The following is a 71,035-nucleotide window of genomic DNA, read 5'->3' as shown; positions in this document are numbered from 1 at the left end:
GGGTTAATTTGGGTGAGCGGGGGGGGAGGGGGGGGGGGGGGTCTGTTTCTGATCACATTGGTGGTAAATCTGTTCTTGCTTTAACTTTTACTCCTTTGACTCAGCTTATAGCGAAAATCCGACTTCAGTTCTGATAAATTCACTCCTGGGTCTGTTTTTTCTTTCTGTTTTTGCCTTTTGTTCACCATTTTTCAGTTTCTGTTTGGCACACAGCCTTTCATCAAGCGCATTTATCTGGGTGCAGAGAAAGACCCGGGCACGCTCGGATGTACGAAGGCGGACCCAAAAGAGCGTCGATCACAATTTGCCAACGTTCGCTTCCACTCAGCCGGCGTTTTAATGCGCACCGTGCTGGTGTCGGGCTTGGGAAGTGTCGGGCAGATGATGATCCAGGGCCGCGGGAGCCTCGGCAGCTACCGAGCCTCCTGTTTGACATGCTTTCCAACGCAGCGCCGCAGCCACACCGAGACGCCGCAACTCCTGGAGAGTCTATTAGCTGTGCTTAATTAAACAAATGTGATTAGACTGATCCAAAGTCACACAACTGAATCCTGGGTAAGGAGTCGACCATGAGAGGCAGCTGCACAGAGAAAGTCCAGTCACGCCTGGCTCGGCTTTATTAATAGCGCCCATTACGCAGTAACACGGCGTGGAGTTAATGTGTGAGTGACGGCGGCGGCATTTCAGGTCCACTTCTGAAGTTTGTCAATCATACTTTAGTTCTGACTGTCAAGAGAAAAGGGAGTCTGAGAGTCTGGATGGCGTGATAACTAATAACAGATTGATTGCTGGTAATTTAGTGCAAGAATGTGGGCGGGATTTAGCCACGGCTGCCTGCCGTCACCAGGTGGAAGGCCACAGGGAAAATTCTGCTCACAGGAAGAAGATGAATCACCGACACAAGCCGAGATGAGAGGGAAACCGAAGTGACTGCATGTGCTAATATTTCAGGGGGATTTTAAACTCTGAGTCATTTCAGTTTATCATCAAGCGTAATCTGTTTCTGACAACAACAAGAAAAAAAATCTCTACCTAGCAGCTGAGAAAGAAAAAGGAGGATGCAGACTTCCAGAACTCTGTTAAAGTCTGAACTTTCTCTGGCCTCTGCGTCTGCTCAATTGGATTGTGCGCTCATTACTCAATCCCAGACGTCCAGCATGTCTGACTGCGCTGATGGGCTCTGATGAGGGACTGCATGTAGAACGGTTTCCAAAAGTTACTGGGTCAGAGACTCTCCCGACTAATAAGGTCTTTGTTGGAGCTGAGGAGTTTCACGTAAAAGCGGCCAAAGCTCTTTAAAACCGCGACAGTAATGACTAAAGCTCAGTTTTATTTCTCTGACTTTTTCAAAAACAGATATAGAGGACCAGCTCTCAGACCTTAAACCGTTCATCCTCAGTGATGCCCCATGACATCCCAAAAACACATCAGATTTCAGAGGATTCCAAAACCTTGATGTTCTCCTAAAGCACAGCAACACACACGTGAATGTGCCCACCATGACACGATAGTTGAAAAAACAAAGATCAACCGTCTCTTTAGAAACCGCAAAATGAAAACCTGACCCACCACTGGTCCTCAGAGAACGACGACAAAACAAACTAAAGTTCCAGCCTCAGCCTGGCCACAACTGTTCTTCCAGGGGGTCCAGCCTGTACAGGCCATGGAGGTGACCCCCACCAAATATCAAGGTGTAGAGAGAAGTGGACATGTTTTCTACAGGCGGGCCACGGGTCGTAGGGTATGGCATTCCATGGCTGCCATTCCTTGAACGAGCGCAAAGATAACTGAGCGCAATGCTAACCGAGCGACGCTGCATGACCCCTCGCTGGGTTTGCGAGCAGTGTTCAGGGGGCGTGTTTGTCACTTGGGGGCGGTAACCTTTCTGGTTGATCTGATTGGCCGAAATTTGCAGGTCAAATCCGGCGAGGCAGCGTGGCGGGACTTTCATTTTTTAGAGGCTTTGAATAGAAAAATAAACGGCGGATGTAACGTGGATTAAAACGTTAACTAACGGCCAAGAACAAGGTAAGAAAGTGCGGCGGGTTTTTTTGTGCTGTAAGTTTTTCTCATGTGAAAATAACTTTACTAGGTGAATATTACATGTACACTTTAGTTGGCCCGAGACAGAGCTGCTACACAACTCAAAGTACAGGAAGTGTGTATTAGCATGTGGCTAACAAATGCTAACAACGGAGCAGCGTCTCACCCATGTAGCATCAAATGAATCTTCGTTTTACTCCTGTACTTTGAGTTGCGTAGTAATTTCCAGCTCAGTCTAGTCTGGCACCTCTGAGCTTTTACATGTTTAACGTCGACGTCGAGTCCTAAGATCTGAAGATCAAATGCTTTTAATGGCTCACAGGACTGTGAGGTCTGCCAGAACCCACAGTGATCTGGTGGGCCAGATTGTTCATTTTATTCTTTTATTGTTATTATTTATTTATTATGTCATATTGTTTCTGATTTGATTTTGTGTTAAGTGTATAAGTGCTATACAAATAATACATTGATTGATTTGCAGAAAACTTTCCTTTAATTCCATTCTGGAGGGTCCCCCGATAAAACCACCCAAAACCTAAACATGTTAGTTTGCTTTTTGAGTTTCACGAAAAAATGTAAAAATGGAATCTATCATAAGATATTAAAAAAATATGTTGTAAACCTACAAGCACATTATTTAAAGTCATTGGAGAATTGTTGGATTAATCCTTATAAGGGCCGTGTCACACAGCCACTATGAAATTTCCGTCTTTGGTGGTACATGAATGATAGATATATGTATTTCATAAATGTTTCTTGCTTTTGTCATTCATCAATGTGCACAGATATCAGTCAATTTTTTTTTACGTGAATTCGGTTTTCAGCTGGGTTTTTTCGGTTGTTTGAGAACTGCACAGTTTACGTGTATTTTATGTAGCATAATGCGCAATTATAACATAATTACGCAACAGTGCATGATTTTTGTGACATGCATGGACATATTTGTAGCTTTCCACTACCGTATCACGTATGACTAACTTTAATACCGCATATGCGGAAAACACATTATGTTAAATTTACGTACTTGACCCACAAATCACTAATAAATTGCATACAAACATCACAATAATCATAACAACGTTCATGTTCTACATTGGTTTACGTGTTCTTTGCGTGCTTTATTCATATTTCCTCCGTGTTTTTAAGGTGGTTCATTTGTCATTTATCTGTAAAAATTTCCCATTTTTTCTCACAAAATGTATGTAGTGGCTGTGGGACCCGGCTGACGTAATGAGATTGCACTCACCACAAAAGCTGGATCCCTGAAGACCTTGACGGTGCTTGAAAACAGAAGAAGTCACGTTGTCTTTCAATTAGGAATAACTAGCTTCTGTTTGGTCTCAGGTTGCAGCTCTGAAGTTTAGCGCTGAGACTAAAGACGGGTGTAGACCGGTGGTCCACCACCTCTGGGCCGCAGACTGGCACCGGTCCGCTGACCTTTTGGTACCGAGCTGTAGGGAAATAAAATACCTAACTTAAATATTTCTGTATCAACGTTATTATCTGATTCTGAGTTTTATTTTGTTTTTACCAGATTTTCTCCTCCACATCCATCTGCAACTCACTCTTGAGGGACGTCAAGATTCTTTATCTGTTCCTAAAACCCCCAAGCTAGCAGAGTTTAAAGATCTTTGGAAAGTTTCTTTGTGCAGAAAAGAGCGAGAGAGGAAACAGAAGAAACTTTTGATTTGATTTAATTCAAGCATTTTAGTCAAAGCAACAAAGAATTTACACAGATCTATCAAACTCATTACAGAAATGATGAAGTGCATAGATTAAAAAAACAGAAAACAAAACCAAAAAGGCACTTAAATCACATATGCTTCATTAAATATAGAGATAATTAACTAAAGTCATGTAGAACTTGGTTTATTGCTTGAAAAGGAGTGGGAAGAAACGATTTTATATAATCCCACACCCACTGTGTTAATTCATTTCATAGTTTTCATAATCCGGTTCTGACTTGATACAATTTGAACTCCATAAGTCTAAATTTAAGGGGAAAATCTGTCACATTTTAATGGGTTACACATGAAATCTAGTGAACGAAGAAAGTTTAAACTGGCTGATATTTAACAGAAAATACAGGTGTAATAAAATAAAGTTGGTAAAAAGAGACATTTAGGAATGTTCCTACAACAACGAGAAATCAGACGGGCACTCTTAATACTTTAGCACAAAAAATACTCCTCTGTGTTAAACAAAAATACACAATGATTCAAGATTTAAAAAAAAGAAATTACGATTATTTTTTTAATGTCCTTTTCTTATAAAACAAGGTGGCATTCTATGGAAAACCCTATCATTTTGTCTTTAGTCAATTTTCATCAAAACAAACGTTTTTCCTTAATTTTTCTTTTAAAAAAAGGGAAGCCATTTTCAGCTTTGTAAAGGCTTGTCTCTTTAGAAAAAGAGGACAAAATGTCCTAAAAATCTGAACTAGAGTTTGAATTATTTTTTTTTCCATCAAGATATGTGGAAAACCTGATAGTATGACCAGGTTAGGGCCGTGTCACACAGCCACCACCTACATTTTTGCAAAATTGGTCACAGCTGAATGTACGAAGAAAAAGTGGGAAAAGTTTTGGTCTTTACGTGAAATTTTCACAATTATTATTATGTTTTTACAAATGAAGCATGTTAAAACCACAGAAGTATAAATAAACCACGCAAAGAACACGTAAATCAACGTAGAACAGAACCATGTGTCATTATTGTGCTGTTTCCAACAATTCATTAGTGATTTGTGCATCAATTACAAAATTTTACATGACGTGTGTCTTAAAAAAGTTATACATCAGTGGTACATGTGTGACAAGTTTTTGAGACATACGTGGAACGGTCGTGGAAAGACACAAATCTGTGTATGCGTCTGACAAAAATCACACACAAGTGCAAAAGATTGACGCAATAATTGTGTACGAACTACTTAAAATGTGCGTAAACTGCGTCATTCTCAACGCACCAAAAATACTGACCAGCTAAAAACCGAATCCCGTCGGCTAAAACCCTCGACGGACATTTGATGCAAGACACACTTAAGAATCACGTATGTCAGGTATGAACCACAAAAGTCTGACATTTGTCATATGTGTCATATGTGTGTGACACGGCCTTAAGAAAAATGTTTTTAGGAACAGAAACTAATTTTTTTGTCTGTTAATTCTTTGCAATTTGTTGCTTAGAAACTTTTTGCTCTTGATTCATTTAATATAAATACTTTTTAGAAAAGACTCCTTGAAAAGCGACTTACTTTTTCTGCGATGGAATCAGTTGATTGTGTGAACTCTCCACCGCTGTGCTGGATCTGCTAAAATGACATTAAGTGCGTAAACGGTTGCAGAGTTGCATTAGAGCTGAAGCTCTGGTGTTAAAGAGTCAAAGCATAAAAACTCATGTTAACGAATTCCTAAATAGTCAAAGCACACAATATAGTCATTGCCAACTCCAAACGCCTTTTTTTTAAAATATATTTATACTTGAACTTGGAAAAAAAAAAAGAAGAAAAGTTTTAGAAACATTCACTTAAATTCTGTACTTGGTTTAGCTTTGTTAAAACAATTTCTCTGGTTGTTTTAAGATGACACACAGAAGCCGGTTGTGCATTTTTTATTGGGGCTATATTTGTACACAGCCATTTATCCGGGCCTGCAATGCCACTTTGCGCTGCATCCGTCACAACACCATTAAGAATTGAAATGCCTGTAAGCTTCTTATGTACCTTTCCCTTCCGCCGCAACCAAAGCTTTTTTTTTTTTTTTTACAACCACTGCAACCAGATGAATCTCTAATTCTGCATAATTTCTAGCTATGCCTCGCTAACCGAATTGTCCACCTAGTGTCTGTCACTGTTAAAAAAAAAAAACAAACACATTAGGTTGCGTGAGATTAGGAATTTAGTGCAAGTTATTGTCTGGTAACAATGGCACCTGAGCTGGAATTGAAATCCAATTCACCACGCGCCGCTGAACGCTTAATTTTTGTTGCAGCAGTCGTAAACAAAGCGACCAGCAACACTGATTTGCAGTCAACGTGACTGGAAAAGGTTGGGTGGGTGCTAAAAATATCAACGTTGGACCAGATTAAAAGCACAAGAGTAAGATGGGGTGGGGTGCAGTGAATGTAAAGATACGTCTGCCAATCATTCTATCTGACGACTATCTTAGTCAGCGAGAAACAAAGGAGCAATTTGTAGATAAACGAGTGAGCGCCGAGTGGCGTTTACTCTTATTACCTGTTATGTTGGCTTTTCCAAAACCACACAGCTAAACTGCAACAATTCCTTGTTTTGCAAAGTGAACAGAAACATTTCAAAGCCAAAAGACAGACCACGTGTTGATGGGCTAGATGTTTTCTTCACACTGTGCCAGTGGTAGTTGCAACAACTCGACCTCTTCTGTGGTAAACTCAAGTTTCACAATGATGCTAAGTCTCTGAGAAAGATAGACAAAGTTTAGACAGGATGCCACAAAAAATTACTTTTCTAGGTCACTTTTGTAGGTAAAAAACACGGGACAGTATCTGCTGATTGTTTCCACCGTTCCTCTACTTAGTTATTCCCTTTCAATGATCGAGGATGTGTTTTTCTGGAAAACAGATTAAGCCAGAATTCCACTTTACTGTTTTTTTGCAACCATCTGCGACTGTATGCAGTCACGACGACGTCTGACATGATCCTCATTCATATGAAAGACAAAAACACACGCCTACCACGACAGCTAACGACACAGTTACCAATGAGCTGGATGGAGTTTCTAATGTCAACATCCTTCTCGTTTGTCCTTTTCTTCCACCGATCTCAGCTAAGACTGCGGTCACATTTCCCCAAATGCCTCGGCGCGGTGACCGAAATGCAACTTTTTCAGCAAATGTGGCAGGTGGCGGCATTTTCTTTTTTTTTACGTGCCGAGCAGCTGCTACAGATGATTAAAAAAAGGTTTAAAAGGAACGGCTTTTGGGCGATTGTTCAATATGACGATTGTTGACCGATTGCCATCGGTCGGTGGCCGCCCGGCGATGACCGGACGACAATCTGCACATAAACAGGGGGAACGCCAATGATCCTCTTCATCCGATGAAGACTCCTGCTGTGGTTGGACCTTTGTTTTCTTAGGTGCTGGGGCCCTTGCTGGGTTTCTTGGCAGGCATGTTGTGCCGCTTTTTACGTACCTTCGGGCTACCGGGGTGGCTCTCCGTGTCAAGTAACACCAGAGGTCCAAGCCGGGATAAAAACCAGGGCCTTCTCTCTGTGAGGTGATGGCGCTAACCACTGTGCCACCATGCAGCCTTCAATATATGTCAAATATACGTGTACATAAATGTTAACATTTATTCTGCCTGGATGAAATCAGGCAGAGACTACCTTTATAGCTCGTCTTGCAGCAAATTTGACAGTCATTCTATTTGAAAAGTAGAAAATTTGTAGCTTGAAAACAGAAGAAAAAAATTTTTTTCTCAAAATATCTTCTCTTCTCTTGCTGCACATGACAGTACTGATCGACTGCAAAGTGATGGTTTCACAGGATCATCCATCAATCCAGACACGTCTCCACACGCTGCAGAGCATCTCTTCCCTTCCAACCATCGCTCACACAGTAACATCCTGATCCAGCTCTCCAGTCGCCTTTGACAGCGTCTTAACCGGCCCGCCATCCAGCGCAACCCAGCGGGTGAGGAGAAGCCCTCGGGGGTGAGATATCCTGCACCGCTCTCCCACCCCCTGCGCCTCCTCCACGGTTGCCCCCGGTGACAGTGACAGAAGTCTGTAATTGCCACCTCGTCAAACAGCTTCATTAGGGCGAGCGCTGTGTGCGCAGCTGAAGAGCGGCGGATGGGGAAGAGAGGAGAGAGCAGAGCCCACAATGCAATTACTGCACGGCTGTGACAGGTGGGGCCTCCCATCCTGTGTGCCGTTCGGGGCCCTGATGCATGCTGGGGAGCTGCATCGCGCTCGCATCATTTTTCACCCCCCCTCCCTCTGTCATTAGTTGGTAATGATTGGATTATTTTGCAGATGAATCGCCGTATATGTCTCGCTCACAAACATTTCCTGGACAAATTAATCAAAATCATCAAGGCAGTGTAGTCGGAGCGAATTAAAAAAACAACATGTCTAGATTAAAAATCACCACAATCCTTCAGCAGCCAGCGTTTTCCAGTTGTGTTGTGGGCTCTGCCATCTTTAATAGATGACATTCAGACTCTACGGTTTGTAAAAACCAGAAAGCTCAGAGGGTTCTCGCTGGAATATGGAGGCTTTCAGGTCAAAACGGCAGTGATTTTCACGGCCGTCATGAATCTGACAGGGACGATTCCCGCCAAAGCGGAGCCCGTACAGACACCTTAAAGCAAAGTTTTCCTAAAGTTTGATGCCGTGGGTTTTTTTTGTCATTATTTGTGAATTTTTTTCTGTAAAATTTGGAGCTCTTTGTCTATTTTGCGAGACTTCCGTCGTTGTTGCTTTCCTATTTTTTTTTAGCTTTCATACCATATTTTGCTGAGAAATCAAAGAAGTAGCTGTTCACACAGATGTGACCGTACAGGATCACAAAATAAAATATGGCTAAAAGGATTATTAGCAGGTGATAAACTCTACACTTTCCTCCAGTTTTATTAGAAAGTTTCCTACGATGAAGGAACGAAAGGCGTCTAGTAAAATCACCATAAAAGTCAGAGGAGTAACTAATGCCAGTACATGAGGAGGCAGCGTGGTTTTATGGGACGTCCCAAAGGTAAAAGGCCCGTTTTTCTACGTTTCGCTCGGCTGTCCTGTTTCCACCGCTGCTTCAAAGTAAAAGCTTTGGTTGTTGTTCCGTAAAAAACTTAAAGACGTTTTCTTCAGCAGTAAACGTCTGACTGCTGGTTGTAGCTTCCAGCTGGCGGCCATAGTGGTGCACAGACTTCCTGGAGGACCAGTGGTTGGAAAAAAACAGGAAAGAAAAAGTTTATTTACGGCAGAGGTATGAGTGAAACAAAAACGGCATCACCTGCATCCAGTGGAAATGAACTCTAACCCGTTAACACTGCAGCTTTAGCTCCAATGTTTACGTTCTTTCAACCACCGTAACTTTTCAACCATTTCAGAACTGACGTCATTCCAGCCAATTCTGAGTGCAGCTTTGCACCGTTGCATTTCCTTTCACGTCTTCAGTGAAATTTTCATTATCTTCAGTGTTAAAAGACATTTTTCTGGACAGTTTCCTCCATTATTGTGTAGCTGAAATAAATTCAGCTTAAATGACCCAATTGGCAAGAATGGAAACACTGGAGCTGAAGCTCCGGTGTGAAAGCGTTACACATCCTAACATAAGATGTCTCCACAACTTACAATATTTTGAGATGCTATGAGCATAAAGAGAAGGACTTCTCTACCGTTTATCATGTCAGTGACTTGTGTTCAAAATGATTCCAGGGAGGAAGCATTTTCATTCCGGTCCAACCCCTGTGAAGCGCATTCCTTTCATCCGTCGACATTCCGCATGGGGAAAAATTGCCCCTGGTGGGGACGTATCGTGGTTATCCACAACTCTTGGATGGCTCCCATTGGACGGTTCCGCCCATGCCAAGCGCCTGGGTTGGCCGAGAGCCTCCTGGGAGGCCGGGGCTTATGGCTCCATGGGCCAGTAAGCCTAGAGGCCCTGTAGCCCAGGGAAACGGGGCAAATCATGGGTGCAGGTTGGCAGTGGCGTTCCCCCCTCCCCTTAGCCTCAGGACTGTCGTAGCTAAAAGAAGGCTAACGGTGGCCAACTGTGGGTCTGGGGATGCTGGGGAAGCGTTCCTGCTGGTTCATCTGGATTGCTGTCGATAAGGCTGTGCGCTCTTCGTCCCCTGCCTATCACGGCGCCGCACAGGCTGGGAGCTGAGAGTGATGTATTGATGTGTGTGCGTGGCACAATGATGAAGGACTGGCAGACCATCTCCAGAATGCCAGCAGTGACTGATGCCTCACCACACATTCCTCTCAGAGGAAGCGGCGGCTTGGTCAGCACCGTGCCAGCTTTCAAGGACCCTCAGGACGCCCCCCCCCCCCCCCCTGCATCCTTCAGGACCGTGACAGTGACGGATCGAGATTCCAACAAAGGAAGAGCTTCAGTGAAACTTTCTGGCCTCATGGTTACTTAGAGGTGATCAAACAAAGCTTCGGGACGGGCAAATCTGGTCTTTTTAGATTTTCACGGACGCAGCGAACGCCTTGAAGCTTCCAACTGTTTTTAATCGTTTAGTTTGAGATGAAAACCTCTGTTAGCATCGTTATGTTGGCAAAAGAAACAGGGAATAATATGGAGAGGAAACAGACTTAGGTGTGTGCGTAATTCTTCATTCGTGACCAACTCTCACCTCTATTTCTCACGCCGAATCACACTTGAAATTACTTTTTTTCCAGCTGATTATTTTAAATGAATCTGTCAAAGGCTGAAGAAACACTCGGAAGATCCATCAGTGAGGCCTGCAGACACTGTGGTGATTTTTACAGCCGCTCAGATAAGTATGCTCCACTTTTAAAAGGGATTTTATTTTTTAAATCTCTTGCAATCCGCATTTAATCTCTGCCAGTGTTGCTAAATAGAGTCATGGTTTTCCAGAGCAACAGTCCTCTAAAAACCACCAGACCCAACAGAAAAAAAAAAACGCTCAAAACATGAATCAGTTATGAATTAGCCATAATATTCATGCAATGTTTTACCTGCTGCTTTGATGGAAAGTCCGACTTTGAAACAGTTTTTAACGATATTACATCGATCCGCCATTTTTGCAGTCAGTCAGAGCAAAAACATGAAATAGTGGTCTGCGGTTAAACTACATCAGCAAGCAGTTAAACTACATCAGCAAGCAGTTAAACTAGATCAGCAAGCAGTTAAACTACATCAGCAAGCAGTTAAACTAGATCATCAAGCAGTTAAACTACATCAGCAAGCAGTTAAACTAGATCATCAAGCAGTTAAACTACATCAGCAAGCAGTTAAACTACATCAGCAAGCAGTTAAACTACATCAGCAAGCAGTTAAACTACATCAGCAAGCAGTTAAACTAGATCCGCAAGCATGTTTATCTCAAATATATAGAACAATCATAAAAAAAGGACAAAACACAAATAATCAAACACTTATTCTGGCTTTTCAGCGCGGCTTCACGTCAGATGTGAACACCAAAGAAGCAACAGACAAACACAAAATACTTACACCCCTTATGCTATCTTATGGGGTCCGGATGACCCCACTCCCACCGTTAACGTGCACAAGGGTTAGAGCGCTATACTGCCTTCTTAGGAAGCAGCCACAGTCCCATTCACCCACTCTGCTGCCGAACACGGATCGGTCCGTGTTGATCTTAGTCCGCAGCTCTACGGAAACCGCATTCTCCAATCAGTGGTGAGCATATTAGAAGGCCACACCCCTTTCCACTGAAGGCAGGCTCAGAAGAACCAAAAGCTTCAAACATTCGACACGAGGCCTTTATTAAGGCATCTGATTGGTCCGTTTATAACCTTAATAACATAAAGAAACAAATGTGGATGACCAGACACATGTTTAAAAGACGCAGCAGAGCAAGAACTGGTTATTAAGCACTTAAATTATTTTTTTTATCAGACACTGGGTTTGTTTTGTGTAAAACCTACCGACATGTTTCGGCAGAATGCCTTCCACCTTCGTCAGGGTCGTCATCAGATGGTGGCGTGTGACGTCTTTAAAAACAGCTGATTTGTGACTGAGGCGGAGTCACCTGTCAAACTTTGACAAGTGACTCCGCCCCTTGATGTCCGTCTTTCTCTGGAGGATGTTGCTCCAGGTGTGAGAGAGCAGGAAAGCCCCCTCATCCCGGTTCATGGAAGTGTGGGCTCGTTTTCTGATCTCCACCGCCTCCATGATCCATCTGCGGTGTCTGTTGTCTTCGGTGCGGAGGACTTTGGCCTTTTCCCAGTCCATGATATGGTTTTCTTGTTTGTTAATAGAACTTATAGACAAAATGAACTTCATTGAATCAAGAACTGGTTATTCTGACAAATAGAACGACTGAGTAACAGCTGTTTATTCTATGAGCTTCTTGGAACCAGCAGGTACTTCCTGTTTGGAGTGTGGGGGGGGGGGGGGTGTCCCTCAGTCCAGTATTCGTATACAGTTATTGCTTGCGCGTCAACCTGCTGTCAATTGGAATATTCCATTGCTGCAGAGGGACGGGGGAGGACAAAATACTTTCTCACGATCAGTCTTACGCCATTTTAGTGATATCTGAGCTAAAATGGGGACCAAAAAAAAAAAATCATGGTAAATAAATAAATCATATGTCCGGTCTACCAAGATCTAAAAGATGTAAAAGGTTTTTCAACAATCATTGTTTTGTTTTGGTCTTTTAAAACACATTCCAAACAAACGGCTGATACAAACTGTAGGCTGATAAATGGTGTGATTTTGTCATAGGCATTGACTGTAAAAGAGAACTGGAGTGAGTGACTCCAAACAGGAAGTACCTGCTGATCGCAACCATTCTATTGGTCAGAAGAACCATTCTTGCTGTGATACCTTTTAATTTTTTAACATGCTCTCGATAATCCTCATTTTTTTCATGCTATTTTTTTTGAAGTGAAGTGGCCAACCAGAGGCCTCAATGTCAGAAGGTTGTCTCATGTCAAATGCTCAGAGTTTGATTGACAGATTCTTCCAAATCTTTCTTTATGAAAAGTTGGCCGCCCTGCTCAGAGCCACTTTGAACTTAAATTGTGAATCATGTGCATTAAAAAAAAGTTTCATTTTTTCCCACTTTCTTCAACAGATTTGCTCAAATAATTACGTTTTCAAAAGGTCGAGAGCGCCGCTGTCTGGCTGTGGAGAAGGACCTGCTGTCGCTGTGACTGGGACCAGCGCTTAATGCTGACGGGTGGCGCTGCCGATTATCAGGGCAGGAAGTGACAGAAAATGTCAAGTTTGTACCTAATAATATTCACAATCTAAGTTCAAAGCGGCTGGTAAGAAAACTCTGATGACCCATCATTCTAGCAGCATTTAAACGCACCATCTACACACAAAAGGCGTCTCACAGGCCCTCGTTCACCTCGAGGGTAAACGCCGTGTTGTGCTTCTTAATCTTAATTTTAAGAGATTCTGAACCTCAATGGGGCATTCCTGGGTAAATAAAGGTTAAATAAAAAAAAGTAAAACACAGTACACACAGTTACACACCAAACGTACTGAAGGAATTACGCACACACAAATGCGGCGAGTCTACCCAGCCAGCAGATGGTTTAAAAGTGGGCAGAAAATGTGGGCCCCCTAATGGGTTTGCCTGCAGTTTCCGTGGTGGCCCCACCTGTGTTTGCCCACATTGGCTGAAGTGGGCTTTCAGTGGGCTGGCTGGCTACCCTGGCCCTACGGTGGCCAAGAGGTGCAAGACACCTTTACATTTAAGATACAACAAATCCCAACAACAACAACATATGATTCAGTATTTGACACTTTGCACCCAGATGTGCTGTTGTGATTCAGTATTTGTTGTTTTGTACTGGGATTTGTGGTTGTTGTCTCTTAAATGTTAACGTGGAAACGTGTCTGGCACCTCTCGGCCACCGCGCAGCATAGCTCCACCACCGGTCCAGCAGAGCTAGTCTGTGTATGGAAGTTCATTTGAGTCATAATTCAAAGTACTATGCAATTCTCATTTGACAATTTAACATGCAATTCAGACTTGGAATATAAAAAAACATTTGGTAATTTAGAATTCAATGTTAAGAGTTTACGATTCACTATGACAATTTAAAAAATAAAATATTAAACAACTATTTTACATTTTCAAATTGTTTGATCAAATTACACATTGAATTGTCGATCAGGAATTGCACATTACTTTGAAATATGACTCAATACTTGTGAGTAAACTGGGCTTTACATTTTTTTTTTCATAGGTAATACTTGAATTTGCATTTGACACAGATTTTCTTGGGTTCTTTTGTGGCTACAAAACCTCCGTTATGCCCCGATATGAAATCATGGAAACATAACACACTGATGATCCACTTGGAACATCTATTTTTTTGGAAATCGTTGACTTTAAGGCGTTTTTTTTTTTTTAAATTGTCTGTTTCATGTTTAGCAGAGCAGAGTACAGTTCTTGGTTAACTGCGGATTTCTAACAGAGAGGAACTGGAACTACACCTACTCTTTCTGTCACTTCCTCTGTTTCTGCAGAAAGAGCTTAGAGCATCGCCTCAGCGGACTTTAGAAAGACGCACATTCATTTACGGGGCAGCGTGACGGAGGTGCACTGAAACTTCAACAAACGACCTCATATTAACACTTTGACTACAGGTTCTGCAGAAACAAAACAGTTTCTCTCGTCTTTTTTTTTTTTTAGTTTTACAAGATTAAACCTGTAAGAGAAAACATTCTTAAACATTCTTTTTGTATTTCATCAAATAGAATCATGCTGGACCTGCTGAAATTGAAGGAAAATTATTCATACTCTGTCAATGTTGGATGTTTTGGAAAAAAGAATTAAAAAAAATATCTAAAGCACTTTTATATTCACGAAAAAAATAATAATAATGAAACCTTTTAGCTTCTGATCAGAAATCAGAATCTTAATTAACTTAAATAAAATGCTTAACCCTTGTGCTTTTCAAGGCACTTTACCATTGGGAGGTGGGTCATCTAGACCCACTAGACAGTGCTCTGAACCTTTTTTCTTCAATGATTTGTGATCTTCACTGGTGTCCATGGATTACATGAAATCTTTCCACCTTTATCCACCTTTGTCATGGTAGGGGGGACACGTCAATGGAAGGGGGGGGGGGGGGGGTCATCTAGGATAGCACAAGGGTTAATAAGGTCTCTCTCGAGTTTTTACTGAAAAGCTTCTTTCTGTACGTCTGAAATAGGCTTCCTAATTTGGTGCTGGGATTGTTGATAAATGTTTGCATCACTCTAAATTGTACCAGGAGGAGGATGAGAAACCAGCTCGAAACTCCTCTTTTTTTTATTTCTTCTTCTCGACTGTCTCTGAGGTGAAGTCAAAGATGACTTCTGTCAGCAACTGCCAGAATTTCTGCTCATATTTCCTTCTGATAGTGAGAAAAATCAAACGTCATGATTGCAGCCCGCCGCCCGACTGTTGACTCAATCAACGGCGTGACATTTAGCAGCTCATGTCAGTCTGTTGATCAAAGTTGAGATTCTTAGAAATTTGTGTTTTAGCTTAAAACATTTCTGCTCCTTTTGTCTCGGTGGGTTTTCCACCCTTTTTTTTTTTTTTAGGGAGGATTCTTCCTTTTCAGCTTCTCTCTGGCGAATGGAAGCCGTGACTTTGAGCTGAAAAACGTAAAGAGCGCTCCATCCTTCTGTCAGCAGAGCCTCTCATCTCGTCTCGCAGATTACTGCCGGGGTTAGAGGGGTTTTCAATCGCCGGAGCCCCCTCACACGCCGGTGTGATGACACAGAATGATTATAGCACAGTTAAATGCCTGCTCTAATGAGCCAATTAGCCCTATTGACATGCGTGGCTGTCTCGGAGGTGGAGCGGGAACCAGGTACACGCTCCTTAATCAGAACCGATAACAGCGTTTAGCCTCCGATGCTAATCCTGACTCGCGGGCTTTCGCTCTGGAATCCACTGTGATTTCTCTGTGCTCACGCTGTGAAACTTCACGCTTGATTCAGCTCCAATTTTACTCCTCCAGCACAGTTGCTGTGGTTTTACAACCGTTATGACTGAAGAGTTTTGATGTGATCTCAGGTTTTTTGTTTCCTTTGTCGACACCTCGTGAACTTTGTGTTTGTTTTGTGCCAAAAAAGATAATTGAGAACAAAATTTGAAAAGATGAGAAAGCAGACAGTGGAAAAAAAAAAAGATTTTTTTTTCCTTTTCGATTTCCGTGTGATGTTCTAAAAAAACCGAAACTGAAAAAGTGACACAAAGCACTTCAGATAAATATGGGGCACTTCATTAAAACGCTCCCCACAACAAAGGCTCTTTAGCCGCGGGCATTTCTTGAGTCATAAGGAGTGGATGTTTTGCTATTATTCAAGTTACTGTAAGCCAAGTTACTTAAAAAGAATTTGCATCTTGAAGCGTGAGAACGTGTCACTGAGTGCACCCGAACGCCTCTTTTCCTTTCTGCCTGCTGCTCAAGACAGAGTTTGGCCAAAAGAGACGCGACAACAAGCGCTCTGCCTTCAAGGTCACGTACCAGAGTTTTACCTGCACACATATTTAAATGTCATCTTCGAGGAAACAGGTTTACGTCGCGCGCTGACAGGATGCAGAGCCTGAGCAGTTTGATATGGAATAAACAGAGTGGCTTCTTCTCGGGCTTTGTGGTTGAGGTGAAGCAAGAGAGGAGCTGAGCTGCTTCATGTCAGCCCGAGCTTCTGCCTGAAAAGGTCAGCTCCTCAACCCCAAGGCCCGTGGCTGCTCGCAGCACGCTCATGCAGCAGCGAAAGTCCGCGCTTCACACCGCTGCACACCTACATGCTTTCACTCACACCTGCACAGGCACCCGCCATGCCCGCAACACAAACAACCTTTCCGTCATCCCACACCTCTGCACACTCCTCTCAACCCGTTTGGACTCTCTGCAGAATCGAGTTTTGATCCGAACAAACAACCTGTAAAAAAATCACAGACTTCGTCCTGCAGGAAACTCATCCCTGTATTAAATAAAAAGACTTTTTTGTCTCACAGAAATGTTCCTGGGTTCTCTCAAAAACCCTGAGCACAAAATTATGATGAAACGTTTGATTTTCTCTGACGTACCGAATAAAAGTTTTACTAAAAGCGGGAGACTCCTAAACTGGACCTGAGCCATCCAAAGAGAAGGGTTTACGTCTGGCTGCAATCAAATGAAGTCACTTCAGTCACCATCTTTTTTCATGCCGCCATTTTGGAGCCAGTGAGCCGTGATTGGTCCGACTCGGTCTAAGCCATTCAGTGAGTGACCAATCAGATGCCTCAATCAAAGTGGGTGGTCTTATGTCGAACGTTCAGAACAATTGGTGTCAACAAGCTCAATCCTGATTGGCCAGAGTGGTTGCCGTGGAAACGACGCCTCAGACCAACTCGGACAAATCGCTGCTCATTGACGACATCTGGCTCAAACCTGGAGGCGTTCGTCCTGCGAGAAAATTTATTTAGTTGGACGACTCACTCTCTCTCAGTCCAGTTTTCAGATACAGACAATGGTCTGAGTCATTGTTTCTATGGCAACTCCACTGAATTAGTGCGACGTCCCCCATGGAAAATTATTTACTTCTGGTTCCAACCAAATCAAGTCAATTCAGTCGCTGTTTTTCCGCGATATGTCCATCTCCATGTTGGTCTCAGACAAACTCGGTAAGCCGTGATTGGTCCGTGTCGACATTTTTTTTATGTCAAACCGCGCCAGTAGTGAGCTTGTTAGAAGCCCCGCCCCCTTCCTCTGCCGGGGAACTCAGGAGAATCTGTGAATCAAACGCTTCAAACGCTCGACGCAAGGCCTACTTTTATTGAGGCGTCTGATTGGTCAGTTTTATAACCTGAATAACCTGAACTACAGAAAAAATATCAAAGAATAAAAAAAGAGGATTATCAAGAAGCTGTTAAAACAAAAAAGGATCAAGAAACGTTTAGTCTGACCACTGAGTAACAGCTGTTTATTTCTCTATAGGCGACTATGGGATTTGGGCTTCTTGGAGCCACTTCCTGCTTGGAACGCCAGGGGGGAGGAGTTATTTAGTCAAGTTTTCACATACAGAGTTTTTCTTTTTAAAAAGAAACTGCCATCTTCGTGAGATTATTTTTCAAAGCCTCCGTCTCAGGGTTTGTGGGTAAAATGTGAAGCTCCTGTCTGTCAGGAGCAGAGCCCTGCGGCTGAAGGTGGCGTTTCAGAAGGTCAGAGGTCATCTTTTGGGGGACACATTTGGCTCCACAGACTGAACATTTCTCCATCCTCACAGCTTCAAAAGGTTCATGCAGATGATGCAGAAATAGAAACGCGCAGGACATTTTCCTGCCTGCCTGCAGCATTCAGAGGAGGATGACCCGGACTTGCAAAAAAAGCCACTTTTTGTTCCTAAATCTGAAAAATAAAATTCAACCTTTTTAAAGTATCTATCGTTTCTAAATCTGCCACCTTCAGGAGAAATCTTCAGTCTGTGGTTTCAACCTGACGGTTAATGTGAGCCCAGATGGTAGAGGGAGGACGTCCTGATAGACGTCTCTCCCACAGACCCCGGTGAGAATCTTTTATCTGCGCCGGTCCTGGTGGACCTGCACGAGTCTGCAGAGCCGCAGGATCTGAGCGCTTTCCCGAGTGGCCACGGGGGAGAGCTCATTAGTCGTTCCCATGGAGAGGAGCGCTAGTCCTCAGAGGAGAAGGAGAATCAATTAAACCTGCACTGACCCCTGGAAACAACGTGGGAGGAGTCATCTGAGGGAAATCTTTGAGGTGCGGCGAATAGATGGCGGTGGGATTTTCACGCCGCCCTACTGGACGGAACAGGAAGCAGAAGAAAGAAGGTCCAACATGTAAAAGATCGCCTCCAGGAGCCTTTTGAGGATTTCTGTCAGACACAATTATTCACCTTGAAAACCAGATATTTCAACACATTTCTACAAATTTTGTCTTAAAAATGCAATATGGATTCTTTTAAACTTTCTTTTTTAATGTAAAAGTTGTAAAAGTTCCACCTTTGTTCATTTTAAATCAACAATTAAATAAAAAATGCCTTTTAAGTTGATCTGAAATCCATTCTTCTGTGTGGAGTTTCTCCTCATGCATGCGTTAGAAGACGTTTCTTGTCATTCGCAAACCAACGATGATCGATGAATTTCTTACTAGCAAGCTTCTAAAAATAGAAATAGGAAACAAAAATTGAAACAAAAAAAGCCTTGAATTAAAGACAGGTAAGTAGAGACTATGTACAGGTGTGAAAGGGCAGCTGTGCAAATGTGCAGGTTTACAGTGACAAACTAACTACCTGTAGGTTAATTAGTCAGTCTGAATAGGTGAGAATGTGAGTTCTTAAACTGTTCTTCGTGCCTTTTTACAACTTTACTGCCCTCAAACTTATGCAGATTGAGCTCTAGATTATTACACCTACAGACTTGAACTTTCATTACATTTATTGAGAGGATGTTGGTTATGGATGGTAACAGAAATCGTAATAATCGCATTCATCCCTCTTACAGTTTTAACACATTTATGTTTTGCAAAAAGGCTGTTTTATCCAAACCAGAACCCATGAAGTAAACGCTATTTCTGCCTAATTAACTGCAACCAGCCCTCTATTTTTGATATGTAACCCAACATGTTTATATATATTGTTTAATGCATGTGCACAACATATATATTCATATATATATATATATTCATAACATAACTTCAGTTCGCTCTGAGATTCCTCAGACTGAATACACTCAGTCCCCGGACCAAAACGGCCACCGTAGACGATGGTCACGTGATCTAAACACGTTCAGAAAGTAACAACAGATGAGCCACAGACAAATGTAAAGCAACGATTGTCGTGATTTCAAACAGAAAAAGGGTCCAACTGTTTATTTTTTAGGTTTATTTAACACAACTGAAAATGCTTTTTACGTGCTTTTCTGTGTCTCGCTACGTGGCCCCGGTGTGACGTCATCCTGAGAGCTACCTTGTAGTTCCTGAACAGAATTCTCTTCAAACAAAACAATTTTCTATGTGATCCAAATCACTTCTCACTGTTTTCCTAAACACTTATCGGTGAACCCTCCTAGACGTCTTCTTGCAGTAACCAACCTGCAACACGTCTCCACCGGACCAAAGCAGCAGGAAAAGTGTCGTACCTGACATGGTGTGATGGCAGCATACCCTGCCACACCCACAAACAAAATGGCGTGCTGAAAGTGCTACTGGTCTCTACGGGTGTGGCTGAGGTTCTGCTCCTGGAGCTGTGCTGTGAGGACTGGCAATGGAGGAGGTCAAGACTTCACAGCATTTAAATACTCCAGTCAGGCAATTGGGCAGGCGCCATCTACAGGAACCTCCAGGGGAGAAACTAATGGACTTATTTAATGTTTATTTGCTTTGCTTCTGTTGGTCATTATTAATTTTGTTCCACTTTTGATGATTTTCTCTTCCACTAAAAGACCAAGTTTTGTGTTTAGTCTTGTCTTTATAGTCTTTGTTAAATGTTTGTGTGGTCATGTTTGTCCCCCCCCCATGTTTCTCAGGTGGTCTGATCAGCCACTATATATGTTCCCCTGTTGTGTCTTTGGTTGGGTCAGTTTGTTTCTGTTACCTGTTAAAGTTATTGCCTGAGTTAACTATGTTTCTGTTGACCTCTTTTAAGGGCCCAGTTTGTTCATCTTTTTACATTTTTTGAGAAAAATTTAAACTTTAATTTTTGATAAACTTCTGTTGTCCTCATTGGCCGCTCGATCCATCACACATGGTTCAAAGTGGGTCAGCAAAATACAAAGTTTGAATGAACTGAGAAGGACTGCAAAGCACAGGACTTCTGTAATTTCGGTGTCTTGTCGCTGGAGAGTTTTTTATTCAATTGGTTTTGTTTGCAAGCGTTGGTTCAAATCAGAAAAAGTCGCATGACGGCAGTCTGAATACCAACCAAACGCAAGGTTCAGAGCTCGATCCAGACCAAATTGAGCGGACTGGATCAGGATCAAACGGTTTTCCCAGTCTGAATGCTCCCTAGGTTAAATGTCAGGTAAAATGCTTCTTGAACCAGTTTCTGTCACGTCCCCTGATCGTGTAAAGTGCTCAGAGCACGGCCACAAGTACCTTCAATTGATGCTAAAACTGTTGGATAAACACATGACAGACGGTGCTCTTCAGACAGACACGTCTCACACTTCTGCTTTGGGATTTGTCGAACCAAGATGTCGGGCAAAGCAGCCGCGGCTCCTCAAGAGGCATGGGAAGATAATGAAAAAGCTGATTGTTCAGTTGCACTCAACAGAATCTTAATTCTGCGTATAGCTCTTCCTATTTGATTCATTGAAACAGTCCTCCATGAAGGGTACCTCCGATGACCACAGGCTCCCCGGACTGCATGCAGAGCTCCACAGCCATTAAAACTGATAGAGAGTTGGCCTCCGAGGAGCTGGACTCAGGTGTAACTTGTGAGGAGGACAGCTGATGTTCTTAAAAGTTAATTAAATTTTCAATTAAGACTGAATCTGACTGTTGACACAGTTGTGTTTGCTTTGGAGGAAACACTTTTGCTTGAGAGCTTTTGAGCACTTCATTGAAGCTCTGTAATGTAAAAATGATGCACATTTGTTTCATCGCTGTCACAGGTGACCAACAACCGCTGAAGATTTCAGCTTAAAGTTTTTCCTTTCTCACTTTGAAAACAACAACTGTCTGTTTTCCACAGATTCTGATGTCATTTCTTTAGTGTGTCTTTGAGAGATATTGTAATATCGATGATATTTATACTTGACTAAACTTTAACTACTTTTAGTTTATCAGAAATGACACACTTTTGTTTCTTTAGACAAACAGCTTAATGGAAAGTTTGAATCATGGGTATACATCTCTAATTTTCTTTTGCTGGGTTTGAAAGCTGTTGTTTCTTGGATCAATCATTCAATGCGCTACATTCAGCTGCATCTTATTTAACTAATTCCAGCTCAATTATTTCTAATATAATAAGTTCTAATAATAGACACCTTGTTTTCCCGCTTGTACAACATGGTCACTAACAAAAGAAATAGATATTTAATCCATTTTTTAGTACTTTAACCTTGTTTTTTTTTTTAGTTTAAATAGTTTTTTCACAGAAAGCAGACTATTTGATAAGTGGTTGTTGTCATGGTAACAGGTGAGCCAGGACCCACCTCGACGACGGTGGTAATGGAGGGCGATATATCTATGCTAATCATCACCATGAATGAAGCATCAGGTCAGAGAGAAAGTTCACCTCTTAGCGCTTGTTTTTGTCCAGATGATGAAGCTAAAGTTTCAGTGATGAAAGTCAGGTAAGGAAAAAATCCCTGAACTTTTCTTTGAGCGATATGGCGGGCACAGAGCGAAATTTTGGAAAAATACGTGGTCTTAGATGCATTCTGGTGCATTCTGGCAGCTAGTTATTCACTTCTTTATCAAGAAACTAAGACTAATTGGAGCATCATGATTTGTCATTCAAACCCCTAGTTTGACTCTCCATTAAGGACTTGCTGGTCCTAAAAAAGAATTTGGAAAATTGCTCAAAGTAACACAATCCTACAATCTACGCTTTTCCTTAAAGCTGCAAAACATACAATTGCTAAAATATAGTAACATCAAAGCCCCAAATGGCAAAAAGAACACCAGTAACTATGATATTCTATGAAAATACCTCAGTTATTTATACATTATTTCTGCTTTAGAAATGACTGATGTACAACATCCACTTGCACTGTTTTCTCAAACTATAATTACATCAAAATATGGGATCTGCTTTAAACTATAATTCTATAACATAATACATCAATTCTTTAACACCAATACTAAGTAATCTGGGAAATATCAAAACAAACATACAAACTAAACAAAACATTGTAAACATTATTTTTTAAGGGAGTGCGGGTCCAAACCATCAAATACTTATAATTAATGTTAACTATACTGAACTAAATCATGGTAATTAGGAAATACAAATAAATTAGATAGAGAAATGTATTCAAAATAAAAACTGAAACTCAAAACTAAAATTGAAATTATTTCAAAATGTGGTTTTGAGATTATTTTACACAAAAAAGTATTTGACCTACACTACCTTAAAAATCTTTTTTTTTTTCCAGCCAAGACCACTTCAATTTGTTTTTTATCGTCTTCTCACAACTGAGGTCGTGACCACGCTCAATAATGACGATGCCTGCCATTATTTTAACACAAATTTGATCGCAAACTCTTCAGATTTGTTTGTGAAAGTTTAGCGTGGGTCCGCCAGTTTTGGTCTCTAGGGAAGCAAGTCACGCTGACCACGTGGTGCAGACAGAGCCAATCAGACCCGTCGACGCATCCGAAAGCAACTAAAACGTCCCGTCATTGGTCAATTAGGCCGGGAAGACGAAAGATGGCCACGACCATAGAGGAAGCGATCTGCGGAGAAATATAGAAAATAAAGCTAAAATTAGCTGATTTCAGACCATTTTTTAATCCGGAAAGCGATTTGTCCGTAGAGATCAGGTCTTTATTTCCCGGAAAGTACGTTCGGTTTGCTCAAAAACCCGGATTTCCGGGAATTCCCGGAAGACTTTCATCACTGAAGTTTGTTTTAAAGAAACCAGAGCAGTGATACAGAACATTTAAGCTATGTGACCGGAACTACTTTTTTAGGTGTACATTATCACTTTTTAATCCATACTTAGCAGCCAATCAGAATCGAGTATTTACCCGGACGATGGTATAATTGTTTGTAACTTCCATCAGGCTCACGAATACTTCACAATATAGTTACCACACGCACGACAACGGTACGTTCCATTTTCATCACGTCCCTTTTTGTGGCTGCACGGAGCCTCAAGGGAACTGCAAGACACACCTGCGCTCTCCTAAAGATGCAGCCGCTCCTCTTTACGACCTAAACACCTGTGTGTTTTCAGCGTTCAGCATATGATGCCAACACAGGACTGTCGCTACATGATGCTACAGTAGGAAGAGTCCTGGTGTGAAATGTCAAAGTGGTGCAAATCAGGTGAATCTTGCTCCAGGCTTTTTCTCTCACAGCTTTATATTCCAATACATGAAAGACTTGATGTCACTTTATTTATAGAGCACATTTCCCAAACAACCAGTTGATAGAGTGCTGTACAGAGACTAAAAGTATTGAAGAAAATAAAAACAAACAAAATACAACAGTAAAATGAATACAAAGAAGATAAAAACACAGATAAAAACACAACTCACGCGCCAGAGAATAAAAATAGGTTTTCAGACACTCCACAGTGGGCGCCGTTTTGACATGAGGAGACAGAGCGTTCCACAGCTGAGGGCCGACAGCAGAGAACGCTCAGTCTGCAATGGCGTTGAGCCTTCCACTAGCTGGAGCCGGCCCTCTGACCTTTAAAATCAACGAATGTTCACTATGACGCCAAGGTTGGATGCTGTGGGCCTCACGTAATGCTGAAAGGGCTTCAAGTCGAGCACTGAAGTTTTTCATTTCTCCGTGATTGAAAGGGGACGCCATCCAAACGTCACTACCATATCCGGGTCCCTGGTTGGTCAAAGTTCAACCTGGTTGAACGCGTTCGAATGCCGCGCGTTTTGTGCGTAGAGCCCAAAAATGGACTTTAAAACGTACGCAGCGCAAAGTGAACGTGGAAGCCATGAACGCGCATGAATGCACTTTCACATTGGCTTGTCATTGAAAGTGGTCGTTTGAATGTGAACGTAGCATCAGGCTTAAGGTATTCAAAGCAACATTTAAGGTTTAGCATTCAAAGAAACGACAGATAAACAAAACGGCTGACAAAAGAAGCACAGAGAGGAAGTTTGTCAGCAAACAGAGATAAAGACAACAGCAAAGACAGAAGACCAGCTGCTTTGTACCAAAAAACATCCAACTTTTCCACCGTTTCCAGGATAACAGTTCGGCGTGTCCTCTTTTTGAGTCCTCAATATCCTCCACAACGTTTCCAAAATCTACCTTTGAATTACTTTAGAATTTACCGACGACCCCCTTGTCCTCAGCCAAAATTAAAAGCATGACGGCGTGGATGCGTTCACTGGCGATGGGACAGCGAGCTGTCGGGAAAGCCACTCATTAGTCAGACGGCGCCTTCCACCTGGGGTTGGTTCAGAGCGCAGGTCAGGGGGGCTGGCGGATTTGTGGGATAATTATTGACAAGCAGATGTTATAAAATCATTCATGGTAATGCAATCATAATAAATAGGTTTTGTGCAGAGGAGGAGGACGCGCGCATCAAGCTGGTGCAGGAAAAGCCGTGCAGCACCTGCGTGCCGCACGCATTACTGCACACATAATCGTTTATCTGAATAGGAAAGAAGCTGCTCATCAAGATCCCAACTGGAGAATCAAACTGTTCTGAACAGCCATTAAAATGCATGGAAAGTCTTTTCACCACAATGCTGCCGTTTCATCACAAATATAGCCTCCATTCGCCGCCCGAGACGGCTTCGCACAGACAAAATATTAGGAACTAAAAAGGGGGGAACGTTAGGTGTCTTTACATATATTGTCATTCGCTATAAGACACCATATCTGTCCCTCGAAATGTGTCAGGAATTACCATCACTTCCAAAAACATGCATTAGCCCCCACCTTAGGTGCAATACTTCTTTTTTATAGCGGGCAAATATCGCAGAGAAACACGGCTGTGCGAGGCAGCTAACCTGGCAGCTGGCGAAGAATAACCCCGCGCAGGAAGAAAGCAACCATGTTATCATGCACACACATGTGGCCTGGGTAAAGATTAAGCCGTATTCATCCCTGGCTGCTCCGCTCTCTCCTGCCTCAGCCCATCACAAGATATGGCAGCCGTTCAGCCAGGAAGCCAAGAGAGGTGCCACGGATTTCACGGCGTTCCCAAATCAGGCCGTCTGGAGACTCAGGCGAGGTGCTCGACAGCTCCCTCGGCTTTCCCACACATCGTAAGCCGTGCGCTGGAGCCGGGGGTTTGGAATTTTGCTGGGAATGCTAGCGCTCCCCTTCACCCACTCTAACCAGACTCCAGTACAATCCCCCTGTTGTGTGTGTGGAATTGGGAAGCATCTGCTGATTCATGCTTTCTGAGGACCATTGTTTGACGGCAGGTTAATGTTTTCCGGGAGATGTTTTCCTTTTTTTTTCCTTCCTTCTTTTTAGCAGAATGGATTTACTTGAATGAGAGAAAAAAAGAATGAAAACCATCATTGAGCGTGGAGAAGTGAGGGATCATTGCATGTCCCTGCTGAGATGTACGCTTTGTTGAATGGGGGCTCATGGCGCCATTGGCCTTCACTTGGGAGGGAGCTATTTACAGGTCTCTCTGTGCTAAGCTACTAATAATTCCAGACCCCCCCCCCCAAAAAAAAAGACAAAGGACAAAGTGATGATCCATGGTGAATGGTAATACTTTAGTCCAGATGCTCTTGAGGCTTACAAAAGGTACTGAAATGGTTCAGTTTGCAAAGATAAAGGCAAGTCCTGCAAAATAAACACACATGATGGTGTTTTTTCATTACCTATGACACCATCATGTGTCAAAGTCACTGGATTTAAAGGTCTATATTATGCAAAATCACCTTTTTGAGCTTTCGAGTGTATTATAATGTTCATCCCTTATAAAAAGAACAACCCCAAAGTGGGATTTTGATCCCTTCACGTATTTCTGAGTGTTCTCTAAAAACCTGCTCTCTGAGCACCAGCCCCTCCCAATCCAGAAATACGAGCAGGTTCTCACATTGTGATGTCACACAGTGAGGAACAGCCCCTTCCAGGAAGAGTCTGCCAGCCCCGCCCCCAGGCTAACACACACACCCACTTTCTCTGTGGAGCTGGCACTGATCGGCTAAAAGCTTTCATTTCAGACACGCTGCCGAGGCCGGCTCAAGGTAGTTGTCATAAAAAGGGCGGCAACCATAAGGAGAAAAAGGCGGAGCTTCAGATATCAAATTCGTCTTAATTCCAGGTAGGAAAAAGAGCTGTGAAAATAACTCATATTTCATAATAATCATATATATGGATATAGTTTGCAGGTAAAGAAAAACAGCATACGGACCATTCAAATAATGGTTTAGTTGCAAGTAAAGGGATACTTTCAATAAAGTATTTAAAGAGAGCAATCTATCTGCCCCCCAACTGTTAAGAGGAAAACTTTCAACTACTGGTGGGTTTGTACATTTCTGACAGCCTCGTAATTTCATTTTGACTGGATAAGTACATCAAGGCTTTAGGATCGGATCCTTGAAAATGACTAAGCCATAGTGGAGAACACACAACAGCGAGGTTGCGTGAGTTGCATAAAACATTTTGCTGCTTTCGTCGGCCCGTCCCAGCGAGAACTGGAGCGAGCGAGTGTGACGTCACCCTTGGAAAATGGTTTACTTCCAGCTCCCACCAAATGATACAAATTTAGTCGCCATTTTTTTCTCCATACGGACGCCACCATGTTGGAGCCACACAAGGTCAGTGAGCAGGGATTGGTCGGAGTCTGTCTGAGTCATCTTTGCTATGGCAACCTCTCTCAACGATCAGGCATTTTGGCTTCTTGGAGCTAGCAAGCACTTCAGAGTTGGAACGCCAGTGAGTAAAGGGAGTAAATCAGTCCAGTTCTCATCTACAGACAATCCCCACAAGTCAGAGTATCAAAAATACAAGTGTTGGTGTAATCCTCCCGGGGGAGATGTTTGGGAGAAATGACAGGGCTTTTCCGTCTTGGTGATCCTAACGCGCTTCGTGTCAGGACCTAACGACCAAACAGTGTTTTTCACATTATGAGTTGATTTTAATGTGTAGCGATTTTCATGCTTCTAACTGGAACTACATTTTCCTGTTTTCCTTAGCAACGAATCTTTGCACTTAAAGGTCCAAATTACTAGAAACATTCCTGGAAAAGAAAATAGAGTTATAAAATATTTGAGGTTTTTTTTTTTTTTAAACCATCTAAAGTTTTTACATACAATATACACAAAAAACTAGGGAGATCCCCAAAGATCTATTTTGGGACCCTTTGTTTTTCTATAGGTACAGTTGTCTTTTTTTGCTTATTCTGCATTTCCACCTCACTCCATGACATAATTATATATATATATATATATTTTTAAATTGCTCTTGGATAGTTTCAGCCTTTGTTGTGTTCGTCTTTTCTGCATTTCATTGACAAGATTTTCCGTCAGAAGTCTCTCTGAAATGCTAGCCTGCATGCGTTTCTGTGCTGCTGGACATTACAAAACTAAAACCCTCAAATAATGGAGGCAGAATAAATGTATTTATTGGTGCACGTTTGTAGAAAATAGTCTAATAATGACAGAAAGTTTTTAATGGAAGTAAACAAAATGCTTAGTGATGCCAGGTAATGACAGCGGTGAACCCAGGCGGAAACAACGAGCGAACCCATCAGAATATTGAAGGTGACGCCCGAGCCGCTCGTGTTGGGCTGCTTACATCCTCGCTTCAGCGCACACTGATGAAACCAGGCTGCGGCGTGTTTTCCCTGTGTCAGTAGTTTTTATTTTTGAAAGAGCCACTGGTGCAGTGTATTAGTCATAATTTATGTTTATCATCTCTTATAACCCGGCTGACTTTCAACAAAGCGCTTAACCCTCTGAGTGTGTGAGCACATGGAGGCTTTACTAGTTATTCTGCATGGAAGAGCGCTTTAAAGACTCTAAATCACTTCTTTGTAAGGGCGCTAATGAATTATGTCACCACAAGTGCAGCTCCAGAGTGCAAGCGAACCGGTGGCAATCGTTGGAGGTTTTAATTATGAGGAGTGGGCTCCTTCAAAGTGTGGCTAACAGGATTCAGAGGGGTGGGGGGGCCTGAAAATGAAACTGAAAGGAGGAGCTGGGACTTGACAACTGTGTCCATCACAAGACATTTGTTCAAAGACAAAACTATGAACTTTAAGTTAAAAAAAACTGAAGATTTTTGGCTTAAATCCCCTCTTCAGAATAATTACTGAGGCTCATTTGTCACATTTTGATTATTTTCTAAAAGATGTTGTGAGTGAAGACAAAATGCAGATCTATCCTAATGATCAGAGAAATCGCGACCCCGACGGTCCCGGCGTGAATCCCGTCTTTATGATGACAGCTTCTCAGGTCTGTGAGAGAATTTGTTTCCCTTTTCTTTGCAGATTTGTTAACATTCAAACACACTGGAATGAATTTATTTATTCGGCTCTTAAAAAAGTGCTTTACAATAAAAAAAAACAAACACAAAATCATTAACAGCATAAAATTACAAAGGGCACCAAAATACCTTAAACGGAGAATAAAAAAGAACTTAAAAAGTGGAAGCCATTCCAAAAACGGCAAAACGTTTGCAGGAAGAGGTTAAGACTCAACATCCAGACGATGCCTTGCAGGGTTTTTCCAAATAAGGATTAAAGAACAAAACTGCTCTTTAAATGATTTTCTGACATTTCTGAACTTTCAGGTTAAAAAAATAAATTGGATTCCTGGTTCCATCCGTTCCTTTGCTCAGGCCCAGACCATCATACTGCCGTCACCATGTTTGGCTGTTGCTCCACGGATCTTTTCCAGAGATGCTGTCAGATTGACTTGGGAAAACATCTCATTGTGCAATCCAGAGGTTTTGTGGATCTTCCAGATGTTCCGTCTTTCCCCTTGAACTCTCCCACAGATCCATGTGGGTCCAAAAGACTCTGTCTGATTGTTGGACCAGGACCTCTGACCAGAACTGACTCCAGTTCTTCTGCTCCTCTGATGGAGTCATTTCTCTGTGCTTCTCCTGAGTTTCCTCCATGTGTGGAAGTGGGACTCCTCTGGAGATTGGAAGAAATGAACCGGTGATCCTTTCAGATTAAAGGTCATCAGAGACTTTGTTCCTCATCTGTTCTTGAATTCATTCAGAAAAGTTCCACTTTTAGAGCCTAGCTGTCCTAAAATTGCATTTCAGCTTCTCATTATTTGTTGTAAATCACAGTTCTATCATGGATTTGCAAGAGAGTAAACCGTATTTTCCAAAGGGTCAATCAGGTTTCAAGTGCTTCTTTTGTCGTTTCATTAAAATCATGGTTTATAAAACTGCACTCAGTTTTTTGTGTCAATATTAAATAAAATTTAGGCATATTTCATTTTTCAACATAAAAACATCAGTTATTTGAAAAAAAGAAAGCACAACCTAAACAACAATCTGAAGATTATTTTCTAAAAGATTACACAAAAATCAAAAAACTTTATTGATGCAGATGTGGAGCGTTGTTCACCTTTCGGTTTATCCCGTCGGGGTCGCCACAGCCAATCAGCTTTCAGTGTGTTGCACAGGTAATTGGCAGAGATTTTTACGCCGGATGCCCTTCCTGACAGCCAGACGTAACAAGCAACTATTATTGTGTTTTTAGTTGTGAATATTTTCTTTAAAACGGTTTTATGTCCATCAATGATTGAGGGCGTGTCATGCAGGTGTGTCTGCGGTTGAACATGAGGACCGTGGTGAGCGTCCCTGAACTGTGGTTTAATTCTGTCAAAAACAAAAAACAAAAAGATTTAAAAAATGGCAGCAAGCTGCGCCGTTTTCCTCCTCAAAAGAACAGCTGAAACGCGGCGTGTTAGAAATGTGCAAGCTAGCCGTCTTACAGAAGGTGTAGAGGTGGGATAAATTTAATTACAGCTTCAAATATTCATTTGGCAAATATATCAAGGTTGGAAACGCGGGCCCAGAAATGGCAAGCCCGGCTGGCAGCCGCTCACAATGGCGGATGGCAAATGACAGTAATCCATGAAAGGAGACCAGACATTTATAGAAATTCTGGAGGACTCGCCATTCCCCTTCCACCATGTTTGTGGGATTTTCTCTCTGGCAGGACAAATGTAGAAAAGAATCCACGGCTGGTTTCCTTCCACCTCTTTGTCAGGTAAACGTCAAAATTCCCTCCAGTTTAAGGACGTGAAAAGTTCATTTTCAACTCGTTTACCGGCGTTTCTGGTGTTTGCGCCAGACCGAGAGATGGCGAGCGGGTTGGTTCTCTGTTCTCAGATGGTCATTCGGCAGCAGCAGGAAGCCTGCGAGCACGACGCTGCTCTCTGATCTCGCCTCCAGCTGTGCATCGCTCTGTAGCGAGGCGCCGAGCACAGGTGTGAGGGTACGCCGGGGCGCTTCCTCTTCCTGTGACAGCGAGTCGAGGCGGCCTACTTTGGCTCTTATCTCGCTTTGGTAGGTTTGATTTAATCTGGGAGGGTGTGGGGGTGGGTGGGAGGGGTGGCGCTCCTGCCTCACCTTTCCCGAGGCCTGGAACCGGAGGAGGGCACGGGGGCGGGGAGCGCCTCTCCGAACACCACACAGTGGCACAGAGCCCTTTTTCATCCTCTGCTCTTCCTACCCACAATCCCATTGCAGCAGACACCCCCCCCCCCCCATCCCCACCACCATCTCCTCACTCCGAGCAGAAGTCGCTCAGGTTGTGGGGCAGGAAGGGGCACAAAACAGTGAAGTCACACATGGAGGCTGACACTGACCTACATTCTGAAAGCCACAAGTTCACGTCTCCAAAGGCTGCAGTGCGCCGAGGCTGCAGTGCAACCGCGCATGCCTGCCACTGCAGAGCAGTCGCAGCCGAAACCAGAAGAACTGTCAGTTTGTGAGGAGATCTGGCAACAAAAACCATCTCTATGCCGCGTTCGGCGTCCAAACCCGGCTTTAGGGTCCCGCTGACCGGAATGCTGCTCTGAAGAAAAGCTGCAAACCTCTGAGGCGTCCACCGTCACTCCCAACTTCAGCCACAAACTCAATAATCAGCTTCATCCGCTTCACCTGACCCCCCTTTTCTGAGCCAGAAAACTGACTGTAAACAAGCGAGGTGCAGGACAGACAACAGCCTCTATAAAGTCTTTTGGTCTGGTGAATATAAATCTAATGATTGAAAAAGGCAAACTCTTCTTTTTGCTTGGTTCATCCATTCCCTCCTGCTTCAGCTGCTCCACCCGTTTCCTCCCAGATGTGAGTGGACTCCTCCACCTGAAAGCAGAGAGGAGCTCCGCCCCCCATCACACACTTTTACTCCCGAAAGATTCATCTTTCACTGCGGAAGTGTAGAAATGTCCGACAACTAACGCAGAGGTGGGCGGAGTCTGACTTTGCCTCCAGAACTAAAAACACACATTATTATTATTTTTTTGACTAAAGCTTGTAAAATAAAAAAGTGAAGCCATTAGATCTTCATCATGGGATTGTTTTAGATTACAGTTGCGATATATTGTGTTATACGCAGTGTGAATTGGTGGCGTCATTTTTGTTTGTTTTCAAAAGTTGATCCACTTAAAAATGTCAGATGTCTGCAAAGACTTTAATGTTTCATTTGGTACATTTTTTTAAAAATGTTTGTGGTGTTTTCTGTTCATTTGTGTCACTGCTATATTGTGTCAAGGTTCACATGACTGTAACACTAGTGTGTGTAACGCTAACATCCAAAGTATTAAAAACTGAATAAAGAAAGACTTGGTGTTTGTCCAGCGTAAAACAAAATTAACAAATATTCTCAAGTTTTTCTAGGATGAAACTTTCACGTAAAAGTAGTTGGTAATATTCGTATCCGTTTTGTTTTTTTTAATCTTTAAAAGTTTTATGAGTGAGCCAAAAGACGGTGAAATGAAGAGGAGAAGATTGCAGAAACATCAGGCCTGTGTCTGTGAGGGAACGTGAGACGACACTGAGACTAATTTACGCTGGAATCTTCTTTCACTGTGCAGAGTGGAAAGATGCAGAGACGCTTTTCTCTTGAGTCAAGTTCTTTAGTGAGAAAATGTTTCAGGGATTCTCCATTAAAGTCCAACATTTCACAAAGAAACAGCATCCTGTAATAACTAGCTCAAATGTTAATTGATAAGAAATCTGCTCTTATACCACGGTCCGGTGAATACTCGATTCTGATTGGCTGCTGGGCGTGCTCTCAAAAGTGATCATGTACACCTAAAAAAGTAGTTCCGGTCACGTAGCTTGAATGTTTGTATCACTGCTCTGGCTTCTTTAAAACAAACTTTAGCTTTATCATCTGGATAAAAACAAGCAGTTAGAGGTGAACTTTCTCTCTGAACTGATGCTTCCTTTAACACATCGTGATCATCAGCATAGATACCGCTGTCCTTTACCGCTGCAGTAGAGGTTGGAGCAACAAATAGTCCACTTTTTGTGAAAAAAGTGATCTAAACCGAACAAATAACAGGAGTAAAGTACTAAAAACTGATTGAATATGCATTTCTTTTGCAAACGGCTTAATGGCCTTTGAAGTGTGCATGATCAGAATGAACGGCGGAAGCAACCGCCTCTGGTCGGATGGTTCAGGCTTCCACGGCGTGCGTTAAATAAATCTGATAATACAAACTTCGTCAGCTGTTAACCATTACATCGTCTGATAATGTGAAAGTATATAAAAGAAATGACCGGATAGGGGTGGAGTTTAATACACCCGCTATCATTCAAGAAAAAAAAAAATCTAATTCTAGACTTTATAATGTAAATGAATCATATGTGACGTGTGTATTTGTGTGTGAGTTGTATGCATTACTGCAAAAATGTGTATTTATGATTGTAATAATTCACTGTCCAGAAGATGACACCATCTTCTTCTAACATCTTCATTATTGATCTTTTTTTCTAAATTCGTGGGTTTGACATCTGCATTTTGTCGTTTTTTTATTGCAGTATTTATTTTTAATGCTTGCAATTAAAACAAGCTATTAATAATAATAATAAACATGGATAAAGTGATGAAGCCGCTTGAATACGTGTTGAGAAAGCAGACGCCGTCACTCACCTGCAGGACGTCACACCTGGATCAGTCAGAAGCTTCATCAACAATCCAATCCTAAAGCATTTTATAAGAATGTCACAACTAAAAAACAGAATAATTTACCTTTTTTGTTTGCTGTCATTTTCAAAGTGTCTCTGAAAGTTCTGGAGGCTGTGAGGTGGTTTTTTGGAGGTGAGGCGTTTGAGGCTCACAGGTGATGCGAGCGTCAGACGCTCTGGACGCGGTGACGGCCGCTCTACCTGTAACCCAGCGCTGCCCCCCCCCCTCCTCCTGCCCCTGTGGAGGTATGGGAGATGCTGGCAGCGGCGGGGCAGGCGGGGGAGGGATCAGGGGTGGGGGCTGATAATGCCTGATCTGTGCCACGGGGCATTTGTGGGTACTGGGGAAACGGGTGGGAGGAGGCATTGTCTGTTGTGTCCGTGCGTTTATAGGATTGAGCTCAAGTTTCCTTTGTGTTTCCATTTTGTTGAGGGATTATGTTCTTTGAGGGGAGGGGGGGCAGTGGAGGCGGAGAAGATGGGTGAGGTGGTAGTGGGGGGGGGGTGAGGATGTCTTTGTTTAGATCATGAAGAAGAGAGGCAGACAGCAGCAGGGGGGTGAAAGCAGAGCAGAAAACCTGTCAAATCAATGCCCCCCACTAAAGAAAAGCCATCCAGCAGAGGGAGGGGGGAGGAGGGGGGCTCTGGCAGTCAGGTCAAAGCCAGACCCCAGACTCCAAGGCTCACCTCCTGCAAACCAGAGCAACAATTTCCTGTGGGCTGGACGCCGCCGGCCCCCGCTGCTCTGGCCGTCCCAGCTCGGGTGCAGGAAACGGCGTTTTTGCAGCTCCAACGCCACACGGCGCATTCGCATCGGATAACCAACATATAGCAAATGATTAGCATGCCAGAAAGTGCACTTGAGTAACCGTAATTACACGTGACACCAATTACTCTGTTACTTTGTATTAAATTATAATGGAAAATTCCACGAGAGAATTGGAGCCTAATTGCATCTTAATTTGCATAATTTTGCATATTAATCACATTTAAAATGAATAATAAATTTTACCCGATTTTTAAATAAAAAAAACACACAAAAAACCCCACAAAGGTGAAACTATCGGAGCACTTTAGTTGTAATTTCTCTCCTTTAGGGGAAATATTTGAGTCCTCTTAATCCATCGACTTTTTGAAACTGAGAAAAGAAACTTCAAAAATAAAAGCCTTCCATCTCACACGACAATTTATTCTGTCATGATAATTGAATTTTTTCCTTTTTTTTTCTGGTCAACACCTGTGCCTGCTATTGTGAGTGGCTCTCTGCCAGCGACACGCAAAGTCTGCCTGCAGAGAAAACGGCACATTTTCAGATTTTACGCCCTCCAGCACAGAGTTTTCAGAACAACAAAATCATTTTCTCTCTGCCATTAAATGTCAACCACCTGAAAAATGTTAAAAGCAGGCGATTACGCAGAGATTTCTCTCTTGTTTTAAAGAGAAGTTTCATTTCCAGACAAAACAATTTGGAAAATGTCTGCAGACGAACAAATGTGCAACTAAATTCCTTCATCTCGTGCTTCATTTTAACTTAATACAACTATAGAGTTAGTTTTAATATTTTTTAGATAAGTCTTCTCAAAAAGAAAAACAATAATGATGTTTTTTTTATTAAATCAGCTATAAGTGATTTTTTTTTTGTTCTTACCAAAGCAAAACAGTCCTGCTTAATTCACTTCAATGTAACTTTAGTTTTCCTGCCTCTTTGTTTCCCGTTTCCCTCCCGTCCATTATTTAATAAAATATTTTTTATTATTTATTTGGTTGTTTTTTTTCCATTTATATTTAATAGAACGACTAACTGTTCTAAAAAAAGTCAAGATAATGGTGTGTTTGAGTGATGGATCAGAAAGTTGACATCTTTATCGTTTTGGAGGACTTCACCCTGAAGCGCAGAAGTGTGGGCAACATCGCCCTCTAGTGGCAGAACGGGGGAACTGCTGTCGTTTGGGCATTGATCCAAAAGACGTGGCTTGAAATAAAATTAAAAAAATGCTGTTTTTTGTACTAAAAATGAATTTATAGACTCTTAAAAGGGTTGATGTGTCCCAGGACATGAGCATCCCTTCGTGCGTCAGACAGGTAGAGGTTTGATTCCCAGGTTCCCAGTTATTCTTCTATCAAAATTAGAGTAAAGTTCATCTTAATGTCAACAAAGGTATTTTAGGGTTTGTTGTGACTAATGAATTTGTGAGCTTCCACAGATTTAAGATCACTGGCGGACCAGTGGTAGATTTCTCACCAGCCAGAGTGGGGGGAGTCAGGGGTCACAGAGCCAGTGTGCGACACGGGGAAAAAGACGGTAGACCGATGATCTTCAGAGAGAATTTTCTGTAGAAAAAGTTGGCAGATGTAACTGATGCTGAGTTTCATTCAGTTTTTACACATTAACAATGTTCATTTCTGTGGTAGTAGGGATTGATGAACTTGAGAAACCACAAAAGAGAGTCGAGTTCTCTCAGGGTTCCCACTGGAGGGGCTACTGATATTCTGAAAGGCCATGCCCCCCGCCCCCCCCCCCCCGGGCACACAAGACCCTAACCCTTCAACTTTCTGCTTTTCAGTTCCGTTTAACCGTATTTTAAGTTCCAGTTACAAAGTAAGTAAATAAACAACACATTTCTAAATAAGTCATGAGGGGAAAATACATTTGTGACATTTATCCACATTCGGTAGCTGGAGGCTGTCTGGTTACTGGAGAAGGTGAAGGTACTGGAGCTCACCCCAAATGATTCTGCAGTCCATCACAGGTCAACACAGGAACAAACAATCGCACACGTTAACATTCACACCTAAAGGAAATTTTAGACTCACTAGGTAACGTGTTTTGGGGAGGAAACCCACGCGGAGAATTCCACACAGAAAGACCGCAGCTGGGATTCAACCCAGGGCCTATTCACTGTGACGTCAGAGCGCTAGCAGTAGCTGAAGGGATCCACACCGTTTAGAAAGACAAAAGTGGCGATTTGTCGCCTCTAGTGGACAATGGGTAAAAAGCAAGGATGCTGCTTTCAAAGACTGCTCGTAAGTTTCAACCCCTCAGTTGTGTCATTCTAAGCAGGTGTAACAGTAACAACACATAGACCTGGTTCTGGTCTGCGGACATTGTTTAGAGATCGATTTAAGAGCCGCGACAGTGATAAATATTCTTGATTTGGTTTATTTTAATGTCTGATGCTCTTTAAATTGCCCAGTCCGCTTTAATATTTATGTAAGAACATAAAATATGACTAAAGTACGTTAAAAATGTTCGATGTTCACCGTGAAAAAAAAATGTCTTAGCCGTATTTGAATGGAGCAACTGTACGTCTGAACGTCACCATGACCCAAAGCATTCTGGGTAAAACATGGGGTGAGTTGCATAAGTTTCCCCGGCTGCGTCGTGAATGGGATCGGCTGCTGCCCCGTGATGCAGCGGCTCGCCAGCCTCGCCGCGCGCCGGGAGCTCGGCGGCCTCGCCGCCGGGGTGCGCGCCTGCAGAGGCGGCCTCACTTGCGGCGAGCGGCCGGCGGGGCAGCGGCGGAGCGCGAGCGTCTGCGCGCGCGCCTCCATGAGGGCCAGCGGCGGGCGGAGCCGCGCGCTCCTCCGCGACAAACACAGAGCGTTCTGCTCGCGGGGCGGAGCGGCGGGGCCACCACGGGACCCCGACCGGAAGCCCTCCGTCTCCGTGGTCGGCATCCCGGACCCGCTGACCTGGATCCGGTGTAAAGTCATCACGGCCTTGATCGACTTTTACTTTGAGGCAAATATAAACTCAGAGGAGTTTGACAGAGGCGTAAAACAGGTATCTGACAGACAGGGGGCTGCAGGGGGGGACTTTTTCACCTGGTTCAGATTTAATATTTGTTGCTTGATTAAAAAAAAAGTTTATTAAAAGTTTCAAGTTGCTGATGCAATGAGGGATGATGTCATGGGCATGTATTTAAATTCAAACCTTTAAAAACATTTCTGAGCTTTTTTGGAAAGAAGAAAAAATAGTACTTTTCTCCCTTTACTTTACAGTTGTGTTGTTGTATTTGGTGCTTTTAAACTACATTCCAGCACATTAATTTAAGCCTGCAATAATGCGTAACTCAGAAGGAACCTACAAACGGCGTTTCATGAACACGCATGTTTACACACCAAACAAGCTTTTTAACAGTTCACGAGCACATGGACGTCACCCGTAGTGGGACGAGGCTTGGTGCGCTGCAAATTCTTCATTCCTGCTCCAGGCTTTTTCTTTTACAGCTCTTGGTGTCTTAGTGTCATGTTTCCGGCCGAGCCCAAACCACAACTATTCATGTCTCCTCCATGAATCATGTGTACAACGCTCGGCACTTTTGTGTTTTTAAAAGGATGCTACCCACACACCACTACCAAATTGGAGTACCTGATTGGTCACAGTTCAGCGTTGTTGCGATCTAGCAGCCAAGACGTTTACCGGAAGTATTTCCAGCGAACACCTGATTTGTACGTAGAGCCGGTGATCTGATACTTGCATAGCGATGCGTGAATCTGAACATTCTGAACGTGGAGGCCGGAAATTTGGCTTGACGCTTGTTGACTAAGACTTTTTAATCGAAAGTGGTCGCTTAAATGCGAGTCGACGTGGCCGGTATGTCGGTACCTCCAGGGAAAAACAACTCAAAATGGATTTACTAGGGGTGTAAATCAATTCTGTGAAATATCGCAGTATTTTATTTGACAAATCACATCAGGAGCAGCCAGTTTCAATGTCAATATACGGACACAATCTGAGGTTTGGAGCATCAGGCATGGTGGTCTGGCATTAACTATTCAAGTATCTGAACTTTGGCGAAGAATTAGCATCGCGTCAACCAGTCCGGGCTTTGGCCCGTGATTCAACTCTTAAAACATTGTGATGTATTGTCTCTGTTGGGTTATATCGTGATACCCATCATGTCGCCAGACTCCTGCCAATACACAGCCTTGGTACTCAGTGGCATCTCACAGCCCACTTCTCTTCTTCATCAACACTTGTCCTCTCCAGGCTTTGGTCCATGTCTCCAACAAGATGTCCAGAGGACGATACCATGAGCTGAGGGGGCTGGTGTCCTATGAGGTATTCTTTCTACACAGCCTCAGTCTGATGTTCGTCCAGTGCCATAGATGAAAACTACCGCTAAACTGTTTTAGATGGCGGAGTACGTGGAGAAGAGGTGCAGCTCTCTTAGCGACGCTCAGAGGAAGCAGCTCTCCGTCGACGAGGACGATATAATATTCATGCTGCCAGAAGACATCTCTGTGGTCTTTGACCAGTCCGGTGAGCTGTCTGTGGGGAACTCACTGATTTAAAGTTCATTTTCCTTCATCCACAGAGGAAAAACCCATCAAATTTTAAAGTGTATAGCCTAAAATCACAACAACAGTCGTCTCGATGGGCTTTGTGCGGATAAATAAATCCAGATCCACCTTTCTGTGTAATCTTAACCCTTGTGCTATCCAGGGCACGTTTCCATTGGGAGTTGGGTCATCTAGACCCACTAGACAGTGCTCTGAACCTTTTTTCTTCAATGATTTGTGATCTTCACTTGTGTCCATGGATTACATGAATTCCTCTCCACCTTTATCATGGTAGGGAGAACATGTCAATGTAAGCAGAACTTTAGCTCCATGCAACATCCTTTCGAATACTGTTTACGCATTTGACGCAATTCCAACGGATTGTAGAGCGGAGGAAAGCAGCCTTGCCTATGCAATCCCCTACTAACGTATTGTGTTGCATATCGGTGCAAAGCTGACAGGAAAAGTCATGTTGATTACATGAACAGTCGAGCAGTCGAGGAGTTATGGTATGTCAATGAACGTCTGTTATTTAGGTGTCACCGGTGACTAAAAAGGGTAAGAACTGGATTATGTTCTGCTCTTCTTACCAGGATTTATGGATGGAAACGTTTTCGCTTTGACCAACAGAACCATTAAAGTCCCACTCTGATTATTGATTGATCTATTATAAAATGGAGCATTCAGCCGCACCTTACCGGAAGCTTGGATTTATCCAGATTGTGTTGCACAATGAGAAATTAACGTTCAAGCTTAATTTTCTTTATACACGTCAAAAAAATGCCACAAGGACATGTTAAACAGACCAATAGCACAATTTCATGAGTCTAGAAAATACTGTTTAAAGACCAGAAAAACTATAAAGCTTCTTTAGCGGTTCAGAATCTGTTGGTGTAAATGATTGGTTGAGTTTGGTCACCTAATCAATGTGAAAGATTTACTTCTTGAACTCGTGTGTACGAACATCTTTAAACTGCCATGTCTGGCAGCAGAACAGACGCTGTAAACCCTCTTTGTCTTCACAGGGAGAAAATTCTGCTTTGTCGTCATGAGATTTTGGCTACTGTCGTCGCATGAAGGTCCTGAAGACCCAGAAGGTTCAAAAATCTTCAAAGTGGCTCCTAGTAAAGAAGCAGGAGGCCAACAGAAAAAAATTGCAACTGCAGTCTATGAGTAAGTATATGTGCAGAATGTAGTATTTTGTCTGTCTGAGGGGTAAAGGAGTCTGTCTATAAGAAACATTTTCATAAATGTTTGATATGTCAGTTTTGAATACAATTTGTTGTTTTGAATACGACTCTTGCTAGTCTTGAATAGGAATTTTCCCCGGTTAACAAACTGTCAAAATTAGATTAACTGGTAGCTGCCAGTTAGCCTACTTGAGCTCACAGTTAGCTAAACTGTTTTTGTCCTGTTACCCTTTTATTATCAAACTATTTTAACAGACATGCAGTTGTTTTTTAGTTTTGATTTTTACACCTGATACATCTGCTAATCCTTTTTTGGACCGTTTTCCACTACTTGGGTCAGAAACTATCCGCTGGTGCATCGTTTGCACAAGCAGCTGTTGACGCCTGGAACCGACCAAACGCGGCAACAGATCGCTGTATTGTGACCGCTTTTGTTCCATTTTAGGGCAGCACGTTATGAGGAAAACTCCCGATATTAGTTATCAATATTGCCATGACAATATAATTGCGATACATGAACAAATAGCAAAACAACCAAAAACATAAAACAGTTTAAATTAAATTACAGTCAACATACCTTAAATGATATACTCAAAATGACCCTCGTCTACATAGGTGGCGAGTATCTAACATAAAAGGGCTCCATCTGATTGGTCAAATACATAAAGAGATGTATTTGATTCGTTGTTGTATTTGATTAAGGTGATCATTTTTTCGCAATTTTCGACGACTTCTGCGATATGCATATTGAACAGCTTGATGTTGCGATAACGATAAATCTGGCATTTTATTGAGCAGATCTATTCCATTTTCAAAAGTGCTTTGGCTATTCCTTGTTATTGAATCAGTAACATTCTAAAAAGTTCTATTTTATTTACCTTAATACGCATGTGCACATTTGAACTATCGATGCTTCCTGGCTCGGTGTGTGTGACCCCGTGACCCCGTAATGTATTTTTGACAGTTTGTCTTGAGTACGAAATTTCCCGGGTTAACAAAGAAAAGTCGTATTCAAAACAGCAAACGTACAATTAAATGTTGTATTCATACTTTTTTGCAAAGTTGCGCACAAAGTATTAATTTAAGCGAATCGTTGTCTTTATGAATATGATTGACATATTCCTTACCCCATATCTGTCCTTTTCTTTTTCTCCTTGTGTTCAGATGTTAGCTTTTTATTATTTTCTGTTGCCTTGCCCCCAGCATACATGTTCACAAACAGATTTTAAATAAAGTTTAATTGAACTCAGCTAAAAAATTACAGAGTAGTCGCATTTTCATTTGAGAAAGTGCCCTCACATTGATAAATATTTTTGAATGTTTTTATTCTTCTCCAAGTATCTCCTAAAAGTTTCCCGCTCCATTATCACCACAGACAAGCTGGTCTTAGTTCAGGACGAGACTAGAACCAAAAACCTTCAGGTACGGTCTGGTCCAGTCCGATATTTTAGTCCTTTCCATTATAAAAAGGAACCCGTTAAGCCGGACCGAACCGTACCATTTTTTGACCCCCAATGGTTATAGGCCCATAGAAAAATGGAACGGGCCAGTTAGGGCGGAGCTACTGTTGAAACCCGTTGATCAGCTGAAGGTCATTACGACAAACGAAAGCTCCAGGAAAGCATTCTGTATTCCTCTTCGCCGCATGTAACCGTCTGTCAAACAACATTAAACGCTTTGTAAATGTGAAGTACGAAAAGTCAAGCAGGAAAAAGAAGAGCAACTGGATGACCTTCGTTGTTAGTTCACCCGGCATGCGCCGTGACCGGACCAGACCGCTCATTGGAAACGAGGCTTAAGAGTTCTTGAGCAGTTCTGAATTTCTAGAGTAAAGCGGCTTCTCTTGACCTCGTTCCAGATTCCACAGAGAGGTAACCAGCGGAGCTTCTCCAGACTGGAGTATCACGACGGTTTGGCACTGGAACTGGGGCCCCGCAAAGTGATCCGTCTACAAGGAGCTGTTCTTTTTAAGGGGGCTAGAGAAATGGACTCTTTGGACCACATAAAAACCGGAGCTGTTTGGACCTGTACAGACCTTAACAGTTCATGAATAAACCAAGTGTACTGTCCGAGTGTTCTCCAGTGCCTTCAACTGTGTTTCTTATTTGGAGCGTCCCTCCTCAGAGAACTGAACTTCATATGAAATAAAGTTCTTTACTGTGGTTTCAGTTACTGTTCTGTTGCAGAATTCACTGCACTTCCGTGCCTTTTTTAGTCATCAGATCCCAGGTTGATAAAGGACATTAAGTTGTAATCAAACAGTACAGACTCCTAACAGAACAAACATTTTCATTTGACAATATTTTAGCGAAGATATTGCAACAAGAGTCCTGGATTCGGTCCATTTCTATTTTTATTCCCCCCTTATTTTAAATAAATATACTTTATTTGATCATGCAATTTCCGATAAATAATTCAATATAAAAAATTGGCACCATTTTGTTTTAGCAATGTGGTTTTTGTTGCTTTGCTATTTTTTTCAGATTGACAGGAAAACACGACAAAATAAAAGGTGATAGATTTGAAGTTACTTCAAAGTAAAGTTAAAACATGGAGTCAAAAAGATCATTTTTATATGGAATTACACTGCCTTGCAACAGAATTCATCCCCTTGGATTTTTGTCGCTTCTATAAATCATTCACGGTCAATAAAATTAGTCTTTCCTCACACAAATTTATTAGAAAAAAACCTTCAATGTCAATGTGAAAAAGGATTCCTACAAAGAAATGTCAATGAAACAAAAATGTAAAATCAAATATAATTGCATAATTATTTACCCCCTTTTAAATGTAATGGTCTAAGTCAGGGGTGTCAAACATACGGCCCGCCAGGTGGTTTAGTCCAGCCCACACATGAAGAGTAAAAATCATAAGGATGCTTAAAAAAGAAAGCAAGTTTCTAGTCCATTCCTGTGGCGAGTTATGATTTTTTAAAGAAATAAAATGCACAATTCCGCCTCTAGGGGGAGCAAAGGAAAATCTTAACAGGTGAAACAACATAACTCTGCATGTGCCAAAAACGAAACCTAACAGCTCTGTGTCTGGGTAGGTTTGGTTCCCTGTGAGCTTCATCACTGAAGGATGATCAGTAGTGACACCCTAATGACCAAAATGTTGTCAAAAAGAAAAAAAGGTTGAAGTGAAGTCCTGAGCTTTACAGGAAAATGGAAAGCGTTTTATTTGTTTACGGAGCTGAATGCAATATATATATATATATAATACATTATATACATTCAGTATATATAAGAATATATACATTCAGCACCACTATGAGACTCTCCCCAAAGAAAAGTTTCACCATTTGCAGTTAAAAAAAAAGATTTAGCAACTATTAGCTGGACCGATAAATAACCATCTGGATTTACTGAAGCCGTGACGTCAGTGATGGAGCAGTGACACCTAGCTACCTTATTGAAAACAAGTAAGAGCAAACATCCAAACCATTTTCTGATGGTGAACGTATTGAAAAATGCTGAAGGCTGCAGAAGTCTTGTTCCCAAAAAGCAGTCGACCTTAAACATGAGTCTGTCAAGAATTCCGATCAGATCCAACATCTCTGTAAACATGGGCAGCCATATGAAGGAATCCAGTCATTTATTGTATTTTCAGTCACTATTGATGAAAGCACAAACATCACATATGTACAGCTGTGCATATTTATTAGAGGTGATGAAGAGACCGTCACAGTGGAGTTTCTTGAATTGATGGACACAACAACAACTGATGACATAGTCAACTCTCTAGTTACTGTGCTGGACAATGTTGAAGTGAACTGGTCACATTAAATAATTTTGGTCACTGATGGCGCCCCATCAAAGGTCAGGAAGAAGGCAGGTGTTGCCAGAAAATTCAGGCAGAAATCAGGAAAAGATTCTTATAATAATAATAATGGACATTTCATTGTGATTTGCACACTTGAATGACAGTAAATGTGTTTCTGCACAGGATTTGAATCATCATATTATCAGTCTGGTGAAGTTTCAGGAGAGAAAGGAGGTCAACTCCAAACTCTTATGTTCACAAATGTTTGCAAGTTTAATTTAGTGTGATTTTGATTTTCGTTTGGACGTTTACATTTTAGGAAGACGTTTCATTTTTTTCTGTAGCCCCTCTAGAATTTATTATCAGGATTGCTTCAGTGTCAGATTTAAAATATTCAGTCTGTATAAAATTGAATAAACCAATATTTTTTAAAGTGATATTAATTTTATTTAAGATCCATTGGCCTCTGTGAATGAATGTGTAATAAGAAATGATTAAGCTACCATGTTGGTTGAGGCATGTTTTCCAATTGGGTAAAAAAAACAAGAATAAAGCTGTTATTTTGCCTTTACGCTACTGGTCCGGCCCACTTGAGATCAGACGGGTTGAATGTGGCCCCCGAACCAAAATGAGTTTGACTCTCCTGGTTTAAGTCAATAGAAGTCCATCCAATTTAGAGAAATAAAGATCCCCTGAGGGGCGTGGATGTGTCCCAAGGGACTGAGTTATAAAACACCAGTCTATGAAGGGTGCTGATACTGGTGGTGGGGTATTCCTGGCTACCATTTCCCCATGAAGGCAGAAGAACACTCCAAGCAACTCAGAGAAAGGGTTGTTGAAAGGTAAAAGTCAGGGGACAGATCAGAGACACGCTTAAGTTGGGTTGTTGATAGGCCTCTACCAGAGGAAGTTTCCTTGTGTTGTTGGGAAACAATTTAGTTGAGAGTAAAGCTTACTTTAATGTAAAACTTAGTTATGTTTTCTCTATCTACCTGTGCTCAGGTAAAAACAGAAATGAGGAAAAGAAAAAAGCCCCCGACTGCTGCTGCTGTGGGTGCGACCCTACCAGAGGAGCTGTCCGGTGCTGAAAGGTTTGTTTCAATTGGCTCCTGCATGGCCGTCCACTCTGCATTGCTCGCCTTCCTTTTTGAGCATCAATTACTCATTTGGAGGCGTTAGCAGATCTAGATTATTTTAAGTATCTTTTTTTCATAGAGGAGAAAAGATGATAGATTTGATCTACCTGGTGTTCTCCAATGCTCCTGGACGCACCGCATTACATTTAAAATAAAAGTGGAGCAAGACCCTGCTCATTAAACAATAGCCTTATCGGAAAACCGCAAGTTCAGTTCCCACCTTGACCACCCATGTGTCTAAGTCGCTGAACCCCATGTTGCCTTTGGTGGACATAGGTTGGCGCTAGTGTTTGGCAGCTGATGCGTGAGTGACTGTAAAGCATTCATGGCCTTCAAGGAAGGCAGAAAAGCGCTATTTAAAGTAAACACCATTTACAATTTATCATGGCAGAGAACGGCAGAGCCAAGCTGCGGTGTTCGGAGCTCTCTTTGTGTGCCGTTTGAACAGTCACAGAACCAAACTTCATTTCTATCCTTTATTCTGGATCAGAGACTGTGGAGCGGAGTGAATGGGCCAAGTTGGTTTCAAAACAGATCTGCCAAAAGGTTATAACCTAGTGACTCACGCCCACAAGGTCTCTATGCCTCCTTATGGTTCCAGGCATGAAACAATGACAAAGTAGATCAAGTGTTTGTGCAGGAACATCTCCTGAAAAGTATGTTTCCACTGAAGCAGGCTGCGACGTTACTGATGTGACAAACGCCACAAAGCTGCATTAACAGCAGCTAATTTGTGCGTAATGACAGGCGTGGAGGATTACTCTAATGTTCCTGTGTAGCAGGAGGGGGTCTGTGTGCGAGTGGGGGGGTGTATGGTTAAGCATCTCGTCATAATGAGATTAAATAAGTGCTGTTAGCTTCAAGTCATGGATACAGTGACATCACTAAACAATTTATGATGGCTGTGCGTCACCGAGTTTGATCAAAAACAGGCAGAGAAGACAGAAAAGCTAACGTCTCCTCACAGTAATTTCACTGTTTCTGTATTAAAATCATTGGAGGAAGAAAGCCAAACTGTGTCATTAATCGCATTAAGGCAACAATCCTTCGGATCATTACACGTGTCTTTATGAAAAAAGGAAAACTGTATTATATTCTATCTCCACAGGGTTCGAATTGATTGACAGGTGAGGATCCATCACGCTTACAGTCCTCTGGGTCAGCTTCCCTTCAGCGCAGTCCGTCAGGATTTACACAGAGGCATAACGGAGAGATGAAACGCTCAGCCGCAGCTTTTAAGACAAAAGCTTAGAAATCTTTTTTGGTTTGTTTGTAAGAGAGAGGCCTGCAGCCTGTGGGAAAGATCCTGATCAGGCGGAGGAAACCAGAGACGTGAAACTGAGAACAGACTTAGGAGGTAAACGTTCGCTTCCACAGACATGATGCTGTTGTCACAGCGCGTCGTATACATGGAGCTCAGTTTTCTGAAAGAACCCTGCAGAGACGGCCTTTGAAGGGAAGAACCTGAAATGCACAGTTGGTTGCAGAGGCGGAGGATCGTGGATGGAGAGTCGGAGTCCGCCCAGCGGAGGTTGGATGTAGAGGCTCTGTGAAAAAGCCGGCTTGCTCTCTCCTGGAAGTGAGGGGTATTAAAGGGCGGAGCCTATTGCAGGTGATAAAAAGGAAAGGCTGACGGCTGCTGGCTGTTGTGAGCTCTTGTGGAGAAAGGGACAGGATGAAAAGCTAGGAAAGGAAGTGACATTTACTTGTGGATTTACTGGGATTAGTTGTTTGAAAATGGAGGGATTTTTAGCTTTTTTCTATTTGGATAAAATGTTAAGCTGAAATCAAATATTTTTATTCTTCCGTGTGTTTATTTATTACTATGGAAGAATATAGAAGTCCTTAATCCCGACATGTTTTCCTCAGAAGGTGCGACCCTACCAGCTGTCGCACACACCTGTCAGGTGACCACGTCCCCCCCGTCTTCCTGGATTTCTTTACTCCAATGTCAAAACCTTTTAGTTTCTTTTTGACTATAAGTGTTTTAAACAGAGAGAAGTGGATTCTGCTAAGAGGAGTTTATGGCAGTGGGACTAAGGAAGTTTTATTTTGAAAAACGATTAGATTCTCTCCACCACATCCGGCTCGTTCTTGACAGTCGCTCTGTCACAGGGTTGAAAATTCATCCACTGCTTTCTTAAAAGCCCCCAAAGCGCAAAGTTAAGAAAAAACAATCGCATATTCTTTTGGCAGAGCCAGAGAGGAAACAGAAGAATATACCTTGACTTCAAAATAAAAGAAAGCTGCAATTAACAGACAAAAACCAAGAGTCTTTACTCCACATGTGGATTATTTGTGACAGTTGTTCCTACAGACCATAATAATAATGCAGAATATTAAGCAACCATCTGTTTATTCTTACAAGGATGCTGCTAATACAGTTGTTCAAGCTGTGGATTCACATTTATTATTATGTTTAGAAAATACCAGTTTTAGTAACTTTTGAATTTTTTTTATTCATGGTCATGAAGTTGGCGTTTGATGTTTTAGCTTCCACTTTGACAGTTATGGGTTAGAATCACATTTTAATGGTTCCTACATGCTATTTAGTGTATGAATAAAGTTTAAAGCAGCTGCAGATGTTTTATAAAAGGATGAAGATAAACTTAACTCTCAAAAGTTAAGAAAAGCTGGAGGCCAAAAATAAATTCAGACTCCAACTTCAGGCCTGTACAGACCGGTCTGGGAAAATACTGTTTGACATTAAAGGTTGGAGGCCACCGCCCCCCAATACTGGAAGGTTCTTGTCCTTTAATGAGTGTCTCATCTGTTGGATGTCTGAATCATTTGCAGCGTAAGGCTTTACTGAAAAGTGAGATGAGGATTTCATCTTTTTAAATGTTTTCTAGATTAGGATTTTGTCTTTCCATAAACAGAAACTTTATGAGAAAAAAAAAAGTTTGAATAAAAATATTTATTTTATTTTTTGACAAGAACAAAAACTAAATGCATCCATGCTCCCCATTTTCAACATGCAAGAACAAAAATAGACAAAAATGATGTTTAGTTAAAGATTTACGTAATTATTCAAGGTAAATTTATTGTCATGAACTTTACGTTATAAAAAAAATACCAGAGTTATGATCTTCGACACTCATACTTATTCATAACTCCTATCATTGAAGGCACTTAATTCAGGAACAGGCTGCGACGTTCCCCATAAAGATCCATCTGACAAATTAGAGATTATTCTATGAAAATGTGTTTTTCTTTGTGGATTTCTGACTTCATTTGCTTTCATTAAACTTAAAAATGGAGAAATATCCGATAAAGAGAAAATACGCTGACGTTACATTGCTTTTATTTCCTTTAGTGTGTTACGAAAAGTCTCCACACAAACCTCCCTGTTTGGACGTTTCATGGACGCCAGCGTCCAGGCTTCCTCAAATGTCTTCTCTGAAATGTCCACACCAACATTCCTGAAGATCTCTGAAATCTGAAAAAAGGTCAAAAATAAACACTTTTCTGTCGTTTTTAAATCACACTTTCTTCGCTTCAATACACAGAAAACAAAATCTAACAAGATGCTGAACGAGTTGTAATGTAAAAATATAAGTGCCTAGAAATTTCTAAAGACAGCTCAACGAGCAGACCCGTCTAATTAGGTCAAAGTTCACCACAATAATCAAAGAGGACTGAGCAGATTATCTGAATCCAAGGATTAGCAGAGGCAGATCCACAAATGTCAACATATATGTGAGAAGTCTTTATTAATTTCGTTCAAATCCCAGCATTCAGAGACAGACGAGCATCCTTCAACCAGAGGAGAGACTTTACCTCCTCCTTGGAGCGAGGACAGAGGAAGTGCTCCTCATGAACTCCTCTGAGGGCGTGAACTGATGGATGTAGAAGATCTGCTGCTGTGGACGAGTCTCCGTAGTTTGTGGTGTCGCCCATCCTCTTGAGGCGTGGAGCTGGAAGATCGGAGCGAACAGATGGGACGCCGGATGTGCGGCTATCTGTGGAAAGGCACAACACACAAAAATGAAGGGAAAAAAAGAACGAAAAGAAAAGAGTTTGGTACTTAAATTCTCCCTGGACTGACTTGATGTGTGACTGACAGCCCCGGTGAGAGAGGAGGAGGTCATAAACTGGTCTGGAGCTGCGCTTGTTCTTGTCAGTGTTTTGATGGGCTTCTCGGTGCTGCCGGGTCTAACTGGCTCCGGATCTTCAGGCTTGATCGAGGCCTGAAAGAGAAGCTGCTGTGCTGGTTCTGATGGGCAGGACTGATGTTCTAAGAAAGAGAAAAACAACACAGAAGCTTTCTCAAAATAGGCAAAACGTGCAGGACTCCTGCATAAGATTTATTCAGACTCAGAATTCTTTGTCATTCGTGCACAGCATGGACGATGCACTGCAGAGCAAAATTAAGTTCCTGCGGCCACAAAACAAAACAGCATCTAAACATTACAAGCAATAGAAGGACACAGACAAGTCAAAACGGGTTAGTGAGGCAGACGCAACATAAAGACAAACAATTCAGCCGTGCAAAGAGATTATGTGCAAAAAGTGGAAGGAGAAATCAGAGGATGAACAAAACCTGAGGGTTCTGCAGGAGTTCAGGAGTCTTACTAAAACCCTTAATAAACAGAATTCCACCATCAAACAGAAAAGGTTACAGAAATACTTTTATCTTGTTAGCATCTATTTTCAGATACTTTAATCTTTCTGCTATCAATTCCGTTTTTGTAACGACTTTGAAAGCCAAAGGATTAGATGTGAATTTTCTGGCCTTTCATAACCATATAAGTTTTATTCATTTACCTATAATCAATATTCAAACTTTCAGTAGTCACAGGATCAAGCTTCACGTGCTTTTTGATTTCTTTTTTCAGAACGTCTAGATTTTATACTGAAAAGCTCGTCACTTGTGGTCCTGACAGCAGATTTCAGCACTTTTCCAACTTAACAAGCATTTAGAATTTATTTTGTAATTTTTTTGAAAAATTCAGATGCATTTTCGGTTGAACAAACATTTAAAACGTGATCTTTTTCTGAATGTTTTTGCTTATTTTTGTTGCCGGTCTAACATTTCTCAGCACTGTTTAACGTGTTATGCAGGTATTTAGCTCATTGAAGCAGTGCCGGTTCTAACTCAGACTATTATGCAGGCCATGTACGGTCCACTTCCCATCATCCAGGCAGCTGACAGCTGACAGGCTGTTCAACACTAAAGCCCAGTGGAAGCTAAAGCTCTGTTTCCAGCCTGTAAACCATCTATGAGGGCAGCACATCTGTGTCCGAGCTGCCAAAGTCTTCATGACGTCAAGCTAGAAAACTGAACACGTAGACTATGACAGGACACAGACTCCACAGATATCTAAATCGTTGCTGCGGGGCAAAAACTCAGGAACTACCTGTCGATCCCGTTCTGTCACTCCAAACATGCAAACAAACATCCTAAAATGTCAGAAGAATCTCAACCAACAGAATATTTGAACCATCAAAACAATGTTTTATTGAATCTAACATATTATGTTAGCATATAGAAATCTAAGAGAAACCTTCCTGAATTTTTCCATTTAATCCACAAACACCAGGGTTTCATAGACTCCAGCTGGACCCGTTTGAGCAGCCAAATGAGACGACAACAGTTAGAGACGCTGTCCTATATTTGAATGTTTTCTGGAGAAAAAGTATATTTGTGTGTTTCTGTGTCAACAAAAAAAAAAAAAAACCTGCAATAAACATCCTTCCTGGAATATCTTAAACGGTTCAAGGATTTGAAAGACCAAAAGTCACAGCTGGAAAAAGCTGAATATTTTAATAGTTGAATGGTTAAAATAGCTGAAAGTTGTAAAAGGAGTTAAGCGGCAAATACTGGTGGAAGATACTATAATAAAGAAACAGGAAAACAATGAATGCTTTATAGCATTAAAACAATTATGTGGTTATTCATAAAAGTCAAATAAATTAATTAAATCGTGTTTACCTGCTTTTTTTGGCAGCAAAGCTGAGTAAAAAGCTGCAGAGTCACAAAACAGTGTTTGGGAGCCTTTGGAGCAAACCATTGCAACAAGTGAAGGGGGTGGGGCTAAAGTTTATATTTTATGATTTTGTCCAGTTAGTTTACCATGGCATAATTGGTCTTTACAAATGTGTAAATATTTATACAGAATTACTATTGAAAGTATTTTGATGATTTATGTATACATTCAACTTTTTTGTAAATTGTTGTTCTTTGTGAAGTTTCTTGGTACTGAAAAGAAAAACCCAAAGATAAATTAAATAAATCTGCATTTATTTAAAAATTCACAAAATCCAAGTGAGCACTATTAACATATACCATCAACTCTATTTTGTTTTTATTTATTTTTAAGTTAAAAACAAATATTATAATTATTATAATTATTTTTAGCACTTGGCGCATCTCATTTTTAGCCATATTTCCTGTTTTTCAGCTTCCTAACATGCGTCTCTTCTGCCCACATTTAAAGGGGCAAACACTTCTGTTTGCTTCCATCCAGCCTGGGTCGGTGAGAAGCCGTGCGGCTCACTGACCTTTCCGCTGACCGCGCAGCTTCTGGCTGTGAAGGGGCATCAGGTCCTTCCAGTTGAGGAAGTTAGCAAACTCTGTGAAGCTGAGAAGTCCGTCTTTGTCTGCGTCACAGTAGGCCAGGAGCTGATCCACAACCGCTTCCTTCACATCCAGCTGGAACTCACGGAAGACCGCCTTCAGGTCGTCCTTGTCGATCATTTCCTTTCCTTTCTAGTGATTTACAGGTTCACAGAAAAATGTAGATAACTAACTTTTGGACAGCAACATTTTTAACAAACGATATCAATCTGGTGTCTATCCTTTTTGCATTCTACTTTTAGATAATAGAACATTAAAGAACACAGGTGAAAAAGGGTTTTTCTGGTGTTCTATCAGGCTGAACCTGCTCCTGCCTTGTCATAATGTTGGAAGGCCTTCATCAAAGAGGGAAAGTTCTGGAAGTTGAGATTCCTGAGGTGGTGTCTCAGGGCTTGGACCTGACCACTCCAGCTGTCACGACCTCTGGTGTACTGACCCGGCTCTGCGCAGTGGATTATTTCTCCAGCTCCTGTGAAGGGAGGAGCTACGTCATGAAGATATTTCAACTATTTTCTTGGATGTGTCTTTGTTTTTATCAGCAGATCTACCCGTGTAATCTGGTGGCACAACGATTCCAAAAATGTGATCGGTTGGAAGCGGTGGAGCATTTAGTTTTCTGCAAGCAAAAGATATTAATTTAAATATTGCGTACATTTAACAGAACAGGTCACAAAGGAGGTCAAAACTAAAAATAAATAATAAAAAACCTTACATGTTCTCAACTTTTCCAAACTCCAGTGCCAGTTTTTCCTTGGTACCAGATCTCTGCCAAACGGGGTTTGGATTATAAAACCTGTGCAAAATAATCCCATCAGATTGAAGAGGACTGACTTGAACATATGAAGTCAGTAGAGCAAATGAAGAACAAACATCACATTGTTTCATTCGTCATGTTATGACTCACTTCTGTGTCTCTCCGAGCCATTTGAGGGTTTTCCCAACGATGCGCCCGTCGTTGAAATGTGGCGTCGGGATCCCAAACCTGCAGTCGTCACTGAAACATCTGGAGTCGTATTTTCTATTGAGTCGCCCTCCTGGAATGGACCAAAGTGAAGAAATTGGGTTTGGTTCAGTGCAGTCTGACATTCCTCCAACAGACTGAGGAATCTGGATCCTTAAGCATCCTGCTTGGTGCTGCTGCAGAAGCAAAAGTGTCACTCCTTACCAACAAAATAGTCCTTGTGGCTTCTAACGTCCGTCTCCATCTCCTCTGCGGTTTTAGAAGGGTTTATGATCTCACGCACATCCAGCCCTGCATCATTCAGCAAAACAACTGTTAAATATTTTGTTTTCGTCACTGAAACTTTGACTCGACTACATTTTAAAGCTGCATGTTTTTTACTTTACCTTTAACCGTCTTTGTACCAAATATGGTCGTGCCGTCAAACCAGGAAGGAAGCTGAGCTGGTTGGTCTCGTGAGCGACCCAGCGGAGCTTTCCTTCTGGAAGCGTACACAGACTCCTTGACCTCCAGCATCTTCTCTTGGAAGAGCGTCTTTTGAGGAGGATTCAACAAGCTCTGGTCCTGAAAAAAAAAAACATCATTTGTACTTGCATCTTTAAATTTGTATTTATATTTTTTTCCATATTTGTTGCACTTTTGTCATCTCGTGAGTTTAATATTTCTCTTACCTTATTCAGGTTTCTTTGAACATACTGACAGACCGGCCGACAACAAAAAAAACCTTTGATGGAAGCAGTTTGAAAAGCTGCAATAGCTAAAAGATCTAAATAAATAAAAATATACTCTGCATCTACAGAGATTCAAGAACAGATGAGGAACAAAGTCACAAGGAGATCCATGACCCAAACATGGAGGAAACATGGAACAGTGAAGATCCAGAGAGCAACAAGAACACAAGGACAACTCATCCAGGAGGTCATCAGAGGAGCAGAAGACGGTCAAAAGAAGGACTCGGCTAAGATCAGAGCTCATGATCCAACAGTCAGAAAGAGACTTTTGAACAAACACGGATCCACGAGACAGTTCAAGGAGGAAGACGCACAGAAACATCTGGATCGTACACAAAACCTCTGGACTAACGTTCTGATGAAACACAAGAGGAATTTTCAAACGTCTCAAACTGAAGAAAAATCACATCAGAGCAAAAACTGAATCTTAAGAAAGTAAAAAGACTCTTGTTTCAAGAGAATTTGTCTTTTTTCAATCTTACAAGAAAAGCAATTTTATAAAGTTTTTTTCAACAGCAAAATAATCTTAATTTAAGAAAACAAGCCCGATTGACTAGAATATTTTTCTTAAATGAGGAATTCTTGGTAAGACTCTTTCATTCCCCATTAGCAGATTTGTTTTCTTATTTGATTTTTGATTTTGATTTTATTGATTTATTTCAAGCATTGCAGTCAAAGCAATAAAGAATTTACACATATTTATCAAACTCATTACAGAAATGATGAAATGCATAGATTAAAAAGACAGAAAACAAAACAAAAATCTTACTTAAATCATATATGCTTAATTGAATATAGTGATAATTAACTGAGGTATAAGTAGAGTTTGATTTATTGCTTGAAAAGGAGTGGGAAGAAGCAAGCTTATATAATCCCCCCCCCCTACTGAGTTCATTCATTTGATAGTTTTACAGTGTTTTATATACGGTTCTGATCAGATAGATTCTTTTCAAGTAACAAAATCCAGTGCCTAGAAATGATTGATGATCTTCAGAAAACATTCATTCATGATTTCAGTAAACGGTAACGATACCGATATTTAATAATAATTGATTATCATTAGAACACATGATAACATCAAACTAGTAATTATTGCTACACATTGCAGATCAAGTAAATAAAATCAATAGCTTATTGATTGTAATTCAAACATTTAAGTAATCATTATTGCACATTAGAATGTAAAAGTCATTAGTTTTAATTAAAGGATCTTTGATTATTTCACCACAATCAAGTTCACACATGGATTTGGAATTATTCAAACACCTGTTGATCCTTAAATCCTCTTATCTTCATATCCTGAAATAAGAGTTTCTTTATACATTTTCTTGAATATTTGAACATTTTTTGAGCTCATTACATAACCCGTTCCAAAGTTTAGTGCCACACACCGACACAGAAACTTTTCTTTGTGGTTCTTATCAGTTTGATCTTGAAGTTCCTACATCCCCTTTGGATATTGAATGGTAACGATTTCCAACTGGCTCTGTATAAAAGTTGTGCAGTGTAAAAATCCACAAGGTCATACAGTTTTAGAAGTCTTGATTGATAGAATAGATTGTATGATCAAGATATCCGGCTTTATGTACAATTCTGACGGCTCGTTTTTGAAGTAAAATAGAGAGGATGTAGTGAACTCTTGTAATTATTCCCCCAAATTTCTATACAGTAGGTGAAATATGGTAATATTAAAGAACAGTACAATAAATATCTACTGTTGTATCCTAATATATGTTTAGATTTATTTACGATTGAAATACTTTTTGAGACTTTAGTTTGTATGTGTCTGATGTGAGGCTTCCAAGTTAGTTTGTCGTCGATAAAAACCCCTAAGAATTTGATTTCTGTAACACTTTTGATTAAGACATTATTTATTTCAATTGAGAGCTCTTAATTTGCATTGAAGTTTCCAAAAAACATCACCTTGGTTTTATCTAGGTTCAAAGATAATTTGTTGTAATCCATCCATAATTTTATTTTATTTAACTCTGTGTTCACCACCTTGATAAGTTCCCTCTGATTGTCTGTAGAATAGAATATGTTTGTGTCATCAGCAAATAATATGAGTTTCATAAGCTTTGAAACATTGAATATATCATTTATGTCAATAATGAATGGCAACGGGCCCAGAATTGATCCTTGTGGGACACCACAACTTACCTCTTTGGTTTCTGATGTATGTATGTGTTTCATCAATCTTCACAAATTGTTTTCTTCCCGTTAAATAGCTTTTGACCCAAGTTAACGCTAGTCCTCTTATCCCAAACACTTCCAGTTTGTCAAGTAGGATGTCACGATTGAGAGTGTCAAATTCTTTTTTTAAGTCAATGAAAACTCCAGCTGCATATTTATTTTTGTCCAGAGCGTTTTTGATTTCCTCCACAGCATCAATGATAGCCAATGAGGTAGATCTATTTTCTCTAAAACCATATTGGTTTTCATTTATAATGTTATGTTTTTCAATGAATAAAGCTAATTTATCATTGAATACTTCTTCTAAAATTTTTGAGAATTGTGGAAGAAGAGAAACAGGTCTATAGTTTGTAAATTGGTGTTTGTCTCCACTCTTATAGATGGGAATCACTTTGGCTATTTTCATTTGGTTTGGGAATCTCCCAGTTCGTAATGATAAGTTACATAAGGATGTTAGAGGCTTAGATAAACTATAGATGACTTTTTTTCTGTGTGGAGTTTGCATGTTCTCCCCGTGCATGCGTGGGTTTCCTCCGGGATCTCCGGCTTCCTCCCACCGTCCAAAAACATGCTACATAGGTTGATTGGCAACTCTAAATTGTCCATAGGTGTGAGTGTGAGAGTGAATGGATGTGTGATTGAGGATATTCCACCCTGCGACAGACTGGCGACCAGTCCAGGGTATCCCTTGCCTACGCCCAAGTGGCCGGGATAGGCTCCGGCAACCCCGTGACCCCGAAAGGGAATAAACGGTTAAGAAGATGAATGAATGACTTTTTTCACCACCTTCATATCTATATCCTCACAATCTTTTGAGTTTTTACTCTTGAAATTATTCACAATTGATATCAGTTCATTTTTGTTCACATCAGAGAGAAAGATTGAGTGTGGGATCCTTTCGATGGGTGGATTATTGTCTTTGCTAGTTTTGCATTTTGGAATTTCCGCTGGCAACTCTGGACCCACGTTTACAAAATAGTTATTGAGACCATTTGCTGCTACATTGATGTCATAGCTTTGACCCTTCTCATCTGTAAAGTAATCTGGATAAGTTCACTTTTTTGTCCCATTTTTAATGATGTTATTTAATATTTCCCAAACTCGCTTTACGTTGTATTTATTTTCATTCAGTAGATTATTGAAGTACACTTTTTTACTGTAACGTGTTATTTCAGTTAGTTTATTTTTATATGACTTATATCTTTGTTCAGTTTCTCTTGTCCTCTGTTTTAAGAATATTTTTATAGAGGTTACTTTTCTTTTTACAAGCATTTTGTAGACCGGTGGTTAACAAAGGACATTTGGCAAATTTGTTCTTGAATTTATAAATTGGACAGTTCTTATTGTAAGAAAAGTCTTATATAAAGAAAGTCAGCCAATGTGGTAAGAATGAGTTATTCTTTAGGGGACTGTTTTTGCAGTGAGCAGTCAAACATGGTGGTGGTAGTGTGATGATGTGGGAATAATAACCATGAATTCTATCAGGAAAAAAATGTGCTTCAGGAGAAAGTTCACAACCAGGAAATGACCTTTTTCTCTTTGGCAGAACAAGAATGAAGGAAAACCGTAGTAAAGAGTTTTAAACTGGCACATAAAAACCTGGATTTAACCCAACTGAAATGATGAGACATGACCTACGACACACTCTATCAAATTCTCACGAGAGTCTGCAGTAAAAACAGGCTGCAATAAAAGTAAAAGGAAAAATATGTTTTGCCAGTTTTTCCAGTTTTAGACATTTCAAAAAAAATAAATAAAAAGCAACTTTGAACAACGGTAGGAAGCTTGACTTTCTGTTATAACTATACAAATTGTTGTTTGTCCCTAAGTTTCTTTTTCCTCTGTGCTCAGTGTTGGACTTGTACTTGTTTTGTGATGTCACATCTATGTTTTAATATAAACTAGTGTTACTTTTATTTTTAACTTACATTTGATCATTTTTGAGTTTAAGCGTTCTTTTACGTCAGTTGTTTTGCGTCTGCATCACTCACAGAAGGAGACGGTTTGGTGGAGACGCCATGAATGAGGCTGCTGGCGACATCTGGGTCACCGGCCTTCCCTCGGTGTACTCTGACAGCTCCCAGGCCAGGATGGATGCTGCTGCGGACTCTCCTCACAGCCGGGGGCGTTGGGGACTGAAAAAGACCAATTTCAGCATCAGTGAAGTTCACCTTTTTATTAAGAGGCATAGCAAAGAGGTGTGCACCATTTTTACCTGGGGAGTCCTATCAAATGTGCTTTCAGAATAAACCTACCCTTGAATTTTCTTGTAGGCAGCTGGCCACGTGATCTCCTTTAGGTTTCAGTTTTCCTGCCTGTCAATAAAAACAATATTAAATTGTAGGGGGGGGGGGCTCTTAATTATTTTTTTCCCTTCTTGTCTTCCATTTTATTATTAGTCTGTTTAACCACTAACAAAACGTTATAAATATCGGGGTTTTATGAGAGTTAACCGTTAGGCTAATGTAGCGTTAGCTTAAATTCATCTAAGTTTAACTCACCCTCGGCATGTTTCGGTGAAAAGCGGAGTCAGCCACTTCATAAGTGGAGTAGCTGTTAGTGAAATTCATCTCCACGTTGAAGAAAAAAAAACTTATGACGATTCTTTCAGAGGATCGACCATCTGAAAGTTTTAATGACGCCCTCAAAGCACCTGTTTTAACCACCGTTGCTTAGCAACGGGGGTTACCCGACGACACAGCGCAAACAAACGGATAGTTTGGTAAATAAAATAAAAATAAAAAAATTTAAACGTGTAAACTTGTACCAGAAAGATTATGTCTTTAATTCATTTTTTGGTAAGGGCTCGTCTTCTCTTATTTTCTCTATTTTTTATTTAATAAAGTTTATTTAAACGTTATTAATAAAGTTTACTTAAACTTTATTTAAAATATTATTTTAAAACATGTTTTTTTTTATTCTTTTCTTTTCATTATCAAGTTTCCCATAACCAGAGAATGAATTAAATACATGAAAAATGTGATGGAAAACGTTTAACTATAAAACTTTTTAAACAGTTTCTCTTTATTCCACTTAGATTAAAAATGCAATAATTGTTGTGTTTGTTTTTAACAAGAAAAAAAGACAAAAAAAATTAGCATGGATTACTTTTTTCACACAAATTAATATATTTGTCTGAAATTAAAATTAGAATTGACACATAAAACCAGCGATCTTTGTGCAAAAACAAAGTTTCACATACAAAAAAAAGAATAATGTGGAATAAGATTATTTTGTCATAACCACAAATATCAGCATCTGAAGTTTTTTTTGATTGTTTAGAATAGATGGTATTTCTATGAGCAGAGCGGCTAAAGTTCATTACAAATGTGCTTCTGAATGTTTGTCTTTCCCTTCCCATCATCCATCTGTTTACACACTCTCCCGCCGGCTTACAGCCCCTCACACCCCCAACCTAACGTTAGCAGTGCAGCAAAAGTAGTGAGCAATATTGGAGCCATCCAGCCAGTTTTAAACCAAATGCATAAGCGCAGACGAGGAAAACAAAGGCATTAACGGTTAAAGGTGTTTTTCCGGAAATGGAGGCATCGGAATGGAGCAGAGCAGGGAGCTTGTGTCTTCTTCCAGTAGCTTCTACATCACAAGGTTTTTTTTTCCAACTGCAATTTTTTTATCTGCTACTGATACACAGCATTTGAATAAATACTCAGAATTTCCTTCTTCATTAGGAAAGTGACATAACAACATGTCAAAAGCACACTTTTAGGGAGTTTAACAGAGATGGGCAAAGGTTTAGCTGTTTGCAGGAAAAAAATAAAAATAAAATGAAAAAAAAAGTAAATTCAGCAAAGAGGAAGAATGTGTTTGTTTGTTTGTTTGTTTGTTTATGTTGGACTTAGCTCGGGACCATGTAATGAAGCCGGCTTTTGGCAGTCGGGATAAAAGCCTCTTGGACCCGTCCGGTTCGGAATCCCTCGGTCGCGCACCACAGCGGGAACAAACCGTGGCCTCTGATTGGTCGGTGGGCGTGACGCGCAGGCGGATTGTCAGTTCCAGTCATACGATCTGTCATCATCCTCCGTACAATGCGAAAAGGGAAGTTGAAAGAAGTGGGAGACGGAGACCGCGGAGCCTTATAAGAGCCAAACCCGTAGAAGCTGTCTGGATTCCCCCTACGCGGTTCACGGACACCCCGGTGCAACAAAGATTACCCCGCAGACTCCATTTGCGGCAGATCGGTTGCTCCTGTTTAGTAGGTAAGTAGCTAACATTGGCGTTAGCAAGCTACATGCTACGTAGCGGGCTCCTCCCGGTGAAGCCGAACACTATTATCCGAGGAGCTAACGCTAGCTTGACGAAGCCAAAGGGCCGTTCGTGTGATGATCGGTGGATGATCCGGATGAGTCGACCCTTTTGGGAGCACTAACGAAACAATCGGCTTCTAACATCAGAACCAGGCTGTCCGGTCCGCTGACTGACGGTGGGGGATTTTATTTTAGCGTCATGCTACCACTAGCGTTAGCCATCTGTCAAGCCGTACACACCCTAAAGTGCATCATCCATGTTTTCTCACGCGTTACATAAGTGACACTCCCGCTGTGTCCCGTTGTGCGTTCCCGTACACGTTACACCGCCGGCGTTACTCGGACTTTAGGTCCAGACTTTGTTTGTAAAGCTGCGAACTAGCCGTGATGCTAATGCTAGCAGTTGTTGCTTTGCGGAGCAGCAGCATAACAGGTCTTTTGTGGTCATCTGTGTGTCGTAACGAGATTTCAACCAAGTCGTCTGCAATTATTTTTGGAATGGTGGGTCTGAAATAGTTTATTTAAAAAATAAAAGGAGACTAAAATATAAACATTGTTGTTGTTATTGGTAATGTTATTCTAGGTTTCTAAACTTGAACTGGGTTCCATGGAGTGTGTCATCATAGGTGTGCCAGAGGTTTGGCCTGGTTTGCCTAACAATCCGCACACAGGACATCCCAGTGGCTCCTCTCATCTGTCCCCTCCCCTCAGAAAACAGCCGTCTGTTGACGTTTCATTCTTGTTGGGCTCCTCGTAGCAGGATGTCAGATGTTCTCTGTGGAGCGACATGAATAACCAGCAGAACCAGGCTCACAGGGGGTTCTGGTCTTCAAGTGGACTTTAAAGGGTCAGCTGGTTCATCGGAGGGTTTTCGTCAGGTTCACTCAGATGAATAGAATCTGATAAAAACATAGAGAGAGAGACAAAATAATGACCCTGATGACTGAAGCACCTAAACATTGTTTTTGTCAGGTGTGGCAGATGAAAACAATTTGCATTCTGGGCCAAAACGTGGTTCTGACAGACTCAAACAAGTTTTAAATGTAAAGGTTTTCCACTAAAGGTTGGACCACTAATAAAATTCTAAAATCAAATAAATGCAATGCCAGTTTCCATTGAAGCCCCATCATACAGCTGTCCTGGCTCAACTTGCAGAAACAATTTGAGTTTTAATCTGGTGTTTCTAACCGTGAAGAAACACAAACAAGATCACAAATTCACAGTCCTTTTTCTTATTTTTTAAATGTGATTACCGGTACTCACTACTCGCATTTGCATAATGGCTGCACCGGTTTCTTGGGAGGTTTTAACTAAAGTTCACTTGCAGGTCACACGGATTCTGCATAATGTTAAGTTTTAACTTTTGCTTACTTCAGTTTGTCACAATCTACTTTCTGTTGCCATCAAATAAACACAAAAGAGTCCCAAGATGTCATGTGACGGGATAAAACCCTGTCAGGAACTTAAGATTATTTTGTGACTACCAAATGAAAATGTTTTAATGATAATTTTCAATTTAAACTAGAAGGAGCTGCATTTTCAGAAGAAAATGCAGGATTGAATGCTATATTGCTGATTGAAAATAATTGGGTAATAATTGGGACCAAAAAAAAGAAGAAATGATCAAAGTGGACCATAAATAAAGTGAAAACAGCACAAAAACAAAAAAGATATTGTTGTGAAAAATGCCAGCGCCGGGCATCGAACCAGCAGGCTTCTGCACCCCATTTATTTCAATGGAGGCAAAAATCCTGGAATATCTTGAAAAGTCAAAGCATTTGAAGGACCAAAAGTCAGAGCTGGAAAAAGCTGAAAGAGCTGAACATTTGGATAGTTGAATGGTTAAAACAGCTGATAAATTGTAGGAGTTAAGCGGCAAAAAAATGTCTGAAGATACCGTAATAAAGAAAGAGAAACAGGAAAACAAAGGTTGAAGGCTTTATAGCAACCAACCTGTTAGGTATTATTTTAATCAATTTCCCAGTCGTGGGATCTTTTCTATTCTTTCTAACAGCTGGTGAGATCTGGCCTTTCAGGAAACGTCTGGCTCTTCTATTTGCTAAACCGGATCAATAAACAAAAGCCACAGCTGAAGTTTTCAAGATTACCAGAAATCCTTCTAGATCTGTGCTCTTCCCTTACCCTCCCCAGGTTCTACAGCTTTCCCTCCGCTTCGACGCTTGGGGGAAGGAAACAGACCAGAGTGACATGGCGAGTAGAGGCGGAGCCACGAGACCCAACGGACCCAATGCGGGCAACAAGATTTGCCAATTCAAACTCGTTCTTCTAGGAGAGTCGGCGGTGGGAAAGTCCAGTCTGGTACTTCGTTTTGTCAAAGGACAGTTTCACGAATTCCAAGAGAGCACAATCGGAGGTAGGTGACCCAAAGGTTAGGCTAGTTTTTTTTTTTTTTTTTTTTTGGTTCTGTTGCATTAATATACGGCTGGAACGGAGAAGACGTGGGCTTCATCACGGTTTTTGAGACAGTGTGTGAAAATAAACGTGTGACCAGCAGAAGGGGGAATTCAGTGGTGTTTGTTTTGACCACAGCCTGAAGGGTTAGTGCTGCAGGAAATGACAAACATAGACAGGTACAGCTCAAGACAAGAGTCACTCAGTTTCAGGTGTGTGGTGAGTTAACGCCGTCTGTCCTTTGTGTCATCCTACCTGTCAGTCATCGAAACATTCTGATCAGTTTGTGTTTTAGAAAACATGGCTGCAGTCTGTTTTTTGTCTTTGTTCGTCTGAACACGGGGGTTTTACTTCAGGCCTGTTTTTAGAAACGTGGAACACGCCGAGCAGAGAATCCACTGGTTTCCGTCGCTCAATAACTCTGCTGAAAGCGCTTTGCCGCTCACTTGTCAGGTCTTTTTCTGTGTCTCGTGTCCCTGCAGCTGCCTTCCTGACTCAGACGGTATGCTTGGATGACACAACGGTCAAATTTGAAATCTGGGACACGGCCGGTCAGGAGCGCTACCACAGCCTGGCTCCCATGTACTACAGAGGCGCCCAGGCAGCCATCGTGGTCTACGACATCACCAACGAGGTGAGGTCCGCCTCTACCGCTGCTTCACCTCTGACCGGCGGCGTCGTGGCAGAGCGGGGAGCCGTGGGGGTTTCCGTCTGAAAGCATCTCAGCTGAAAACAGCAGCTTCTTTTAGCCCTTTCACCTCGGCGAGAGATGAGTCATCAAAGTTGTTCCAACACTGAAGCAGCCGTCTTGTCTTCAGACGTATTGATGTCGCAGAAAGAAAAGGGTGGAGGGTTTGTTTGGACTTGCATTATGATGGAAAAGGGATTTTTGCTCCTCATAAATCAGCATTTTTGAGCTACTCTGCGTAAATGAAAGGCAGTTGCAGCGGTCCTGTTCCTGCTGACGTGCTGCATGTCAAAAAAGGTTCAAGATCCTGACATTTGTCACGACTGAGACGATGGGAAAGGAACGGCTCTGAAATGTGTGAGGAGGTTTGACCCAAACGTCTGCTTGGCTTCACTCTGGATGAAGTCTCTGAAGATCAGCGGCGGGTGGCAGAGCTTCCTGCAGAGTAGCCCCGCCCTCTTTTCAGCTCTGTAAAGAAAACCTGTTGAAGCAAGCTGAGTGGGCTGCAGACTGTGACTCTGGACAGTTTAGATGGAGGAAAGACAAAGGTCACGGGGAGTGTTTGACCTGGAGGCACCCACGGGGTGAAACGGGATTGATGAAAGCAGGGTGGTGGCAGAATGAAAGCGGGACTCGAGGTGGAAATGTGGTCGAAGCGGGGTAGAGGCAGGGTTAAAGCGGGTTCAAACGGGGTGGAGGAAGAGTGAAAGTGGGGATGGAAACAGGGTAAAAGCAGTGTGGAAATGGAGAGGCGCTGCAGGTGCATGGGGGGGGGCGTTTGGGTCAGGAATGAGTGTTTTTCTTGTTAACGGCTGCGGGCTGTGGTTAAGAGCTCGCTCGTCCGGCAGCCTGACAGAAACCGGGCGCGACCCGATGACCCCGCCCTCCACTTTTTTTCCTGTTTGCTCCGTTGTGAAAGCATCATAGGAAAAATAGAGTCCCTGATCGTTAGGATGGAGACTTTAGGTCCAAAATCAGCTCAGTGGAGACGATTTTTATTGAGCGGGTGTGTTTAAGGCGACCTGATAGAACAACAGCCCTAATCAGTTATTGTTTAGATGAGTTCAGTCCAATAATTCTACTGCATCTCCATCAAGGCCTCATGGCCTCATTTGACTGAAATAATCTGCTGTCGTCGTTTCCCTGAAAGCGCCCCCCCCCTGACCTCTGCTCTGTTTGGCAGGAGTCCTTTGTACGAGCCAAGAATTGGGTTAAAGAGCTTCAGAGACAAGCCAGTCCGAATATTGTAATAGCCTTGGCGGGGAACAAGGCTGATCTGGCAAACAAGAGAGCTCTGGACTTCCAGGTTGGTCCTCTTTAACTCCTTCATCTCCTAAAATCCTGGTCAGGCCCCAGCCTGAAAGCTGCAGACCTTCATTCAGACCGCTGCTGTCCTCATGTTGGCCTTTCGCAGGACGCACAGTCGTACGCAGACGACAACAGCTTGCTTTTCATGGAAACGTCCGCAAAGACTTCAATGAACGTGAACGAGATCTTCATGGCTATCGGTGAGTGCTCCAAAAACTCCCATCATGCTTTTCTGCTTTTCCATCACTTCGCTTCGGGTCGTTTCCTCTGAGCTTTGAGTCAAGGGGTCTTTGCTTCAAGAGGTGCAGAAGCTCCGTTATTGGGGGGGGGGGCACTTTGTCTCCCCCAAGAGTCACAAGACAGATCGGTGGCCCCGCCCACTTCCTGTGTCAGAGTGCAGGAGCTGAAGGTTGAACAGCATCTGCAGATGCAAATAAAGAATAAAGAAGACATTTTCTGTTGTAAAAATGACGGGAAGATGTTCCAGGATGTCATGAAAAACAACCTAAAGATTAAAAATAAAAAGGAAAATTACATTTGCAGATACCAAACAGTCCTTTCATGTGGGTGAAGAATATAGTAACAAAGGGAAAAGACAGAAGGACAAAGAATAACATTTGTACTTGTGATTTGTTCTTACCAATACTAATGAATCCTTCTGTTTGAACTCCAGTTTCTCTGAATAATAAATGGCTTAAAGTCTGTCCGAATCCTCACATTTATGAATTATTTGAACCTAATCAAGCTGAAATGAATCCATCCAGATTTAGGATTCAGTAAATACACTAAAGTAAAATCAGAAGGGTGAAGTTGTGCTGCTCCCATCCTTTCCAAACTCATGTCTGAGCAGCAGAAGAAGCTTCTGGTTCACATTTATAGAGACGTCTCCTCCTCTCTCACAGCTGTCAGCCTGTGGACTTCAACGTCACATTCATGATTCAATAATGTCGCCGCTCTAAAGTGGAGACTTCTTCTCCACTGAGTGGAAATCCTGGATAATTAAGGATGAGGTCCGGTTTTTCCTTAGACTTAGCAGGAGTTCGAGCGCGTCTGCGCAGACGTCCACGCGCAGACGTTCAGCTTCTGACAGATATGTCACTTCAAGTTCAGGAAAGAATCTGGGCTTGGGTCTCAGAAACTGAAATGTCCAAACCGTCCTGCATTTAAGAGCCAGTCTGGCTGTTTGTCTCCAGGGACCAGCAGCTTTGATGCTTCTGTCTGCAGGTCAAAAAACAGCTGGTTCATGCGTCTCTGTGGAAACCTGATCCACGGCTCGCTAGGATGTTTGGCATTTTTGATTTTTAACAGTAGATCTCCGCCGCAAATATGAAATCGTTTTGTCTTTGCTGAATCTGTAAATACTCCAGGTCTTCATAAGTAAACCTGCGTTTAATCGCACATCCTCTGTGGAGTTCAGAATCCCAGATTCCGGGTCCGTGGAATCACGTTCGACGCTCATGGCAAGCACGGGAAGAGTCACGATTTTTTTTATTTTTTTATTTTTTTTTGGGGGGGGGGGGTAAAAGGTAAAAGGGGGGTGGAAGCAGGGCAAAAGCAGGGACCTGAAACGAGTGAGAGAAGGGTCATCGTGAATCCTCCAGACCTCTGTAAGACGCTCAGGAGGAGATTTTAAAACAAAGTTTAACGCTGGATTCATCTACAAACGTAGAGAAACCTCCTGGTTTGATGAGCAGGAAGGAGTTCTCACCCTTAAGGAGACACTTCCAGTCTCCTGGTTTCTTTGAAACTTTAAAAAATGTGGATCAACTCTTGGCTGTTGTGTCAACATCATTAGAACAACAGCGTTCTGTAAAGAACGGGTCAGAAATGCAGAGCTTTCTGATTCCTGCAGCACAACTCCAGATGTCTGAAGCTCGACTTGAACCCGAACTCCAGGCCTCCTGCTGGTTTGCCACAAATCCTGCTGCTGCTTACCTGCACCAGGTGTGCTTAGCTAAGAAGGAGCTCCAACATGCCTGCCCTAAAAGGTTTTTTACCCAAAGCGACAAACAAATGAGGAAGAAAAGAGGCCAAAAACTGGGTCTCAGAGGAAAGGCAGAAGGTTCACAAACTCAGATTGTTTTGGTGGTAAAGTCTCTTCTTTTTGGCGCTCCAGCGCTCCTCTGTGTCCAGATTCTGAGGAAAAACCTGCTTCTCTGTCCCTGCAGCAAAGAAGCTTCCCAAGAACGAGCCGGCAGCTGCCGGAGCCAGCGGCGCCCGGAACCGGGGGGTGGACCTGACAGAGACGGCTCAGCCCGCCAGCCGCCCCTGCTGCAGTAACTAGCCCGGCTCCGCCTCCTCCTCCTCCTCACCTGCACACACGCCCCCTTCCACTCCCACCTCTCAGCCGAACAACACAGGTGGACGTCGGGCCCCCCGCCCGGCCGTCAGACCCGATCTTCATCCTCACTCCCCGGGATAGCGAAAGACTCTGTATAGCTTCATTTCTAATACTCTTTTGTTTATGTTCTTTTTTTTTAAAACTTTTTTTAAGAAGTGTATATCAGTATAATGGATGCATGTATCACTACACCGCCTGACGAGAAAACGACACATTTCTATCCTTTGGAAGACAAACCTGTTTGGGAACGACGAGCAAGCGCAAACTCTTTGTGATCTAGCGTCCGGACCCAGGGGGGGAGCGGCCGTCACCTGCAGCAGTTCGGGGGCTTAAACGCTCATTCACAGGGAGAGGAAAATAACCTAGTTAACCCCCGCCACCACGAGTCGAGACGGGAACGGATTTCTGCTCGTCCCACACGAGATAACCCAAGATTTTCCCAAAAGTCTGACTGAAAACAAACAAACAAAAAAGAGCTCACGTGGGGACAAATATTTGCCAAGGTAGTAAAGAGGAAGGGCGAAGACAGTCCAGCATCCTCCTCATCGATGTTACAACATCACCGTCTGTTCATGTTTCCATTCAGGCCAGAACTCCGCCCCCATCTGTGTTGGCGGTCCGGCTCCCAAAGGGTGGAGGCTAATAGAGCAGATAAATTGGATTACTACTCTTCGTCTCATTTATGTGGAAACAATATATATACTCTAATGTGGTTATGATAGAGTGCAATTTTGTCTTTTCTTTGACTCCAGCTTGCAGAGCTCATGGGCTCTCCAGGAAATGTATCCAGAGATTCCGAACAATTGTACAGTTCAGTCTTTTTTTTTTTTTTCCCCCTCTTTTTTATGTCTTCATGCTAAACCTTTGTCACTTTCTGCTCAAATATCAAACAGTGGTGATCTTTTAGGCATGTGTAGTGTTATTAACCGACTCCCTCCGGTGTCTCGTCGTCACTTTGGTTTCCTCCATGAAGGTCGGTGGGTGTGTTTGGGAGGAACTTCTACCGCGTCACAGTGTTGATCACCTTTTAGTTGTTCGACGACCGCCCCCGGATTTTGATACCACGGACTGTACTGGACATCGTTAACCTCCAGCTGTAAGCAGGTAGCATCATTAACCCAACCGGTGATCTCTTCCAGCTCAATGAATTCTAATGATGTAAAACAGCATTACTAGTGATGGGCTGATCATTTTTGACTGTCTGAAAACATCCAATAAAGAGCTCTGATAAAGACTTTCGGACCGTAGCCTGTCGGTCAGATCTTCCATCCCATGATTTCTGTGATGAAAAAAACAACATGAAAATGAGGCAAAGAAAGAAATCCAAACCAAGAAATGGCATCAAAACAAGAAGGAAAAAAAATAGTTGCATCAATAAAATCATCTGAAGTATATCTCCAATACACCAACCAAACCTGAACACCATGAGGTTTGAGACATAAAAAGGTTATTTTAGATTCCTAAAAAAAACACATCTTCAGTTGTGCACAGCTTCATGTATTCAGTTTTAGTATTTTTTTTTAACTAGTTCCAGATCCTTTTATCAAAATAAAGCAATCTTGTTAAAACCCCTGTGCTATCTTAGATGACCCCCCCCTTACATTGACGTGTTCTCCCTACCATGACAAAGGTGGATAAAGGTGGAAAGGTTTCATGTAATCCATGGACACCAGTGAAGATCACAAATCATTGAAGAAAAAAGGTTCAGAGCAGTCTAGTGGGTCTTGATGACCCCACTCCCACCGTTAAATTGCCTTGGATAGCACAAGGGTCAGAAACTTTTTGCAAGTTGCAGTGACACCCTGCTGTCAGTAGGGGGTGCTGCTGGCCCTGCATTGAATTGCATGAACACATACGGAGCTTTTACTGAATAAACCTCGGTTTCCATCGTAAAGTTGAAGCAGTTCCACACAGAAAGAAGTCTCTAAAATGCACGTTTTAAAATAAAATGTTGCAACAGAACAAAGTTTAAAGACCCACTCTGATGAAAATAGTGTTTTTGACACGTTATTGTAGCATTTTTCTGATGGCGGAGGACAGAAAATTAAGCTTAAAATTGCATTCCTGAATATTTCTGTTTTCAAATCGTGAGTCAGAGTGTAAGCTAGCCGGAGGGCGTAAAAACAGAGCGCTCAGCAACGAGGAGGGGAAGAGGGGGTGGGATTGCTCCACGCCAACAGTTCAGCCCACAGCTCAGGTACTGGGCACTGGGAACGCTTTCAAAATAGATGAAAAGATGGTCAGAGTGGGATTTTAAGATTAGAGAATATTTAAAATATGAAGCACAGAAACCAAAAGCAAGTCTTGGCAGTTCTGTCCGTCTCACTGTGACACGTACACCTTCAGGTTCCAACAGATGGAACCATCACACGCCTGAAACGGATGACTGTTGGACAGTTAAATCAATTCCTTGCATGGTCCAATCTTTCTCTGCGTTTTCTTCCATCCTTCAGCACCTTAAGAGCTTCTGGACTCATGCCTGAGCATTTGGTTAGAGCAGGGGTCGGCAACCCAAAATGTTGAAAGAGCCAAATTGGACGGAAAAAAAAAAAATGTCTGGAGTCACAAAATATTGATAGTCCTATTTAAGCCTTATAATGAAGGCAACACATGCAACATGTATCTATATAAGTTGCTACAAATACATAAAGAGCATTAACGATTAAATGTTTATTTGCCCTGCAGTGCATTCTGCGGAGAACGACGCGTCACATGACTGCTCTGTTGTGCAAGTTTAACTTCATTACAATATCGATGAATTATGTTTCATTGCTTTGATAAAATTAAAGAAATGTAATAAAGAAACCGGTTTATGATGTCATTTTTATTTTGAGGATTCGAACAAAAAACAACAAAATGGAACGTGTTCGAAACAGACGACAAAGTGACGCTAAACCTCCCACCTGGACAGCCATCGGACTGTGTTGTGTAGCAGGAGATCGGAATATTCGCTTTCAACTTCATCAAGCAATGCACAGAACTGACGGTGGTTCGATTTACATCAGCCACCTGCCTAGCGGTCCGCCGCCCTGCTGGTAGAAACGTGTGTCGCAGACTATGACGCCAATCTTCGTTGACAGAAATGTTGAAATTTAATATTTATTCTACACATTCTTACAGCATTGGAAAACGTTAACAATGTTTGTGTCTTGTTTTTCCTCCTACAGAAACCATATTAAAACATAAAATATATTTCTCTGTCCCCCATCTTTTTACATTGTCAAACATTTTTGAAAATGCTCCAGGGAGCCACTAGGGCAGCGCTAAAGAGCCGCATGCGGCTCCTGAGCCGCGGGTTGCCAACCCCTGGGTTAGAGGAACAGCTGAAGGAGGAACTTATTTTGGTCAGAATGGATCAAACTTCCTAATTCAGACCATCTGAAAAAAAAAGACACGCTATAGCTCCATTTGATTAAGTTTCATCTGAAGAAGGCTTTGATTAAATGAATCTTTTCAGCTGGAAGTGATAGAGGATCATCATCAAAGTCAGTCGCTGCTCAAAACGTGTCCTGTGGAATTCTTTTGGAGCTCTGATGGCAGCAAACAGAAGTTTTAAACCCATCTGCTATAGAGAGAACACAACAACTTTACTGAAGGTCTCAGGTTCGGGTCAGAGGAAGCATTTCTACCCATCAGATCATATTTAAAAACTAAAGATAAACTCAAACAAAAACTAAGGACAAATCTAATTTTTTTGGGTTGAATCAAAATAACCAGGAACACAGTCATACAGCCCATGGCCGGAACAGCAGGGAGCCTATCCCCATCACTTTATAGCCAAAACAGGAAAACTGGACAGTTCCCAGTGCATCACTGGAAAATACAGAAACAACCTCAAACTCGCTCCTAAGGGACTGTTCGGAGTCAGCCGTCAACCTATGAAGCCTGTCTTTGGACTGTGGGAGAAAGCCGGAGAAAAGCAACGTATGAACGAGGAGAACATGCAAACTCCCTACACGAAGGTCCCAGCCGGGAGTTGAACCAGCCCCATCGTCTTTGTGCAGGACCCCCAGCTATTCACAAGAAGAAGTTTATTCAACCACAAAAGATTTGATTGTAAATATATATAAATAAAGACAAAGCTTCAGCTCTGCTCCTCTTGGACCAATTCTGTTTGAATGTCTAAGTTTATTAAAAGTGCAGGTGTCAGAGGTAAAAAAGTCAAGGTGGGGACAGGAAGAAATAAAAGCGTTTGCTAAAGTACAAATTTGACAAAATGCACCAAACGAGGTGTCCGTTAACAGAAATTCATGTGTTACGTGGAGGCCTGAACAGAGCAAGGCAGGGGACGGTTGCTTCCGCAAAGTTCATTCGTTTCTGAAAATAGACACCTCCAAGGGCGTTATCCCGCTTATACAATGGTCACTTACTAATATGAATAAATATTTCATCAATTATTAGTATTTCATTTTTATTTCTTAGGTTTAAATTGTTTTTCACAACAGGCAAGCCATTTGAAACACGGTGCGTCGTCAACGGCAATGACAACCAACACTAAAAGACAGATGGGGGAGGGGCAATGCCACACATCACGAGTGACATCATCAAAATCATACAGCTGAGGGGGCGGGGGTGACTGAGAGGCTATTTTATTTACATGATGTCATACATGTTATTCCATCATGATGACAACATGTAGATGTCATGACATGTCACCTACATGGTCACCAAAATGTGTAGATACTTGACCAAATTTCAGTCAGACAACTCTTGCAGTA

General features: G+C 41.9%; 3 protein-coding genes across 4 annotated transcripts; 2 read left to right on the top strand and 1 right to left on the bottom strand.

The window, feature by feature from the left end:
• Positions 1–36,762: 36,762 nt before the first annotated feature.
• si:dkey-82o10.4 (m-AAA protease-interacting protein 1, mitochondrial) lies at positions 36,763–44,723 on the top strand. 2 transcript variants are annotated; one of them, XM_004078398.5, is made up of 5 exons: positions 36,763–37,248; positions 38,458–38,529; positions 38,604–38,730; positions 39,776–39,923; positions 41,799–42,108. In XM_004078398.5, the coding sequence occupies exons 1-5, from the start codon at positions 36,874–36,876 to the stop codon at positions 41,881–41,883; spliced, it is 807 nt and encodes a 268-aa protein (XP_004078446.4). In that variant the 5' UTR covers positions 36,763–36,873; the 3' UTR covers positions 41,884–42,108. The 2 variants fall into 2 exon arrangements, with proteins under 2 accessions (XP_004078446.4, XP_078789432.1); XM_078933306.1 differs by lacking the exon at positions 41,799–42,108 and adding an exon at positions 44,705–44,723 and having other exon boundaries at positions 36,809–37,248.
• Positions 44,724–48,125: 3,402 nt separating this feature from the next.
• Positions 48,126–58,141, bottom strand: efhb (EF-hand domain family, member B). The gene is made up of 13 exons (XM_004078522.5): positions 57,805–58,141; positions 57,559–57,618; positions 57,295–57,438; positions 52,766–52,943; positions 52,584–52,670; positions 52,323–52,452; positions 52,131–52,211; positions 51,967–52,034; positions 51,733–51,887; positions 51,343–51,550; positions 48,887–49,075; positions 48,619–48,800; positions 48,126–48,277 (listed from the first exon to the last, which is right to left on the bottom strand). Exons 1-13 carry the CDS (start codon positions 57,871–57,873, stop codon positions 48,131–48,133), a joined length of 1,698 nt encoding a protein of 565 aa, XP_004078570.1. The 5' UTR covers positions 57,874–58,141; the 3' UTR covers positions 48,126–48,130.
• A 1,089-nt stretch (positions 58,142–59,230) lies between these two features.
• On the top strand, positions 59,231–67,552 carry rab5ab (RAB5A, member RAS oncogene family, b). Its single transcript, XM_004078397.5, has 6 exons — positions 59,231–59,520; positions 61,720–61,942; positions 62,463–62,614; positions 63,852–63,974; positions 64,083–64,176; positions 66,145–67,552. Exons 2-6 carry the CDS (start codon positions 61,777–61,779, stop codon positions 66,258–66,260), a joined length of 651 nt encoding a protein of 216 aa, XP_004078445.1. The 5' UTR covers positions 59,231–59,520; positions 61,720–61,776; the 3' UTR covers positions 66,261–67,552.
• The last annotated feature ends 3,483 nt before the right edge of the window (positions 67,553–71,035 follow it).

This window comes from Oryzias latipes, chromosome 16 (genome assembly GCF_053564925.1).
Source record: "Oryzias latipes strain Hd-rR chromosome 16, Olatipes_Hd-rR_3.1".
NCBI lineage: Eukaryota > Metazoa > Chordata > Actinopteri > Beloniformes > Adrianichthyidae > Oryzias > Oryzias latipes.
The sequence above is the reverse complement of the archived record's forward strand: the minus strand, read 5'-3'. Positions and strand labels throughout refer to the sequence as shown.

Excerpts from the sequence above, each read along its gene's own strand:
- si:dkey-82o10.4 (XM_004078398.5), top strand. The coding sequence starts at position 36,874 with ATGCAGCGGCTCGCCAGCCTCGCCGCGCGCCGGGAGCTCGGCGGCCTC. Across the intron at positions 37,249-38,457 it reads TTGACAGAGGCGTAAAACAG|GCTTTGGTCCATGTCTCCAA; the intron begins GTATCTGACAGA and ends TGTCCTCTCCAG. Across the intron at positions 38,530-38,603 it reads GGGGGCTGGTGTCCTATGAG|ATGGCGGAGTACGTGGAGAA; the intron begins GTATTCTTTCTA and ends AAACTGTTTTAG.
- efhb (XM_004078522.5), bottom strand. The coding sequence starts at position 57,873 with ATGAATTTCACTAACAGCTACTCCACTTATGAAGTGGCTGACTCCGCT. Across the intron at positions 57,439-57,558 it reads GCCTACAAGAAAATTCAAGG|TCCCCAACGCCCCCGGCTGT; the intron begins GTAGGTTTATTC and ends GGTCTTTTTCAG. Across the intron at positions 52,671-52,765 it reads TGGTACAAAGACGGTTAAAG|GGCTGGATGTGCGTGAGATC; the intron begins GTAAAGTAAAAA and ends TGAATGATGCAG.
- rab5ab (XM_004078397.5), top strand. The coding sequence starts at position 61,777 with ATGGCGAGTAGAGGCGGAGCCACGAGACCCAACGGACCCAATGCGGGC. Across the intron at positions 63,975-64,082 it reads AGAGAGCTCTGGACTTCCAG|GACGCACAGTCGTACGCAGA; the intron begins GTTGGTCCTCTT and ends GGCCTTTCGCAG. Across the intron at positions 64,177-66,144 it reads CGAGATCTTCATGGCTATCG|CAAAGAAGCTTCCCAAGAAC; the intron begins GTGAGTGCTCCA and ends CTGTCCCTGCAG.